The sequence below is a fragment of the Trachurus trachurus genome (genome assembly GCF_905171665.1).
Source record: "Trachurus trachurus genome assembly, chromosome: 8".
Lineage (NCBI taxonomy): Eukaryota > Metazoa > Chordata > Actinopteri > Carangiformes > Carangidae > Trachurus > Trachurus trachurus.
Genome location: NC_139905.1, coordinates 9,500,614 through 9,561,561, shown reverse-complemented (window position 1 = coordinate 9,561,561; position 60,948 = coordinate 9,500,614). Strand labels below are relative to the sequence as shown.

The 60,948-nt window shown below is 41.0% G+C and overlaps 2 protein-coding genes across 2 annotated transcripts; both read right to left on the bottom strand.

Annotated features, from left to right (window-relative positions):
- Positions 1 to 13,394: 13,394 nt before the first annotated feature.
- Positions 13,395 to 17,831, bottom strand: cbx2 (chromobox homolog 2 (Drosophila Pc class)). Its single transcript, XM_083976616.1, has 5 exons — positions 17,753 to 17,831; positions 17,615 to 17,658; positions 15,557 to 15,622; positions 15,227 to 15,296; positions 13,395 to 15,148 (listed from the first exon to the last, which is right to left on the bottom strand). The coding sequence occupies exons 1-5, from the start codon at positions 17,822 to 17,824 to the stop codon at positions 13,796 to 13,798; spliced, it is 1,605 nt and encodes a 534-aa protein (XP_083832742.1). The 5' UTR covers positions 17,825 to 17,831; the 3' UTR covers positions 13,395 to 13,795.
- Positions 17,832 to 21,281: 3,450 nt separating this feature from the next.
- LOC310989826 (ectonucleotide pyrophosphatase/phosphodiesterase family member 7-like) lies at positions 21,282 to 24,778 on the bottom strand (the record flags this gene model as incomplete). Its single annotated transcript, XM_083976979.1, has 4 exons — positions 21,282 to 21,524; positions 22,975 to 23,604; positions 23,971 to 24,116; positions 24,544 to 24,778. 4 exons carry the CDS (start codon positions 24,776 to 24,778, stop codon positions 21,282 to 21,284), a joined length of 1,254 nt encoding a protein of 417 aa, XP_083833105.1.
- Positions 24,779 to 60,948: the final 36,170 nt, after the last annotated feature.

The window sequence follows — 60,948 nt, the reverse complement described above, 5'->3', positions numbered from 1 at the left end:
GTCCGCCGTAAATTTCGCCGAGCTGGGTTTGATGACTTGTGGGTGGTGATCCTGCTGTTTGATGTCCAGAGCTCGTTAATCCAAACCTCATATGGTATGCAAGGTCAGACCCTACTTTGATGTGCACGGGTCGGCTCTGCCAAGTCTGCAGAGTTGAGAGGGCACTGTTCGTTTACGAAAGATCAGGAACCGTAGCAACCCTGACACATTTTGGCTTTTGTCCATCCACTACTGTGAGGATGAGGTCTGGTTTGTTAAAGGGGCCCCCTTAGATCTCCTACTGCTGATAATGCACACATGAACATTTCCTGAGAAGCTGAATCAAATACAAATCATTTCCTAAACACGCAGGGTAATTGGAGGAATGTGTGGAACTTTCATGTTTCCCTCAGGGAGCCACCAATGCAATTTATAAGATGAAAGCGCCATGATAACCTATAATATATACATAAAATGTCAGCGTGATCTGACCTGCTGCTTCCTCCTTTCCTTTTGTTTGTCAAGATGATAAAAATTGCACTCATTTTTCACATGATGACAAATAACGCTCGTTAATTGCTCATTTTGTGGGGAAGGGTTTCGTCCCAAGCTCGGAGCCCAAAACCATCTTTGCATCTATGGTTCAACTTCCTTGGAAACCCAGTGGAATGAGTAGAAACAGTGTGTTTGTTATGTAAAATAAAGCAACAACAGCCCCCACTTTGCACCCAGCGCAGGAATTCAATGCAATTAACTCTTGAGCGCTTGAGCGTTGCATGTAAATATGAAGGTTTGGGGCTCCGCGGGCAGGCCGGCGCTCACTCACTCACTCACTCGCAGGGATGCTGGGTCTTTGTTGTCCCGGGGCTTTGGCTGGCCGCCACTCTGCCTCAGTTGGCGGCACTTAGCTATAATTTTCTCACAATGGCTGGCGTGTGAGCCGTCCATCATTCCTCTCCCGTGTCTCCCTGCTCCTTCCATTGCAAACCCCCCCACTCCCCTAGCCCCCACAGCCCCCCCTCAGCCCCTCCACTGGCACCTCTCGAGCACATTCAGGTTTTACCCGCTCCTGAGTGCGTGCCAGGTTTTTCCTATCATCCTGTCATCTTGCAGCTAAACAAACCGCCTAAGGATATTTATTAATTCACTCTGTTCGCACTTGGCTTTGCTTTGATCAGATGTTAAGTATCTAAAGAGGATCATTTCTGGAGGTTTGTGAGATTCTCAGATGAACTGAGGCATCTCTGCAAATTGTTTCCAGGCCCACCTCTCTCTGATTCAGCCTCTTACCTCCAATAACTCCAGAAAGTAATACCAAGGAGGGCTGCTCTGCTGATATTATTCCTGGTTCCTTAAATACCATTCAGTATTCACTTCATACCAACAACATGATACTGGAAAAAAAAAAAAAAAAACTCAGCGTTTAAAGGAGGGGCCCACAAGATCATTGCAGAATGTCTTTTTCCTGGAGTTGTAGCAAGTTCTAGTTTTGTAAAATGTATAATTAGTGGTGAGAATAATTCAGTCACTCAGTGCATAAAGATTTTCAATACTGTAATAATTATGCAACAAATCACTCTTAAAAATGCACATATTTGTCTGACATTTCTGTCATTTAGGTCCAACATGTAACCGCAGTGTTTGACTGAATCTGGTACAGATTATCGCCCAAGTTTCTTTGATTCTCTATTGATGGGAGAAAAAAAACATAAAAGGCCAGAGAAGAATATCATTAAGAAAGAAACAAGAGGCTCTACAGGACAATTGTATCATATTATGCCGAAAGCAACCAAAGACTGAGCAGCCGGGAGGAAGCTGGGAGCCTCCTGTCTTGGACTTGTTTTGTAATCAGAACCGCCTCCTACAGTCTTCATCTTCTAGTCAGAGGTCTTGGTTCAGGATGGTTTCAGGACGATTCACAATGGGCTCTTGGCAACTGTAGCATGATAGGAAGCAAGGTGTTTGGGAAATTGGGGATACGTTTGGCAGCTTTCCTGGATAGGCTCAGCTGGAGTGTTTGCCTTTCTCTCTTTTCTGCAGGCGTTGAACATTACATGGATACACATAAGTGTTAAAACAGGTTCAGTTTTGTTACAGAAGAATTTAGAGTGGTTTATGTGTGAGAGCCTGAGGAAGGCCACGACTGGTGGTGACCACTCACAACGCTGCCTCTGTGTGTTGGCAGCCACGTTCTGCATCCGTGCATCATGTGGCTGCAGCAGGATGGCTGAGCAGCTCAAGCTTTTTCTGAAAATGTATCCCAACCTAAAGGCAGAATTGCTGTGTTTTCTTGGCAGAACAGGCCTTTTGCTAGCCTACATATCCTTAAGACCTTTGTTAGTACCCAGTGTGGCTTCCTTGACACAAGCCCATCATGTCCAGACAAGTATTTTATCTTATCTATAAGCATACACGTACACTGAGTCGTGAATGTCTACATCATGGTTTCAAAATGTCTCAGTTTGGGTCTGTCCAGACTACAAGACACACAGACACAGAGGTTTCAAACTAAAACTGGTCAAGCAGAGTTTCAGTGTTGGGTCCTCGGAATCTCTGGAGCAGTCTGGATGCTGAGAGGAAACCTCGTAAATTTAGGCAACATCCACATGCTTAAGATGCATCTTCTTGACAAACTTTGGCTTTTACATCATGATGCTTCATGTCTCAAAACCTTTATTCCAGGAGCAGAGGGTAGCATTGCAACAAATAGCGAAGAGGAGGGCTGGTTGTTTCTCTAACTGAATTGTGTTTGCTATATTACATGAGCAGTGTTGCCAGAAGTTCGACATAAAATCACTTATCTAGGGCGAAAGCCCTAGAGCACCACACAATGAGACAAAATCAACTTTACGTCTCCATAGTGAAGGAGCACCCTCATTAACACGCCTGTGGGTTGCTGATATAATTGCATTCTGTCAAGGTGCTGCACAAACATGTCACATAAATACTTTATGTGTTACGGGCAGGACGGGCCTCTACTTCAGGCAGAATCCCAGGTTTCACCAGTGACATTAATGACTTGATTATTTATGTGGCAGTTATTGAAAAGGAGAAAACCTCAAATGAATGACTTACTCATCGTACATACATCTGGTTTGAAAGGCATCTCTGAAGTCATTATCTATCATGAATTTGTTCCCGTCAAAACCTCGCCTTAAACCACAAATGTTTGTTTTAATAGTTTGCTTGTATGCAAATTAAATAAAGAAGATAAAACATGTTAATAAGTTAATTACAGCTGAAGCTGAGCATTGTTTTCTTTGCCTCAGAGAGAAACAGGTTCCAACATTTTCATGTACCTCTGTGACAGAGGGTAAATAATCCAATTATATAAAAATGTTGAATTATTACCTGTAGCGGAGCGATTTCCAGGAACAAAACCTAAAGATCACTTAAGCTTTTAATCAAAATGACCTTTTCCTGAACAAAGAAGTGTAATACCACTCTCTAACACCTCAATAAGAAATGTGCACTGATGCACATTGCTCTGCATCCATTGCAGATTCCCTTCAGCATCTTAGATGCAGCCGTACCTTGGCCTCCGGTCTTGAGCTTCTTCTTTACCTGTTTTTTTGGGCAAGGCAATCTGTCGCTGCCCGAGCAGAGAGAGAAGAGAAGAGGCTTATAAAAGAGAAGCAAGGGAAGCAGGCTGTAGTGGAGGGAAGACTGAAGATTTATCATCCAGCCATGGAGTGGAAAGAAGTGCTGCTAGTCTGGAGAGTGGGTTTCCACTTCACTTTAATTTGGTGTGAAGTGTTTAAGACACATGAGTGTGGTTTGGGGAGATAAATGGGAAATCCAGGCTTTTTCCGTGGAGACTGACACCTCTCCGTTTTCTGATCTATAATTAACTCTCAGTAGTATTTGCCACAGTTGGTTGTTGACAGGTTTTAGTGGTAATTTGCCGCATGTTGAGTCGGTATTCGAAGTGTGTCTTGTTTTGGGTTTATTTTTTACTCAGTGAAAGTTTCTTTTTTGTTTTTTCTAACACAACTGGAAGCCATCAGCTCTGAATTTTCATTGAAGGGATATTAATGACAGCTGCTGTGTTCTGCACAGTATGAAACTGCATCAACGACTCCGTCAGGGGATATCTGCCATCTAGTGGTACAGATGTGTGCAGATGTTTCCCCCAGATCTCTCAGATCTTCCTCTGCCTGTTGTAGTGACGATGGATATGAAATGGAAGCTGCCACACTCCCGTGGCCCATGATTAAAAACCGCAAGTGTTCAGCTTATTAACTTGGGCTAATATTAGCACTGGATGAGCTCAGCTTTTATCTGATATTTTTAGATCAAAGAGTAAGACAGAGAAATCTGTTTGAACAGTTTTGACTGAGCTGACGATATTTCTTCAAAACATTTCATCGAAAAAGCTGTACAACAAGTTTCTTTCTGTTTTTGAACACCTTCAGTTTTTAAGATACCACACACGTCTGTGTATTTATGAAGGCAGAGCCTTTGTGTCTGCTTTTAGAAACCCACACTAAATGACTTGGTTCTCATATTCTGAGGTCATTGACACTTTAATAGCTGTTTTATTACCTTAGCATGTTAACCTTAAGCTCTGCTTACCATCTAAGAAGAAACCAAGAAGCTGCATGAAAATGATTACACTGCAATTACACCAGACACTTTGTTGCGACTCCTCACTGCACAGCTGTCTGCTGCCTGCTGCCAAGAAATGGATTAGTTTCACCGCTCCTCTAATAAGACTGTTCGACCAGCAGCGTGAGGCCCAATAAATGAATGAAGGCTGCAGATAGAAGGACAGAAGGAGATTAATATTGTCAGACCGTGGTGTGTCGCTTCATCTCGTCATAGCTGGAAAACTGGCAGAGGCGAGGGGAGATTCTCATTATCTCTGAAGAGCAGCGAACAGCCACGAGACTCTTACCACGATCAAAACCTGTCAAACATTCTCCCACAGGACAGGACAGCGTCAAACAGAGTGTTTTGTATCCCCACAGGGCAGAAGCACAACCCAGGCGGTAATAAAACTCAGACAGACCATGTTGGTCCTGTAAACGTAATCTGCAAAGTGTTAATTACAACCTGGCGCCTCTGTGAAGCTGTGTGTGCTGGAAGTCAGCTGAGTCGTCAGCGGCGTCCTGATCTCCTTCCTGAACAACACGGCCGAGCCATGGCGACAGCCTTGGAAACGAGATTTTCTCTCTGCTGGGGATCCTGTTTGAATGGGCTGCTTTAAACAAATTAAGAGCCAGTCAGATGCTGTGTTTGTGTGACCCCCTTTCTCCTCGGGGGTGGGGGGGTGAGGGGGTGGAGGGGTTGGGGAGAGGGGGTAGCGCAGCCAGAGATCCTGTGTTGTTTACTGTCATTCATGTGGAGGGTCGAGGGTTTGTGTGTTTACCACACACAACTCCTCACAGATGACACTCCATGAAAATGCTCCTTAAAGCTGCGTTACGGCCCACACAGCAATGAGGAACCATCGCTGTCCAGCAGCAATCATCAATCAACAATCAATAGTGTGAAAGTTAATTAATGTTTTTTTAAAGCAAAAAAACAATCATTTCCTTGGCCTGAGCTTCTCCACTGTGATGCTTCGCCTGCTTTCCTCTTGCATACATCATAATAAACTGAATATGGATAGAATAAGGAGTCGGCTGTAATCCTGAGTTTGTTTCTCTCCATTTTTAATTAATCAGTTAATCAATTTGTTTATTTTTTGCTTTACATCTACTGTTTCTCACTGTTTACATCTCCCAGCATTCAGCTCAGCTTCACCCAGCCGAGCATGAAAAGCTGTTTTTATGCACTCACTCTGGCTTTCAGGAAATTCATCCCACCTCTCTTTGGTAAGACTTAATTCAGAGACGTCTCTCTCCCTCCGTCTACCTCTCTCTCTCCCTCTCTGCAGCCCCAGAGGACAGGTTTCAGTCAATGAGCCCCTCTCTCGGATTTTTTGTTATTTTGTTATTGTGTAATGGGCCTCCAAAGGTTGATGGATGGCTCCTCTACAGGTCTCCCCGAGGAGCAAACCTTCTATCTAGACATTAATCTACTGCTGTGAGACAGACACGCTTGTTTAGCTAGCACAAAGCCCAGTAAGCTGTTGTCTCTGAGAAAAAGCTGGCCGTCTCCAGAGCCACTGGAGGCTGCGATGGCTGGAGCCAGAGTAATGACCTGTGAAATTCACCGATAGAGTTGTCCTGTTGCACACAGGTCCGCCAGCACCAGGCCTTGTTCGCGGCCTGTTGCTGATTTATCAGTGCACCTCTGCTGGTGCCACCGGCTTTATGGTAGTTTTATGTGGGTTGACCAAAGGACCCCTGAAAATGAATGCAGTATTTGTCAAGGCTTGGAAAAAAAAAACTATAAATGTGAATTCCTCTGCTAACTAGTTTTGTTCCAGCAGAGCTTACCTGCTGAAAGGCATTAACAAAGCTACACCATCAGTTTTTTGTTTCTAAATGATTTGATTTAACTGTGTCAGTATTTGAGACTCGCATTTCCATCGGCGTGTTGCAGCAATGGTTTCAAATATTTACACTGCTGTTGCCTGTGAAATAGTCAATATTTTCTCTCCTCCTCAATCAAATTAGGTTGTGAGTCTGAAAGTTAAGGAGAGCAGCCTTTGAAGGTGGTAAGGAGAGTAGCTGTGTCTTCCCCAGAGCAGATTATTCAAAGATCAGAAGGGCAAACTTCCTGCTGGCACCTTCTGTCTGATAGATACAGTTTGACTTTGTTACCTCAGCTTCACAGCAGAGGGAGATTCCTCCTTGTTCCTGCCCTGTGGGTGTTAAAAGAAACTGCTCGCTGGGAGAGAAACAGCTTTTCGTGTCAAAAATCGCTTTTGTACAATAACTCCTCAGTCTCTTTTTTTGTACTACTGCCTTCTTTCTTACTTTTTTATTTTGGTTTCTGCTGCTCCCCCTTGCTCTTTTGTAGCAGTGCTCTGCCATGTTGTTATGACTCGATCATTAGTGTTGATATTTGGCGCCGACACCAGATTCACAGCGTTATATCTATGCACTCATTAGTTAGTGTGCAGCCAAGTTAGTTGCTGTGTGACTCTGCATGGCTGGTGTTGAGCAAAATGCTAAGGCCAACTTGTAAACTGTCTGATGTTGCCGTGCCTGTGTTAGCATGCTGTCATTTGCTTATTAGAACTAAACACAGAGCAGGAGAGGTATTTGGCCCTCCGTGTTGATATTTGTCAATATTTCAGTGATGAAACAACCCTGGTTTCATGCTGTCAGTTAGGTTGAACCATGTCAGTTCATACAAAGATAGAACATACGGTAATTTATTCCTTTCTTTAGCTTCCAGCTACGTGATCAGTACCATGTTTCTTTGTCTGGCAAACACAGAGAAGCTATCGTACAATTTTACTGTGACCCTTGGTCAAATCTGACCCTCCCTAAGCCTCAATAAATCAGTTGCAGATATCCAACAATATAATGGGAAAGTGAAAATATAAGTCGTAATGTACAAAAAGTGTTTATTTTAGAATTCCTTAAATTAGTTATGCGTGGATTTATACTGGAATAAAGTTTCTCAGGTTTGCTTGTAAGTTATAACATTTCCAATAAATCCGTCCCTGCTCATGATCCCCACATGCTAGAATTTTTTTTTTATTAGCTTTAAAGTAGTCGACTCTCAAACATCCTCCCATTGGAGCTGAGAAAAGCAGACAAGCTCTGACCCAAACCCGATCCAATCCAGAGTCTCTATAAATCATTTCAATCTGTTTTATCTTTTCTGCATCAGGTTGCCAGCTCAGTAATTCAAATCTCTCATGAAATGTAGTTAATTGAAAATTTTCTTGAAGTTTTTTTTCCCACTTTGTCATTTCTTTCGCACAACTCAGGTTAATTATTTTTGTACAATGTGGCTCTGACACGTTTTACAGGTAGCTGAGCGACAATTGAAAAAGTGTTTATGGAGCCAGGATGACATCAGATACCGTGACTAATCAATAGGTTTCTCCCTGCCTGCTTGCCCTTCAGGTGTCCGTGAATTCAGAGGGAAGGAGGCGGAGTTCATCTGGTGTAATAAAAGTAAGCTTGGAGGAAAATGTGACAGATGTGGAGGCCTGTGCCAGCGAGAAAAGCGAGAGTGGGACTGTCAGACATGTCGACTCCGGCGTAGTGATGGATGGAGAGTGAGGTAAGACAGATGACATCGTCTGTCTGAGGCCATGTTGTCATAGCGGAGGATTGCCGCTTGTCTTAACCTCTCAATATCAGAGAGCAAACTGAAGTTTGTTTACACTGCTCCAGTGGAGTGATTTAGAATGAGGGGCGAGGGAGACGTGGGTGTAGAAGGTATGCTTGCTGGAGGGTCGGATCAGGTTTCTAAACATTCCCTTTGAAATCGAATAGCAACCATCTCAGGCGTTTTAAACTCAACCAGCCCCGTTTGGTTACAATCCTCAAGGAAGAGAAGAGCCCAAACACAAATACAAACAAAGAAAATCAAACATCAATACCAGAATTGGCCTTTTAATCATCTTAACAGTCAACAAAGCACCCTGGATTCAGGCCAATGAGAAGGAAGGAAATAAAACAAAATAGTGAATTATTCCCTGCAGTTTGTTAAAGAGCCAAAATAAGTAATAAGTAATGAAAGAAAAAGACATAATATCATAGCTTTTGTATTTTATAGACATGCTAATGTGTGCTGAATACTGTTTTGTGTTAGTAATTCATGTAATGAAGATGATTGTCTCCCTGCAGAGGTAAGTCAAATATTTTCTGTGAACAAAAAGGTAGGTAAAATATGTCCCTAATCACGTCTTTTGTTGCCTCTTCTGTATCAGCTGTTTACTTTCAACAATGCATCGTGGAAACAGCTCATATCTGGCTTTTAAACAAAGGCCAGAGCGAAGCAAAGAGCCTGATTGATTTACAGCATCTTGTGTTGCTAAAACAATAAGACGTCCTGGGGAAAAAAACAAAAACATCCCCGGAGATGAACTTGCCGAACACTCTTCATAACAACATGGTTTGGGGTGTGTGTTATTGCGATGGAAGATGGATTGGAGTCTGGCTTATTTTGCCAGGAGTCAGGTGTGGGGAGGGAGGGTGTCAGGGATCGGGGTTGGTGCATCGGCACTGGGTGAAGTGGGGGTTTAGGCTCATTTCCAACCCCAGCCAGCCTGAAGTCAGAGCTGGGCTGGGTTGTTGGGTATGTGTATGTGTGTGTATGTGTATGTGTATGTGTGTGTGTATTGGGTAGGGGGGGTGTGGAGTTGGGATTACACTGTCACACTGTTCATACTGTTTATGCATACCAGGCCACTGTGAGTGCCTCTTTGTCGCATAAGTGTTTACTTGAATTTATTTTGGGAGAATTCCACATGACTGGGACGGGGATGTCTATAAATTATGGAATCGAGCGCTTTGTGTAATGATAACTTCTGTCAGTTAGTCAGGCTGTGTGACAGTGTTTTTAAGAGTATGTAAATACAGGGGTGGTGAAAGAGGGAGAGGGGCGTCTGTGTGTTGAAAAGTGCTGCAGACTTTCTTGTTCATTTAGTCTCTTCAGCAGAACAATAACAACGTGTTCAAATGAGCCCCTTAGACAACTTTCCTCCTTCAGTTATGCTACGTTTCACTTCAGCTCCTCTGCGTTTCAGTGGGGATTAATGTACTTGTTACTGCTTATTTTACTGATTCAGTTTTTATGTAAAAAACAAAAAACTAAAAGATGTATAGACTGAAATGCCCAACAGCAGCTCTGGCTCATCAGTAACAATGATTCAAATAGTAAATACATTATAATAAAACCATGAAAAATGCTGTTCGGCATCTAAAAAAGTTAAATTTGACTCTTTAAGTCATTTTTATTCATAATACAGTAGTTATTTTTCCTAAGAAAGACTTGGAATATAAGTGTTAACTACAAGAAGTAAAATATCTTGGCATTTCTTCCATAACTACTCGGAATAAAATATGTCCAGTTATATTCGTAAGGACTGTGCCATGCCAGTGATGTATTACCCATAAAGCCAGCATAAACCTTAAGATTAGGCTGCATTAGAGCATTGTGACCTCCTCCTCCAGATCAACAGCCACAGTGTGCCTAATAATAATTTTGTCTTTTTTCTTTCCATTAATTGATGAATTGTTTCGTCTATGAAATGATACACGGTTCAGTTGAGATAATATAGCACTTTTCTCATCCGTTAGGTTTGCAGGTCATATACTTACAGGCAGGTCAAGTGTGACACTAGCTATCGGGGATTAATACAACAGAACGGCCAGTGTTGGTGACTGTCTGCAGCTGAGGATTGATGGGAAACTGTTGAAACTGTCAGACGGACAGACTGGCTGTATTGTGCGCTGTCTTGTTACTGAGCTTTTTCTGCTGTTACTGAGAGATTATTTGATTTGAATGCACCAAATCAGAAGCCGAGTCATTCTGCTGTTGCCTCCAGCACCAGAACTCTACTGTTCTCAGTGGATACCACACGTTTGTGGGTTAGAAACACTAGTTATTGCACAGCCAAGCCATGCACACACCCAATACCTATACAGACCTGAGGCAAATCAAATGGAATGAGAGGCTGAAATTTAATCATTGGGCATAAAGTGAAAGAGTTTTCAGTGTTAACAAGATCATCAGATGCGTAGGCGGTTGAAACAGAGGACATCTAGTTCTACATTTAGTTTAGAAACTGTGGTTATAGATAAGTCAAAACTCGAGTTTTATAGGTGTCACTGTGTGTCTCTCAGTAAAGAAGTATTTCAAGTATACAGCATGTTGTTATGCTCATCTATTATTGATGAATGAATAAGGAGCTTTCTAAGTGAGGAATCAGAGAATTGGCACTTTATTTGCTGTCTATTATAAGACAGATTAAATTTTTAAGTTTCTTAATTTAGTTTTTTAATTTCAGTCTTTAGTGTGTAAACTAACAGATTTCATAATTATGGTTAATTAAGAAATTGAAGCGGTCTCGAGTGTCTTTGCCCTCAAGTACAACAGCACCATCTAGTGGCCATGTAGTGTAGTGAAGGGTCTCACAGTGGAAAGAAGAGACACTATTGATTGGGTGTTTCTCATTATGTTTCCTTATTCATGGACAAACTTTACTTTAAGCTGTGCGATGCCAATGAGGATTAAAACTATACTGCTTCATTTGTATCATCATGGTAAATAAGTCACATTAAATGTCCATGCAACTAGTTGAAAACTCAGACATGTTCCGACTCACACAGGCTTAAGTAGGGCTACAACTAATGATTATTTTCATTAACAATTTGCTGTATGTAACTGGTTAGGCTGTGAAATGTCAGCTAATGATGAGAAACTCAAACTGCAATAACAGAAATCCAAACATATTCACCATATATAGAATATATGAACTAAAACAGAGAAAAACAGATAATTATCACCTTTAACAAGCTGGAACTAGCAAATATTTTAGATTTTTGCTGAATAAACTGCTGTCAAGAAACAGGCAAAAGGTCAGTAGGTATAAGGTTGTACCATTTTATTAGCTGACAAGCGGCACAATACAAGGATTGATGACACTGTCCTACCCTGAAAGGCTCTTAATTTGAAATAAATAGAGTGTAAAGAGAACAACATTCCATTGAAATGGTTAGTAGATCTAAAAAATAAAGACCATAACTGCAAAAAAAGACAAGTTATTTCTTTTCATCAATAAAAAAAACAAAAAAAGAAAATCATATAAACACGTTGCGTTACCCCATAGCCTATTACATGGTAGTGATAAGTGACATTTTGATTGAGCCTAGACTAAACTTAATCTACTGCATTTCTTTGACTTAAAAAGTATGTATGCAGGAGCTATACTGAGAAGAAGAAACCAAATACTGTGCACTAACATTTTCCACCTGTAACACATGCAATATGAGAATGCACTGTTTTTCAGATGATCCTGAATGGAAAACACTTCTATAAGTTGAGCCTAAACCACTCTTATTGTTTCAATAAGGCATCAAATATTTTTGTTCCATAAACTTGTGATAAGTCTTTCAGCCGTTTTCTTGCCATTTCACAACAATATGGATGTAAAAAAGGTACAGTCCCCATGCTATGCTCTAGGGGTGCTCCTTTATTGAACAACCTGAAATTCTAGCTATCTTTGGGGTAATGCCTTTGTGTTTAGTCTTTGAGGGAAAGAAAGGCACAGTCTGCGAAGCAGGATTACACAGAAGAGTTCAGTTGAAGTGCTTTGTTGCTGAACTCCTCTCACGGGAGCAGAAAGTAGCGCACATTGTTGTGGTTTCTTTTCCGTTATATCAGATAAAGACCTTTTTTCTGTGGGAGGCTGGGCCTGCAGCTCCTGAACCCATGCAGGCGGGTGAAATGAGATGTCTGCCGCTGCATGTAAAGTAAAAAAAAACAAAAACTGAAAAACAAAAAAGAACACCAAATCAAATGTGGTATTTCAGCACTAAAGATTTTTGAAACACCAGTGGCAACAGACACAATGAAATCAGGCGTTTTGTGGTCTGAGGCAGACAATACTCAGCAGTTAATTGTCAAGCATTGCCAACACCCAGACCTTCTTCCATTCCCCACACTGAAAGCAGTTGCCTTGAGCGATCTCAGAGGCTCATGGGAGGCTTTGACAAATTGAGGAAGAAGCTTCGTCAGGTATACTAGTGTCCATGATCATCCAGCCATGTCAACAAAAGCACTCATTCTCTGGTTTGTGTCAGTATTAATTACGAGTCTGAGAAGATGAAAGTTGCTGGTGAATACCTTGATGAAGGACAGAACTGATGCACAGGCAAGAAGAGCAACCCTCAGCCAGAACTGAAGTCTTATCTGAGCACAAGGGAGGAACAGAGATACTGTATCTGACTCCCCACATGCTTCAGCCCATTTGGAAAACGGTGCCGATAAACTGGCTGCACTGTGGAATGAAGCTTCTTTTCGAGGCGATAAAAGTGTGCACAGGTCAACACCGGGTGGAACTCGGGTCCAGTTCTGATTGAGTTTTACATGACATTGAAACAAAGCTGTTGGTTGAAAACTGCTGCTCAAGCTGGTTGCTAGTACTAACACAAGTTTATACAGCATGACAACTCAATACATCAGAGCTATATAAAACAATTATATGGACATAATGATGTAGTATACCCTGGAGGGAGAGGTCTTCCTCTCCCAGAAAAATGAATACATTTGCAGCAAATGCTGAGAAAACAGAGGTAGCTAATTTATGAAACATGTAAAAAACAATTCTATACTAAGAATTAAAAACTGGTTTACATTAACTATTGATATGGATTCACAACACATTATGACATAATGAACTAAATGTCTGCCATCCTCAAAATAAGCTAGCCCTTCTGCTCATGTCTACCTTTCTCAATTTCTTCATTAGATAATTCCTCTCATCTGCTTAACTTAATTAATGTTATAATAAAGCAGATAGAAATACACAAGTGATCAATGTGAATGTTAATATTTTTTGCACAGATTCAGCAACAACGGATTATGAAGTTTTGTTTTGACATTTAAAAGGGAATACCTGAAAGTTTTTTTTTTCTCCAGGACCCTGGTAAAGATGCAGTGTTGGGGTCACTGAGACTATGAAGACTTGATGAGATTTGAGCTAATCAGACTGTCAGGTGTTGAACAATTTGTAGACACAAGAAAATAAATAATCACAATTAATAACTGGTGTTCGGTCCATATTCCCCCCATAAAATTAGTCTTTTACTAAAAGAAAATGTGGAGCGAAGAGACTTCCATTCCCCGATGCTCTACTCAGGATTTCTCCAGCCAAAGGTTAATCCAGTTCCTTCGGAGCCCAAAGCCCGCCTTTTTGATCCAAAGCCCATCTGGTTTGCGGCATCTTGAATCCTTGTCAGTAGTTGCGAAGGCTGAAGAAGCCCACGCTGGTCGGTGACTCTTTGACTGTGACGGTGACTAGATTAGCAGTGACATCTGTCACGAACACATGCTCTATCAGACTACGCGTGGGCTTCCAGTCCTGGTTTTGGACTGCCACTGAACGGTCCTGTCCAGTGTAGGAAGAATCCTGGTCAGAGTCTGAGCTGCTCTCCTCTTCACCTGTGCTCATGTCGTTCATTTTGGCTTTCTTGCCATCTTTGTAGGCCGATCTGTCTTGTTGGCTCTGGACCTCTGTGGAGGATTTGTGCACACTGCTCTTCTCAAGCCTGCTTTGGACTCTCGAGGTCTGGATTTCATTCGCCTCCTTGACCTTGTCTCCTCCAGCATGGTTCTTCCTGGTCTGCAGTCTTCCAGGGGTTGCTGGACTCTTCGGAGAGTTATACTCCTGATTTTGTGTGACAGGAGTTTTCCTTGCTGGGTTTGTTGCGTTTCTCATGCCTGACACTGGGGTAGTACCATTCCCAGGGCCGTCGTTGCTTTGCACTGGTTTGCTCTGAAGGTTCAGAGGCTGAGGGCCGGCACCCTGATTGGAGGAGGCATTCTTAGATGGTACAGAAGCCACCGCTTTAGTATTGGGTATCCGCTGCGGTGTTGACACAGGACCCTGGGGTTTCTTTTGTCCGTTGGGGGAACTTAGTGTATGCTGAGTGGTTCCTTGAATGGGGTGTTTGGATGTATTCAAATTCAATGCTGCTACTCCTTTTGATTTACCAGCAGCTGCTTTCAAATCCAGACTTGTCCCACTGCTCATACTGGAGATGGACAGTTTACCCTCGGTGACATTCCTGCCTTGACTGGATTTGTTCACAGAGAGGGAGGCAGGTTGGACTGACCTTCCAGCTCCCACAGAGCTCATGGAGTTTTTAACAGCTCCTCCCTGGGTCAGAGAACTCCGGTTCTGACTACCCGCTGTATCCCTCGCCGCGCCCCGATGGAAACCCATGAAGGTGAAGCTTGCTGCATGAACAGGCTTTTTGATTGTGCCTGGAAGATCTGTATCTTTAGACGTCTTCAGGACTTTGCGAGGACTCTTGTTCGGTTGAAATTCCTTCACTTCAGGGGGCAGAGGTTTCCTGCTTCGCTTCTTTGGGGGCTCCTGTTTGGCCACAACAATCTGTGCTTTCTTCTGAGGGACGGGATGAAGGTCTCGTGTTCTGACACTGGGGTTCGCCTGCTTAACACCACCATCTTCGTCGTCGTCGTCTGATGAGGATGAAGAGGAGGAGCACGAAGAAGAGGAATCGGAGGACGATGATGAAGAGCCAGATGAGGAGCTGCTTGATTTCGTTGCTTCAGGCACATTTTCCTAAATTAAAACAGCTACCATTAGATCCTGCATACTGAAACCCTCAAAGAATAATGTTCTGGTTTAACTTGTACTCACAAGGATTTTCCGTGGTCGTCCTCTTGGCCTCTTCCCTCTTTTACGCAGCAGGAGCTCCCTTTCTTGCTCTCTATAAACAAAATGAATGTCTAATAATTAGGTTTTTTCCATATTTCAGATTTTATGATACTTCCTGATGTGAAGAAAATCAAGATCGTGGCTAAAAATACAACATATCTGTGAACACTAGGCAAAGATTAGTGTATGCACAACATCCTGACAATCAGTCGTACTGCTTAATGTGTGTGAGTTTGAATGCTACAAAACAACTTCTACTTTTAATGGATTAACCTCTTGTTAGTGTGTTGACCTCTTTGTAAGGACACTCACTTCTTGTTGAATGCAGCCAACAGTCTTGGATCAAGGATGTTTTCTTGGGGCTCCCAGCTGTTGTGTCTGAAATAAATTGACATGAAGAGCGTTACACATCATGGCGTTAGTCAAAATAAAGGAGCAATGTGGCCCCCGTGAGATTAAATGTGCCTTCTAGCCTCAGCAGTGAGCACTAACAGAGGACTCTGTTGTTCCAGCAGCCGTGAACTTACTACAGGCAAACTTTGAGTTATACTACGCAAATTATTGAGGGATTGGCTGAAAAGACCATTGAGGGTAGCTCAAAACAGGGCAAGAATTGAGATGTAGTAGTCAGCAGAAACATAACATATAATTAAACTATGAACAATGCAGCATACATGAGTAGTTAATGACAGCTGTATGACTGTTAGCCATATCCTAAAAGAGGAGCTGCTTCTCCATAACAAGAAAAAAAGAAAGAACATCTCATCTCTTTATCACCTGCGTGTGTCTGTTTTGTAGTAGTTTGATATGTAGTGGAAATGGTGGTTTGTTAAACGTTTACTTTACTTTTTTGACAGCAATTTCAGAGCGCTGTAACCACCTGAAAAATTGCAATTGGTCTATTTTGTGCAGCAACTGTCCAAGTGTACAGAGGCAAAAAAGTGGACAAATTCTTAATCTTAATCCCTGTTCCAAGATAAACTGTAACAAGGTCCGCGGTCAATTTACAACCACCCTTTCATCTCTCTATGGCAACTTATATGAGTGGCCATTCGGAACAGCTACAAACACTTTTGAATGTGTTATCATGCACATTTTATCACTGCAGAATTTGGGTTAGAGGATTCTTTTGGAAAGTTTGGTTAATTCACAGAAAAACCACAATGGGTACTTCACAACTTGTCGCCCACAGATGCCAGGTCAGATTTTTGTTTGTTTGTTTTTTTTTAAGCTCAGTTGTGAAAACACAACTGTTCTTTCTGTACAGCAACACTTACAACCCAGGAAGGAAGCCCATTTTTAGATCATGGAAGTGCTGTTACGTTTATGGGAAGTCATGAAAATAACAGGTTTGTTGTGGTCGTGTTGGCACGGCACTGAGTGTCGACATGGCGAGCGAAAACAACTTTGTTTTGCAGGTGTTTTCTCTGCTGCATCTGTATGACAACACTGACAAGGTCCAGTGTTGTTTTTATTGGATTACTCTCTGTTGCAGAGACAGGCCTGAAAACAGGTCGTTGTTTTCTTTCTCCTTGAAGTGATCTGAGCTACATGCATGTGTAATGACCTTTCTCCTCATCACTTGTTGTTGAATGGCCCATTCTGATCAGCAGTCACCAGTGAAATAATCGACCCCCACCCTCTATCTACACACACACAGACACACACATACACACAAAGGATGTGGTTCTAACAGAAAGCCATGGAGCTGGCAGGCAACCATGTGCATTGATGGTGGATTACAGCAACAATGTGGATTGAACAGAAAGGGCAAATGACAAGAAATGAAGTCAGAGTGAAGCCTTCCCAGCAGCAGCGCTAATTCTGATTTAAAAAAAAAAAAAGATAATTCATCATAACTTGTGCATTTTGAGTTATGTAACGAATGTGTAATGATATCAAGAGGGTAAAACTCAAAGATGAAATTTGTCCGAGCAAATCGGACTGCAATATTGATTGTCGAGCCCGAGCCACACACACACAAACACACAAAAAACTTGTTTTCGGGTCAGCAATAAAACAGAGTCAAACATCGCGATTATCTGAATAAGGAGAGGAATTAAAAACACCATAAATGCAAAATTGATTAAGACTAAAAGAGTATCTTCTCTCGCCTTCGGCAAAGTTGCCAAATTTGGGGTATTATGAACAAAAGAAAGCAAATGCAAAGGTAGTGTTTGGTTGCTGTATTTAGAGAAACTGCGTAAAGAAACACAACGAAACAACAGCCCGTCGCTGCTCCAGTCCGGACTCGGTGCTTTTTGCAAGAAAAAACGAACGATTTGGCTCAAACTGTTTCACCAAAAGCAACAAGCGACACGTTGTTGTTGTTTTCATTGTTTCGTGCTGAGCAGCTCCACTTGTACTTACTTGGATGACCATCCCCTCCACTTCACAAGAAACTCCAACTTTCCCTGAAAGAAAAACCAAGAGAAGAAGAGGCTTTGTAAACACCCGCCGGAAAAAATGGAAACGCGGATAAACGTGAAGTCGTTTCACAGCTCTGACCTTTCTCAGGCGTTTGTTTAAAATGCATTCGGCATCAAAAACCTGCTCTCCCACGGCGCTCAGTTCCTCCATGTCTGCCTTCGCCCTGAATAAGAATCCTTTATCAAAAGACAAGAGCTGCGTCGAGCTAATCACAGTTACGCACCGACAGGGCCGGATGTGCACAGCCGTGCCTTCAAAATAAATGCATAGTCGGTTACAATCCTGGGGATGCTCCCTGGAGCATTGCCTTTGTGGTGATAAAACTTTATTTGAGTGTGGATCCATAAATGCAGTCTGACGAAGATTCTTTGTTTTAGCCAGATTTGTAATTTCTTTGTGTTTTTTTTGTGAAGGGACAAAATAATATGTTGTCTTTCACCCTGGATGAAGAACAGTGCCTCTTGTCTGTCATACGAAACTATTTATTTCATTTATCTTGCACTTGTGAGGAGCAAACTCAGGCAACTCCATCAATATCAGTTGTTTTGGGCTTGTTAGCAGGAATACTGGCAATATCATTATTATTATTCCATAATGTAAGGGTGAAATAACTAAATTCATAAATTAAACAGAAGTAGCAAATTCAAAATCGTGTTATATATCCATATTGGCTATGCTCATTAAAAAATATTCAGTTAATAAATGTTTTTTTAAATAAAGATAGTTCATTAGTGAAAGCATATATTTTTCTCATAATAGAAAACAACACATTGATCAAAACATGCATTGAAAAAGTGAAATCATGTTTTAGAAACAGAGTTGTTCTGGTGTTTTTTAGGTAATTTTTTTTAATATGGTGTCAAGCATTAAGGAAAAAGGAAACGCATTTCACAGCATAGTACATGTATAGTTTCATTTTGAAATGCGTAATCGGAAATACTGTCCCACCGTGCGTAGCTTGACGCCACTACGCGGAGAGAGGCGGGTAACTGAGAATGTGGTTGCTCAATTATGTCCCTTGGCAGACACCGTCGTCTGATGGAAACATATTCACACATTGCAAGTGAAAGTAGAGACATGGTGGTGATAAAGTAATAACTGCTTTATTCTCAAATCATCTATTTTTTAGACTTGCACATTATCTTGTAACTTCTCCGTTGATTAAACTTTTTTTTTCAGTCGTTTGTGTTTTTAAAGTTATTCATAGAAGGAAATTGATAGACAGGTGCTTTTATTGAACACATAATTTTAAGACACTAACCATGAATTAAGTATAAGTAATTAACGGTAAGACATTTAATCACAACATACTGTGAAACAGACAGCAATAAACATATTAGCCTATACGTTACTTTTAACTATACATTATTTCACTCACACTTTGCCTCAGAGGTTTCAACAAACTAGTAGACAAAATAACACACACAGTGAGCTGTGAATTCACTTAATAAGTTTGTTCCATTTTGTTCATTCTCCACTTGCAGGCATCTTTTTTTGGTGCCTTGTGCAATTATTGAAGTGCATTATGTCATAGGATGAAATGGAACCACCCAGAGAGACTGTCCAAAAGCAGCTGTTCTTAGTCTTGCACTGAAGCATTATGTTTGCACATGATGATCAAAATGAAGTTTGTTTTGAATTTTCATTCTCTTGAGGATCTTTCAAACTTTCTGATCTGAAAACAAAACAAACAATTGTTATATAGTAACATTTATATCGATATTACAAATAATATTGTTATTGTTGAATTAGTGAATCAGTGAAAAATAAAATAAATTACTTTATTACCTCTTATTCTTGTGTTTGTTCTTCAGTACTGTGCGAGTTGTCAACCCTATAAAAACTAACACAAGAAATCCGGCGACTGCAGCTAGTCCATTGAAGACATGTGGCAGGTAACTGGTTTCTCTTGAAGCACCAGGAGGATTGATGTCATCACCATCATCACCATCACCACCATCACCACCTTTGAATAGCAAACATATGCTTACAGTGTTTTTTCATACACTATAGTTCATACTTTGAGACTTGTTCTTCAAGTGAAAAGCACTCTATAAATACAATTAATTATTGTTGTTACTATTATTATTATTATACAGTAAGATAGTATAGCCCATGTCTCACTTGATTTGCTCTTGTATTCATATACATAATAATGGAATGATTATATCCCATTTGTTGCACAAATAAATAATTTCAAAAGCAGTAAATAAATAAATAAAAAAGTGGCTTGTAATCACTCATTTTAAAATCCCAATCCTTATTTTAATTTCCAGGCCAGGGCGTAGTAGGCTACATATTTACACTGTGGCCTACTACTATACTAAGGGCCAGTCCGGGCCTGACAGTAACCAAAATACTGACTCTAATAAAGTGCTTGACTGCATCAAGTAACCACACGATGGCGCTACAGCAATTACTTTTACATTTTGTCCAGTAATGTCTTTGTGTCACATAGGCACAAAGGTCTTCAGTGATGTTGTGGGCTTTGCTCGCCACAAGAAGAGCTTGTTAAATAAAAACTGCTGTAGTCAGAATTATCAGCATAATCCCAACAACTTTTAGTTTTGAGGACAAAATTTAGATGAAGATCAATTTAATTTCCATATATATCCAAACATTTAGATAAAGTTCACCACAATAGGATAAAAATATGTTCAGGCTGTTGTTACGAGGAAAGACAATAACTGCTTATGCCAATGGGATTAATATTGATGTCTAGATCCGCCCAACCAACAACCTAATCAAGACATTTAAAACAACCTGTGATATTTTAGTAAATAAAAGTATTAAAATAAAAAAGCAGGGAGTCGTACTGCACTTACTGGACCCCCCCCCCCCCCAAAAAAAAAAAAAAAAAAAAAACCCTTTAAAAGAGCCATAACCATCAATTATTGAATTTATTTTAGTGTTACATAAGTGAGCCACACTGTCACATTTTGTGACACGTTCCTTTATTACCATGAACACATACTCTGTACTTTCTTTTTGAATTGATGCTGCCCCAGATACTATGTCTATTAATCCTCTACTGAAAATAGTCCCAAACAAATGCTTTGTGTATTTCCTCCTGACTGAGCAATGTCTGCTGAAAAAGTTCAGCAAAGAGAAGTTAAAAATCAAACAATCTGAGTGACCTTTCCTTCAGTCCAGACCTGATCAAACCTTTAAAGGGAAATATCTTGAAGAACCTCGAGCAAGTCCAGTATCTCCATATAGTGCTTAGAAATACCGTGACCTGGATGGCTGAGAATCATGACCCCCTTTAAAGATTTACTTTATGTCTTTAACCTGAACCAGTAGGCTAAATTTAACAAACTGAAAAGTCAGAAAATATTAAAAGATGAGCAGGTGCCTAATGGGATTTATTTACAAATGGTAGTTTGGCCAGTATTGTCCTTTAACTATTTAGTACTTTGTATCTAATTCTCAGACCTCTTTTCAGTACTTTCTGTGACCAATGCCAGATGTACTTTCTAGTTTTAACCTACAGTAACTCTACGTCTGATTTGGACATATGTGAAGCTGGAAATGATGGATGAATGGCCCAGTAATGAAGGAGCAGGTGTTGGAATGACACAGTTTCGAGGCCACGGGGAGAGGCTCATTAGTCAGATATAAACTCACCCTCAGTAACCAGCATGTGTTTGGTGGCATTGAGGTGGCCGTCGTTGACCTCCGGCTGGATGCCCAGGATGTGACACATCAAGGAGTAGATGTTTACAGTCTCAAAAGGTCCCACCTCTAGGTCCTTGTGAAATACTGGACCCACTGCCCTGAAGAAAGGTTTCATGTCCAACTCCCGATTGTCAAAGCCATGCTCTCCATTGTGGAACTGAACTGGGAAATACTGCAAAAACACAGAGGGACAGTTACCACAACTTGCATGACCCAGTTTAAATTCAATTAGACAGCAGCACATTTAAGCCAGTCATTTTTATTAACAGCTACAGAGTTCATACATCTTGGCCTACTCTTATTTACTCAGCAGAGGGAGGTATTGGCCAAGTGAAGGAGTCATTTCCAAAGTGTAGAATGAAGGTCTGTTTGTAATTACTATTATCTGTGATTACTATTAACTGATAGAAAGGGTTAAATGAGCATTTTAATCAAATTCCAAACTTCAATTTTCCTAAAATGCTTAAAAGACATACATTTATTTGATAATTTTGTAGCATATATTAGGTTAAACGAGACAAACTGTAATATAAATATCACTCTGTGAAAGACCCATTTATCTTAGCTATTATGTAAGGGTCTCTACATACATTTTCCTTCCTGGAAGCTAGAAGGAGTTTAAGTGGCCATAAAGTGAAAGTCAGATAATACAGTCACGGCAGGTCATAACCTCTAGTCTTTAGATAACCCATTTCATCAGTGAATTCGCTAGACTGATTATTTTCCTCATCCTCAGCATTTAAAGACATTTTCTATGATTTCAATAACTAACACTTTAAATTAACTTAAGATTTGATGGTTCTCAGCACTGACTGACACATTCACTTGCAAAGTTGCTGCACAGTGAAGTGAGTGTGGAGCCAAATGAAAATGCTAATTTTGAATTTTGAGGCATGAATAGCTTCCTGAAGCATTTGAGAGCACTGCATGTCATCAGCCAGGCCTGGATTATCCCGAGGACGTGCAAATTCACTTGATTAAAATTGTAATGTACTAAGATTAGAATTTAACTCCTTGTTTCTAGTTAAAATGGGTCCAGATTCACCATTTTCTTTGGGCAACATGCAGCTGGTAACTTAAGTAGTACTGTCAAGATGTCAAGATCTGAGGATATTTTAAGGAACTGGATGGCATGTTCAGATTGTTTATCTGGCCTTTATCTGTATCAGTAAATCAATGTTGTCACGTGATTTCCCTTTACCGCTTCAATAGCTCATTATCACTTAAATTACTGACTGTTGTTAATGTGTTGCCAATATTACAACATAATATGTAATTATTGTTGCAGCACTCTTTGCTCTTTGGAATCTATTTTTACATTATGCACTCTGCAACTTGTCATGTTTGTAGGAACACATGACCATATGAATTAACTACTTTAATGGGTAAATCAGTGGGAGTGAGTCGCACACTATGTTTTTAACGTTGTTAAACACAAGTCAATGATGTCAGACACAAATACAGTATCTGATCACTGTTCGAGCCCCTCAATGTTTAGATAACAAGGAGCAGTTGTATTTCTGCAAAGCCCCTGCCCTCTCAGTCTTACAGCTCAATGCACTTGAACCAGAGATACGTAAAAAGAAAACAAGACCTCATATTAAAAGAATCAATCAACTCACCCCGTTGATTACATAGCCAGGGTCAGACCAGAGAATGATGGGGAGGATGCGATCATTTTTGGCAAAGTGGAGGTGCTCTGGCATGTCCTCCTTCTTGTACACATGGAGGTTGGGATGGGAACCCTTCAACGCATCGTAAACCTTCTCCAGCCTGCCTGGTTTTGGCAACAGCATCCCAGACGGTCCGAAGTCCACCAGGTGAAAGCTCAGGTCACTGAATGAGAACCCAGGGATCTTGGACAGGGTGATTTCTTTCACTAGACCATTGCGGTACACCGAGCTCATGCCGTGGTCTGCTGTGATGATAATGTTTAGTCTGTCGGTCAGCCCGTGTTGTTGTGCCGAGCGTCGTATATAGCCCACAGTTCTGTCAACTTGTCTGACCATCTTTTGTCGCTCTGGGGAGTCTGGACCGAATCGGTGGCCTGTGCCGTCTGGCTCACCAAAATACAGGGACACAAAGTCCAGATCCTGGTCTCTGAACCAGCTCATCACCTTGTCTACGTTCTCTTGCCAAAGAGTCTCATTCTTGTAGTTGTAAAGCGGTGGCTCCACTTCCCGCACCATAGCAACCTCTTTCTGGTAACTGGCAGCCGTGCCAGGGAAGTGAAGAGAGCCAGCTCTTAGGCCCTTGAAGGTTAGGAAAAACAGGCCATATTAACGTCACACACATGAACATGACACATGCACTGTGACATGTTTACAAGTCTGCCAAGAATTCAGCTGTGTTCACGCTGCAGGTCAACATACAAGTAAAGCAAATCTGTAGTTACCAATTTTTCATTAATTTTCTTAAACATACTGCTGAACTTTTCAGGCTGCCTTATTTGCATGCAACAGCTATACCTGCAAAACAGTTTGCAATGTAACTCTAGCAATCCTACTCGAAATCATTCAGCAGGCTTTCCGAGACGTTTTGTCAAGAGAAATGGTTTCTAGTGCTGTAAACAGCAAAACAGTCTCTCAGAGATAAGATGGAAATTGTGCTGCACACACCTGTCTCTGCGCTGTGATCCAGATAGGCAGAGTGCCATTGTCCCACCATTCATCCACAAACTGAGTCGGATAGTACGGCTTCTTCTCAGTGGTGGTTGTGTTGAACCACATGTTGTGGATTACGCCGTGATTCTCAACGTAGCGGCCTACAGAAGAGAATCACTGTCAGTCCGCTTGCACTCATTATTCATAGCGTGACACATTCACATTAAAAATTCTATCAACTTAACGGGCTGAGTGGCATGACGCTTTTGGACAAGGTCTTACGACCAACTTTCGGAGATTAGAGGAATTTAATTTCAAGGAAGTTAAATTTCTTTTAGCTGGCACTGATGATTTGAGAGTCAAAATAAGAAAGGGAGCAGAGAATTCTTCCCTCAGTCATCCAAGCATAATCATCTTACTCAGCTATAAAAGCTGTTGGACCCTGGGACATTCAATTACAACTAATTCCTTTTTCCTGTGGCTTTTTTCTGTCCTTGCAAAGTAAACTCAGAGCAGTTCCCTGTTCTATCATGATATGCAGATCCCCTGCCAACTGAAAGCACTGTTGTAGAAAATGAAACACTTTACCTGTCAAGAGGGTGAAGTGTGTAGGACTGGTGATGGTGAGGTAAGGAGGTGTGACATATAGGGCTTTGACTCCATCCTTCGCCATTTTGTCGAGGTTTGGTGTGTCAACATCGCGGTCGTAATCCCATCGGAAACCATCGAAGGAGATCAGCAGCAGTTTCTGTCTCTGTTTGTTTACCGGCGCTCCGAGGATGGACAAAGCCCAGAGGAGGCAGAGACTCGCAGTCCACAGCATGGTGAACACAGGCACTTCACAGATCTTAACTGACTCTATCCTCCAGCTGAAGCTCTCATTTACAAGAGGATCCACCTCTTGGCATCTCACCTGAGGTTTCTGAAGCCAATATATTCTGAGCAAAGTTTCACCAATTTATCTTATCTCTTAGATTGGACAGACTTTATCTCAGCTCTTTCCTGCATGTGGCCCAATGGTGTTTATGAGCTGATTTTACTGCTGAGAGTTGTGTTCACAGTGAATTTTCCCCCGTTTTGCTCTTGAGGACTGCCAGTAAAGCAGATTAATCTCTCCGGGCATCACGGCTGTTTGTTTCCCCCCTAACTTGCTTGTTGATGCTGTCTTTCTGTTTGTCTGGCCGCCCGTCTGTGTGTCGGGACTTCGTGTGAATCACTGACAATGGGGGAATGACACTTTGATGGCTTTCACCTTGAGTTGGGATGGTGCATGATTGATCTGACACCAGGAAAATGAAGAGGAAAATGAGAGTATATTCTTCGTCAGCTAGCAGTGGTCTCTCGGGAAGAAGAGACCCTAATAGACATATTCATTTTAATAACTCTAATGTGTATGTTAGCCTCAGGATATTGTTCAAAGATCTTTTAAAATCTACATTGATTTTTTTTTAGCAATGGCCATGACGATGGACAAACTATTAAAAATGAACTGCAGTCACCTCAGTGTTTCAGCTCAGATCATACCCAGTGTTCCTGTCCAGACATTATATATCATGGCTCGTGATGTAACCTTATCAACGTCCATCAAATTGCTAGACAAGCTCACTCTTCAAATTTGTTCTTTATTGTGTATGTCCTTGGCAGAGGTTCAAGGGAATTGTCTAATCTTTATGGAGATAAGGGATAACACTCATCAGCTTTCATTTACCTCATTCATATTCATTAGCTTTCTCATATTAACTCTATATGCTCGTCGTCCACTGTCAGCAAGATTTGGTGGAGTGTTTAGGACTGCTGAGACCGGTGCAAGTCTCAGATCTCTGCTATGAGAACTTTATCAAACACACACACTCTGAACTTAAGGGGCAAGCAAACTTTATCCGACCCTCTCAATCCTGCACAGAATTTCCACAGGGAATCTCACATTTTCTTGAAGAAGAAAAGTGAGGTTTTTTGCCTTAAGCACTCCCCGCTGCCCATACACAACCAGTGTAGTACACCTTCCTGGGACGAAAAGCCCAAACAACTTTGTCCGTTTAAGCCAGAACATTAATGCACAAATTAGGAACATGGCAACTCTCGGGCTGTAGAGAGTCTACTGTGTCTTTTAGAAGATATTCTGCTTATTTACATATTTGTTTAACTTGCATATGATCTTTGCATCCTATGAACAAGTCAAAGTTTTGTTTTAGACTCCTAAACAAAGTGACAAACTTATTTATTTTATGATGTGTACCTGAAACAGTAAGCGTTACAACATTTCCAACTATTCTAGATACAGGACATAGATGCAAGGTAAATTGTATGTTATATCTGCACACAGTCTAAAGAAAATAATAGATAGGTTGAATATCTACTGTGTCCCATTCACCAGTTAATTCAATTTGATGGCAAATTCTGACAAAGAATTTGTCATTTTTTATCGAAGATGCATCAGTGTTCAGATGTGTAAGAAATGTCTCTGTTATTTGATGACTTATTATTGACTCTTTATAGATTAGTCTCTTAAGATCAAGCACCAACCACCAAATGATTTCATTTCATGATCCTCACAGCTTATCAGGTTTTAGTGTAAAGTAAATCTGCTCGGTTTTAGACAGAAAATGTAATGTATGCCTGGACAAAAGGATTTATTCTAATCTCTATGCAATAGACCTAAATGTCATCAGAGCTGTATAAAATTATGTTTTTTAATATAAAAACATCTAATAAGTGTGAAGAAAGTTCTAAGAAGTGTCAACTTTAAAAACATGAACTATCTCATCTCACGATCAAGCAAACTGTTCAACATTTGAATTTCTACAATGCATACAAAATGTTTACTCTTAAATCAGAATTGCTGATGAAAGAGGAGTCGGATGCAGACACAAACACCACCACCCCTACGTGGGTGAAAACAAACTCTTAACTGCATCTGTATTCTGCTCACTTGGTTTCTGAATGGCAAGCTGCTTCTTTCCCTGCTGTGACTGGAAGTAGACCATCAAGTACCACACCAGCGTGCCGAGATCGATGTGTTTTGAATTGTGAGCAAACAAACTTTTGATGCATGAGTGGCTTATTATCAGGTTACATGCAAGCAAGTCCAAGCGTAAAACTTCAAACCAAAGAGAAATTTCAAGGAGGTATTATTATTTTCCTATTAGCAAATTACACGTTTGGAGCAAACATCATGTCAGCCTGGTTAATGTCTTTTCCATTACAAATCAGACACAACATTTATCATAAACAAAGCTAAAAGAAAAACTGTTCCCTGCCAACAAATTCAGTCGGTCGTTTTGTTGATATATAGACATCTCTGAACTCCAGTTTTGGAGATAAGTTTTCCTATTGTATTGTCTACATTTTGGCAATTTTCATTGCTATTCAACTTTTAGGATTTGTGTTATTGATTGACTTGCACAAACCAAATGTTACAACCTCAATTATTCAACACTGACTATTGAAATAAGCTTACAAACATTTGTAAATAAAAGAAGTACAGTACATTTTTCAGTTCATATCTAGTTTTAATTAGTTTCACTACCCGCTAATGCTGCTTTTACTTAATGTTGCTATACTCTACATTTGTACAGTAACATGTATAATGCATTAGCTGACAATGTGTGAAGGGGTCACTTGTAGTAATGAACCTACAGACAATTATCACCTGTCTCTGCAGCTTCCTTCGACTTCACACAGTTTACTGTAAATAGAGGGTAAATTACCTTTTAGTTAAGTTGCCTATAATCTCACAGTGTTACTATTTTAGTACATCTCACTGCTCTTATGATGTTGTTTTCAGTGTTTCCTGCTCAGCACCAAACAGAAGGATAGACACGGTTAGCGACTAAGTGCACCACAGAGATGGGTATTTAGTAGCTAAATAGCCACATATTTCCCTCAAGAGCTGGTGGAGACCAAAGAGAGTGGACACTGGTCTGGATTCATCAAGTGAGCAGAAACACATCCTTGTGGATGATGTTGTTCTTTAACCTCCAGATGTGTTTGTCTATTGACTCCCGTTAACTGCTGCATAGCATCAGCAGCTATTCTTCCTTGGGTCTCTACAGTTTCCACGGTGACGATGTAAAAGTAGCTACACAAACATATACAGTAAGCAACGATTATCAACACTGTATAAACCTAAAAGCTAATGATATTCCAGTAAAGTGCACCGTTTGTTCCTACCGAGTCGACCCCCCAAGTGGTCAAGAAAGTTGAACACATCACCCCTGACCTCTGCTACTGTTTCCATTAGATGTTCTGGAAATCTCTTATGCACAGTCGGTGCTGACTTCCTGCACTGGCACCGACTATCTCCATTAAACATACTGTAACTGCCCTAATAGTAACATTAGAACAGCACTCATACAATACTCCTCAGTGTTTGGCACATTGTAAGTTGTACGGCTCCACAGTGGATCAGGTCTACAGCCTCCAACAGGCCCTCAGTCTTTTATTAGGGAAACAGAGCAGATTTAAACAGCAGGATGTGAAGGAGGGTCAGGAGCTGGAGATGCTGCTGACCAATGGCTGTGGCGCTGCAAGAAGGCAACTCTTTCACACCTGTCAAACAGACTTGCTGAAACTGAAAAAGGCAGAGGAGGCTTTGAGTGTATGTGTATGTGTGTGTGTGTGCGTGTGTGTCAACCCACATATGGTCAATATGTGGTGACAGCATGGAGCTGAGGGCAAGGCTCAGGGTCAGAGATTCACAAAAAAGGTGAGCATACACAGGTAAATCTGCTTTTTTAAATAATAGAAATCTGTTTCATTCACAGCCACTGCCGTCGTTACCCACTAGCATTAACTCTCTAATATCTATGTCAGCACTTTATCAAACTGAATTTACAATCGCACTGACCTTGAGTCGCTGTCTGTATCCTTGAACAAAGCCTATATGTGAGTGCTGCTCCTGTTGTGTGTGTTGACTTTGATTTGATAACAATGAGATTAACATTTAGAGAGGGTGGCAGTCAGTTCCGGCTGAATGGCACAGTGTATGTAACGTACTGTATTAAAATCGAACAGCAGGAATATGACAGCAGATAATATAGTAGCTCTTCCTCCAACAGGCCACAACCATGTAGTAATTCTCTTTTCAGTCCAGCATCCTGAATCTAATCCAAATGTTTTTAAACTACAACACTTAAAATTTTTCATTGGCTCTCGGAGCACTGTCTCAGGTAAATGTGTTTACTGTTTCTTTGCTTGTGGTTGAGCTTTAAAAGGAAATCATAATGTAAAAAAAAAAAAGACTTTTGGTTAATTATCAGCTAAAGCCCTGGACCATAAAAGATGCCATAAACATACAGTAAACTATGTATTTAGAAAACAGTTGATTTGAACTTTTACCCTAAAGCTATTATTATTGCTCTGTTGTTAGCAAACTAACACGCTCTGATAAGAGTGTGGGTTATACAAGAAAAGCAGTAAAAGTATATTTAAAAAAACAACTTCATTTTTTTTGAAATACTGTTTTGAATTGTTGTCCACTAGAAACACGTGTGTAATACATGTGAATGGATCTTCAGCTGAAAATAGTCCCCTAAAAGTGCACTTTACTATCTTGTCTGAGTAATGATTGCTTAAAGGCCAAAGTTCTCTGCCTTTGTTTTGTTTTTTAGGAAGATATGACAAGATAGTTTAAATTCACATCTTGAATAAAAATAATGCCCTTATTCATACAGCAATTAAGGATGAAGCAGAAAAAATAAACCTAAATCCCAATTAGCAAGGCTAATTTGACAGGGAAAACAATATAAACGCATGTAAAAAAAAAAAAATAATAATAATGAAAAGAAAGAAAGAAAAGTAGGTAAAAATTCAAACTAAAAGCATTAAAAATTAGTTGGAGGTCAAAGTGTGAAGAATTTCATTTGTTGACCATAAGAAACTTAAAATATAACATATAGAAACTTACTTTGTCTTAGTCCAGCACCACCTGCAGGCTGCAGAGATTATTACTTTCCACAAAATGAATACAGTGGCCAAAAGGTCAATCCTGGGCAGCATCCTGAGCAAATTACATTACTTGTTGTTATTGTTGTGTTAGGAATATTTGGATCTTTGGACCAACACCAAAGTATGAATATGTCTTGAATAAGCAGAATTGCTTTGGTGGCAACAAGAGAAATCTTTGAAGTGGACAGCAATGATGAGTGAATATGCTTTATGGAGAACGCAGTAAATGGCCATTACTATCCTGGTCTGGAATATCATTAACCTCAGCATGTGATCTGTTAGTGTGTGTGTGTGTGTGTGTGTGTGTGTGTGTGTGTGTGTGTGTGTGTGTGTGTGTGTGTGTGTGTGTGTGTGTGTGTTTGTGTGTGTGAGAGAGAGAGAGGGACACTGAAGGTGAGAGAATGAGTAAGAACTGGGAGCAGAGTGGAGGAGGCTCAGGCTTGTGGAGGCAGCTCGGCTGATTTGCGGCTTCATTCCAGCGCGTGGGCCCTTTCAGGCTGTGTTGCCTGTAACAGGTTGACGTGATAAACTGTGCAGCCGAGCCAGTCAGATGTGGCACAGTGGAGGCGCCCTCCTCCTCGCTCCTCTCCCTTTGGCCTGGTGTCTCATTGTGGCGCTGTGGGGCTCCGATGTGCTGGCATTACACTTTCACACGGCAGTAATTGATTTCTTTAATTTGCTTCAAGAGAAACTGTTGTCAGCCAACCAGGCAGCCATTTTTCAGGCCACTTTAATTAAATGCCAGGTCTTTAGGTGTGATATGAAATTCGTTTGGCTCTTCTGATCTTCTACTCCTCAGACAATTCATTAACATTTTCGTTTCTGCCTTTATGTTTTACACAAAGCTTCAAAAAGGAGCTCATCAGTGACATTTCGGTTCCTGCGCTATACATTCAATCATTTATTTAAGTGCATTTAAACTAGAGATTAAGTGCAGTGTGGCTGTTTCACTTGAGATAATACAGAGTCTCAGTCGGCTGAGGAATTCAAGAGAATAAAAAAGCAGACCTTCAGTTGGGTGTCTTTTATTAGAGGCTCTGTTATATATTGTAACTGTTCCAGGTTACTAAAATGTACCTGAAGACAAGGAGATAATAGAATTAACTGCAGTGAATGTTGAACAAAGATTCAGGTCCATGTTCCTCACTTTTTAAGAAATCGTCCTCACTCTGCTGGCTATAGTAGCAACATTACTCTTCCTCTGTGGTGAACATGCTTCATCCTGGTGGCTTTTGTCTCTCTCGCAACAATCAAAACTGTCTGTAAGCCTATAATCTGATGCGAATTATAGGTTTAATAGTTTCAAATCTCTTTTGCATCTCGCAGTAGCCGGTGAAACAGCACAGGGCAGGTGTGTCTTTGGTCTACAGCAGCAGAACCATTTATTTCTGCAATAATAGCAGGGCAGCAGGCACACCTCCCTAATAATATCCTGATGCCTCCCCACTCGCTCTGACTCAGAGATCTTCTGAAATGCCCCTCTCCACTCATCCTCTCAGAGTGGCCTTCCTCTCATGGAGATGAACAGCAGCTGCCTCTTCCTGCCTCCCACCATACGTCAACACATCAGCACCACTCTGCCTGCCTGCCAGCCTTCAAACACCAGAAAATAGGAAGCTCACTAAGCCCGGAAGAATGGCCTGTTGCAGATCGTATTACATACTGTACTTTATATAAATATATATAGATAGACAGATCTTAAGGAATAGAATGGAAAAACTTGGAAATGTAGAATACATGATAATTATTTTGAAGCAGAAGGCATAAAATTAGATGTTTTTTTTAACGTTTAGCCACAGTAGCAGCTTGGCTTTCAGTGGAACAGCGTTGGTCAGACAGCTTGTGCACTGCTTTTATCTAGACTGAACCATCTGAATAACTATTGGATTAATTGCCATGAAATCTTGCTCAGACATTCATAGTCTCCAGAGATGAGGCCTACCGACTCTGGTGATCCTTCTGATGTTTCCCCAAGTCTTGTTGCTGCTCATGTTTCAACAACTATTGGATGGACATGGTATTTGATACAACTGTTCATAGTGCCCAAAGGAGAAATCCTAATGACTCTGACCCTATGACTTTTCATCTACCAGTAATAGCAGCTCAGATTACACTTAGCTCATGAAAAATGGCATCTAGATGAATAGACCTGGTTCCCTCATGGTGAATAGTATGGTAATATTGTGAACCTAAGCATGTTGTCCTTCTAAACATCTTGGTATGTAGGCTGGCTACCTTTTCTCTAATATGTTATCTATTAAAACCAAACCTCTGTAATAATAAAGGACCTCCGTTCACACTAGCAAGCCACCACATAACTGTTTAATTTAAGTACACTGGGTATGTGCACACCGATGTAAACACAGGAAATGGACTGAAACAAAAGCAGCATGTTAGACCTGAGATTTTTAATTTTATTTTTTTGCTCAGACTGAAACCTTCATGTAAGTTTCTGCTCGTTCAGACTAAAATGCAACCCCTGGGTTTTTAAAGTGAAACTGCCAGCAGTTTTTAAAAAGTTTCCAACTGCTAAGCTGAATTGTTGTATGGATGTGTTTTAAAAATCTTATGTGTATTTTTCAGCTGTATTTTTTTAATAGAGTATTGTGCATCAGGAGACAAGAGAAACTACATTTTTTTCTGCTTCAGAGATAAAAAAAAAAAAAAAAAAAAAAAAAAACTTTTGTGTATGAACAGTTTAAAGCTCAATGTAAATTAAATGCATAATTCAATATTAAGTTAATATACATTCAATAGTGACGCAAGCTGCTACTGCATGAATAGACATGAGCATTTCGGGGGAAAAAAACAACTTTTTGTTAAAAAAAAAAGTTGTCCGTGCAAACATTTTGGTTTCTCAGAAACCGGAGAATCATGCTGCATGCAGTGTCAGAGCTTCATCCCAAATGCATTTAAAGAAAGGTTTTCATCTGGAAATAGAGCGGGAGGCATTGTAAATGGGACATTAAAAGGAATCCCACATCAATTTCCCACACCAAATGCTGCATAACAGGAGTAATTTTGACAAAGTAGCCGTGTGATTATTTTTTATTTCCATTTGAAAGCAATTAGCTGAAAGGTCCTTCCCTTGAGTTTCTGTGGCAGAATGTGTGGAATGACTCAGGATAATTGCTGTGAAATGAACAGAGTGCCAAGTTGAGAGAAGCACGAAAACCGCAAGGGTTCCCTCTCCATGGAAACGCCCTCTGCCTTTGTCAGTGCACCAGGAAATTAGGCAGGCAAGTGATAACGGGGCTTGAATGAGTAACAAATGCAGGGGGGCGAGTGATATTTACTCCATTTCAAGCCATTACAGAAATTGAGTGTTTCCCCACGTCTCATGCTGTGCCTACTGAGTGCTGGATACAGGAGGAGGAGGGTCATTAAACATGGCAGCCGCTAGCGACATGCTGGAGAAAGCCGGTTGAACAACATTGTTCGCACCACCGATGGGCAGGACAGATATAATGAAGCCCAGTGCTGTCAGTGCATGGCACCAACTGATGATACTGATGCCTGAAAGGAGGACAAGGTGTTAGACGAAAGACAAGGCTGAGACAGTGTTTGCAGCTCGTCTCGTGTCTTTGCCACAAGCTGCCTCCTCAGCTTCTGCCCTAATTGCTGCCTTGCTTGGAGGCAGCTCTCCCTCGGTATGCCTTTCATGCCTCCTTTAATTACGTCAGCCGGAAAGAAATGTGATTGTTATTGTCATTACTCTCGTTAGTAATTAAGCAGCTATTGACTCCTTCCCTACATTCAGTCTGTTTGATTAGGCCTGAGGTCTGGAGATATGGATTGGGCTCTCTCAACGTTGCAGCCGTGCAGCGCTGCAGTCTTTTGTTGGCCGGGAGCCACGTGGCCGTACACATACAAACCGAGGAAGATGATGGCGATGGGAAGAGGAAGGACTTCACGTTGCCTGCTATTTCAGCCAGTGAAGCAGGCAACTGTCAACACATGCTCACCATTGGAACACCTTTACCCTTCATGCTACCTCATTGCTGGTGACACCCGGCGTGCGCACATCCACACACACGGTGCAGGAAAAAAAAAATCATCCACGTAAATCACCAATGCAGAACTGTCAAGAACCTGCAGAATGAACACTTAGGTAGTGGTGGTGATGGAGGAGAAAGAAAGTCATTTTACAAACTGGATGGCCAAAGTTTTCTGAGTTATTATGCCCTCATGTCTCCTGACAAAAAAAAAAGGCACTGAGAGCCAGCATGGCTGAACAGGCAAGAAAAGAAACTCAGTAATTCAACGCAGCGGTTTAATGAAAAATCTTTTCTTGTTACTTACTTGTGCTGTTACAAGCTCTGTAAAATCCTCGTAAGCGGACCTACAATTATTAAAAATTTCCACAACACTACAGTCCACTGTGTTTTTCATAGAGCCGTTTATTCAGCTACTTTTAATAACGTTTGTAATTTTGGACAGATTCCCTGTGGATGCTCTCAACTGCAGGGGAAATAAAACTTTTATTTTTTTACAGTAACAGGCTCATTAAACTGTATAAATAATAGTGAAAAGTGGAGGTCTTACTGGGTCCACTTTGTTGTGACCATGTCTCGGCATGGTGACCCGAGTCCATCCGAGTCCCGTTGTGTTGCCCATGGTCTTTGGTCAGTGTGACATGATCATTAATTGGTAAAACATCATGCTGATGCCAGTGATGGTGTTGTATCTGGGTCAGTTTAGGTCCACCACACTTTGGATCAGATCTAATCATCTTATTTCATGCACGTCTGTTGGTGGCAGAGTGCTGAATTTGTTCATGCGCATGAAAGACTCTGAGAAAAACCCTTTGCACAATGAGTGTTTAATTTCATAAGCCATGAGAATTGTTACTACATTTCATTGGCTTAGTATATGAACACAGAAATCACTGCAGTGAGAACTTCTTACCAAAGGTGTCACCAAAATCAAAGACACAGAGTTTAAGTGGGTTGCAATTTTAAAACCCAAGGGATTCCCTCCCTTTGGGAAAGTGGTAGAGGAAGACAAGAATAATAGTCTGAGTATAGAAGAGGGAGTTCAATAATCATGCAGGAGTGACAAGGACCCAAAAGCAATTCCTGACTGAGCACTAATCCCCACTTTTTTTTTGTGAGACGCACAGAGAGTGAGATAAGCCTGGAGGTTAATGCAGAGGCGTCTCTCCTCCGTCCTCGGTGGTGACAGCCCCTGACAGGCGGACCCCAGCAGCACGCCTTGTTTATGTTAATGTAGGTGGCCCGGGCCAGCTCCCACACTGAGCAGCACAGATAGAGACGTCAGAGGCTCGTCAGAGTGGCACTCGCAACCTCTCGCTGGGCTACGCGGGGACTTGGCGTACGCATACGGGGGGTCGGCAGCGGAGGAGTACCCAGGGTGAGGGAAGATGGGTGAGGTGACGTGGGCCTGCTGGGACTCCCTCCCACCTAATCATCCATGGTTGGTTCATCTACTTCTTCACACTTCGTTTGAACCACAAATGACATCTTGGAGAGGAAGGGGAGAGGATTCTGCTACTAATATATGCGTATTTGAATATCTACATTTTCATACCAACTCTATTCTGTTTCATTTTGATAGGGTCAGACCCTGACAGTTACAATCAAAACCAGCTATGCACTGTCAGTTTTGCCTTTATTTCCTATGCACATGTTACGTTATTCATAAAACTGGCATATCTGATGGACCAAACACCATACAGGAAAATGATTCCTTACTTGAGTGACATGTGAAATTGCTATTCATTTTTGGTGGGAATGAAAACATGTAACTTTTTTTTTTTTTACTTTTACCATTGGATTTGTATTGTATTAGCATTGGTATGGTTGATTCTTGTGGTGTATTGTCTTTATAATTTTAAATGTAATATTCATGGGTCTGGAACCACTGATTGGACAACATGAACAACTTCTAGATGTTAAAAACGTTTTAATTAACGCGAAATAATCAAAAGATTAATCACTCAGAAGTTTAATAAAACTCAAAACTGATTCATAGTTTTTAATAAGTGGAGAATCTTTGTGAATAGATCTTTATTTCCTCTGAACCTCCAAACATTTTCAGCAAGCCAGGTTTCCCAACAGATTTATTATGAATCCATGTTGAAACTTTTATCCACTGTGAAAGAAAAAACGGTACCTGCAGGTGTGGCTGTCTTGTATCAGCTCTGCACTGAGCCTACCCTCCATTTTGTTGTTGTTGTTGTTGTTGTCGTCGTCCCCTTGTTTATCTGTTTGCTTCTCCGAGGTATCACCCTCATCATATGCCTTGTCTCTCACTGATGAATGGTTGTGCTTTGGTGACCCGCACCCCCCCCCCCTTCACCTTGTTTGTGTCAGTGTGATGTAGGGCTGACCCGTGGAGGGGGGAGCAAGGTGGGGACATTGAGACAGATGAAGGGTCAGAGACGAGTGCCGAGAAGCTTCTCCTCTGGGTCTCCTTCACCCCGTCGCGCTCGACCCGCACCAGCTTTTCATTCTAATCTGATGATAATGATATTTGCTCAGGACGACCTCTGCTTGCACAGTGTAATTACCCCCCCAGCTTTCTATGATCTCAGCTATTGGAAATCGATGGGCCATAAGAGGGCCCCATCAGAGCTTATTATTATCACTGCTCGCTTTTCGTTACAGTGCGATCAGATTTAATATGTTGTCGAGTTTTTTTTACTGCATGTTTTCCCCGTTTTTTTACGTGGACTACTTACTTACTTATGTCAGTGTGGTTAAATCAGCGTCGGGCTACTCTTTGTATAGACAAGCCGCAAAATTCTTGCAAACATTCCTACGGGCTTTCGTCTCCTTGATTCTGCAAAGCAACAATCCCGATCAAAGGTTTAATATCTCGAAAATCTCGAAATTCAAAGTGTTTTTCTTCTTGATGATGCGCCGTTAACTCAGTTCAGTGCATAGCAAAACATATTCAAAGGATATTGTTGAGTGTTATTTTGTCCTCTTAATGGCACCTTTGCTTAGTAGCACTCAGCAGCTCCACGCTTATCCTTGCATTTGTGAGTGGATGCCTATTTAAATCAGTTAGGCTAGTCTGCTGTGGATGACTGCTCTGTACGACTCCATCCATTAGCTACTCATCCAGGGTTAAGTACCCTGTGGAACAGACGACGCTGGCCATCGGGTGACCCTGCCTCTGCGCTGCCTGGGCTGAGACACTTCAGTTGAGGCCTTGCTTGCTTGTGACCTTCCCGAGAAGCCTCACGTAAATAGACCTTTCTTGTACTACCAAGGGTATGCGTGTGGTCCACTGATCTGGACAATATTGCTACTACATCTTCTGCCTTATGAAACCCAAACTTGTTTTTTCAAAGAGTAAAGCAGTGTCTTTGCACTGACCTTCATGCTTGTTATTGTCGTGTCTTGTCAGATAGATAAGAGAACCCCAGGTGAGATTTCATCAATAAGGGCAAATGAGGGCAAACTTAAAGCAGATATCAGCTTCACGGCCGTTTCGGCTAATGCTGCGTTCAAGGCAGGCTTTTGAAACCGTAAGTTACAGCTTCAAGTCACAACTACGACTTGGTAGCGTTCCAGGTAACCCGTAGCTCGTGTTTTTACCATCCTGTTGTCTGTGAAAGTTCCCTATAACGGCCACTCGTAACTTCCGACCCGTGAACTCGTACCAGATCGAACTGGTATGACTTCACAGGAAGGAAAAACACAAAGTACGAGTTTCTTTGAACGCACCATGAGTTAGCAGCCCCCGCCCTTGTCAGGCATCAATTGGTCCTCGTGCTACGTCACCACATTCACGCGCATCCCTTGGCTGCACACACAGCCCTTCATGCCGTTCTCTCTCCTCATTGGATAACACTTGTATCCCACAAGGAAAATTTTCTCCTCGGGTTACAGCAGAGCAGAGTGACGGAGAGACTCGTGTTTAGGCTGAAATACTTCATGTAAGTGATTGCTGACGGAAAATAGGACTATTTAGGACTTATATTAACAAAAACATTCCACTGATATCTGCTTTAAGTCACATTTTTTGCACAGAAGACTGAGCCTTGCTGTATAATTAAACAAAGATAATGGCCGTTCTTCATGGTACATCATAGGCCAGGTCATCGTTGTAGTTGTATACCTTAACTTATACTCCCACTGCCTCTTTGAGCAGCAATTTCTTTTTATTGACCCCTGTAAAGGGCCTGGATCTGTAAACATCTAGAGGCTGTCATGTTTTTATGAGCTGAAGGAACCTAATAACACAGCAATCAGCATTTATTAGAAGACAGTGCATTTGTGGGTTTTCACGAAGGAGTCAACTGCAAAACATGTCCCCAAATGGACAGGAGATGATGTGACCTCAGAATAAACACGGCGGTATCTTAAGGTCACAGAGTCTTTTGATAAAACAAACATTTGAGACTGAAATATGAAAAGGATTAAAAACAAAGGAGAGGGGTCAAAGGCTGAAGGAGAGAGGATTGGAGGTGGTCGCCGATGACACGGATTGGTTGTGAAAATGTATTTTTAGCCCAGGACAGAAAAGGTGACAAAGGAGGGAGAGGTGGAAGTGATCGATATGTTTGTGCAAAGGGCAGAGGACTGCCGAGACACAACAGTGGAAGTCATGAGTGAAGCAGTCTCTCGAGGGGACGGCAGGCTTGGCCAATGTGGAGACACAACAAATGAGGAAATGGTAACAGAGACATGGCTGATGAGCAGGGAGTGCGGTGGAGTCGTGGGGGTGCTGCTAAGTGACAGGAAATATTTGTTATGAAGAAACTGTGGGCAATTTCCACACCAGGCTAATAGGGGACAAAATGTAAAGACATGTTGGCAGAGATTGCTTAAAACTTTTGTTTCTAATTTATTACAATGATGGCATTTAAGACTCTTAAATCATGGCCTTCTTTTGCTTATTCGTAAAAGACACTTGACTGTACTAACTGTTCTACCTTTGATTAGTTGGACATTGCGGGGTTGGAGATCAGGGATCCAAGATGTACCAAAGAAGTTAATCTAAACAGATGCCAAACTTCCTTATGGCAACACAAGTCCTTCAACTAAAGTTATCTTTACACTGGTGAATAAAAAACACACTGGTTAAATGTTTGAGCCTGAGGGATAAGGAAAAAAAAACAAACAAATGTTTGCAGATGCTTCTTCCCTCTGCTTTTCCTCCACTAATGCGTTTTCTTCTCCTTAAGCAACACTATTTAAAGAGCCCAGTTCTCCCAGTTTATCTGTCAGTGTAGGAACCTTTTCTCCACTCTTAGTCAAAGACAACATACGTAATGTACTTGACTGGATTTATGTCACTTTCTTTTGTCATATGTTATTGTTTTAATCCAGTTTAACCAAATCCTTCTCACAATATAGTCCCTCTTTCTCCATGTTGGCCATTATCCATACTTATAACAATGGCTGAGTAAACTCCATCTGTTGAAAGCTTTGAGATGTGGTCAAAATCTAGGAAATGGACCACAAGTTTATTTAGGCAAATATCCCTTTCACGATTTATTCACACTTTTACATCACATCTATTTTTAATGTTTTACATAGCCTTTTTTATTTTTAAAAATCCCTTCAGTCAACATAATGAAAACAGTTTTTAACAGAGGTAAAAGAATTAAACTATAGATCACATAAGGTCAATGTCATTCCCACAGCCTCAGCAGTAAATCATAGCTTTGACATTTTATTTTACTGTTTAGACACATTGCACGTTTTCGCCCCATCAACATGATTCACATTCTTTCACACAACCTTTCTGTGCTTGTAGACAGATTTCTAACACTCCAGACTTTTCAATGTCTGGTTAATATATACTAGCAACCTTTGGTCTTTACTGTCCAACTATACTCTGTGTATGTGTGTGTGTGTGTGTGTGTGTGTGTGTGTGTGTGTGTGTGTGTTTGTCTTGACTTCATGAGTGTGAGCGTGTGCATGCATGCGTGTATTTCTCTCAGCTGCGACTGGTTAAATGATTTCTTGAAGGGCTATAGAGCGGCCATTTCATTTTGGCACCTAATAACAGTCAGGTCACACTGTGCCCCAGCTGATCCTCTTTGATATGGTCCGTGCACTTGCCCAAGCCTTCTTTCACAGGTGCCAATCATTATAATCAAGCCCCCACCTCCAGCCCCAACACCATCTCCACCCCAACCCCAAAGGGCACGCAGTGGCTTCACAGTAGTTGTGTTGAGGAAGAGGAGAGTTTAATCTGCCCCCTGTTCTGGCAGACAGGCCATATTCTTTGACCCCACCTAAAGCCAGTTGGCAGTCTAATACCCTATCTCAGCCTTCTTCAAAATACACTTCTGAACAACATATTCTCCAATATTATCACAAAATTTCTGCTGCAAACTCATGCTGTGAACATTGTTACGTGAAATATTTCTTCGGAGAACAAAGCATGCACGCTCCTACATTAGAGCAGCAGCCTTGATCAAAGGCATTATGACAGTAGGAACTAATGATTTTGGAAAGCACAGATTTCCCCATTCATGTACCCCAGACACATCTCCCTGCTGGCATGGGGATTCGAACGGGTCACCTGGCAAAGGTCATCCATTTCAAAAAGGCCAAAGTGCAAAGGTGAACCCGGTTTCCAGATCCCATGAATCACTGGCGGCACATTATATTTAGCGACTGGCTGGGTCTGACACTGCCCTTTTCTGAGATGAATTACTAACTTCATTGCTCTCCCCAGTGGACTGGCCAGTGTTAAACCAATGACAGCAAGACAGAAATCAAATTGAACCCCAGATCAAATCAGGGCAACAGGCGCCAAAGGCGGCCTCACCTTTTAATGAAAGCTTGTAAGACCAGCTGATTCTAGCTTTTAATTTTTTTTTTATCCTGTTTACAATCAGAGAAAATGGTGAAACTGAAATTTGGTCTTGTGTTGGTGAAGTAATAACATCGTACTGGAACTTTAATTTTGTTGTCAGCGTGTCTCTGTATCTTGTTATTATGTCATCAGTGTGTTTGCCCACATTGTCATTAGTAAGCTTTGATGTATCCCTATTGATTATCTTGTCACAAGGGAAACAAACATGTCTCCTAAGAAAATCACAACTAAGTTGCAACAGCAAATGCATTTGGAAAGAGATGCAATATCAACAAGAATATTTTTCAGCACAAAATTAGGGAACAAATTTACACTTCAAGTGTCCACATAAAAGATGTAAATGCACCAATTTCATGTCTTTGTCCCCAAAATAATTAACATTTTCTGGTCGTGTTTACACGCTCAAAGCATTTTTTATTTTAAGATTATGAAGTAAGTGTTGGCTAGAGGTGTGGAAAATATTTCAAATTTCAATACTTAAACAATAACTCTCCCCCCAACCTTAACTGAAGTGTTTTGTTGCATGTGTATAAAAACACTGAACTGTGGTGTTTTGAAAACACTAAATTCAATGCATTGGGGATATAGAAGACACCTAGTGGATATATGTGAAAACTCCATCAAGCAAAGGCAGAAGTACTACTATATACATGGCTCAATGAAAGAAGGGTGGATTGACCCTTTAACAATCGCCAGCAACATGGGAAATGCACCAGTTTCAGAATCTCCTCAGCTTCTCATAATATAAAACATGTAAATCAAAGAACCAAGCCAAACCCTGATCGTTTTTTTCTTCTGCTGTATAGAAACAGGGTTTACACTTTATCACACGACAACAAAGGATTGCTTATTCATTTATTTATTCATATATTCATTCCCTGCACAAGGCCTGCTATCATATAGCTTATTTTCATACTTCCAATGTAACACATAGAAGGAATCTATATGCGGCCACAATGTGATGGTTTTCCTTTAGTACCGTACTTTCTAATGGCAAATGTGAAAACAATTCAGTGAATCAACCATACAAATGTACGAATTATAAAATAAATATTTGATTCTAACAGAGGCACAGCTAATATAATCTTTATATCGCTTCTCGTCTCTTTTTTATGACTTAATTTCTTGTATGTCAGTATTGTAGTTTTACCTTTTATGATATTAACATTCAAATCCATTGTGACACGTTAGCTTAATTACTGGAAATCACCTTTCTCTCACACCACTGCCCGTTTTTCCCCATGCACTGAATTACCCATAAACCCTGCTGTTTCCTGTCGCATAGAGGACTGTTCCCCTTGCCCATCGTCCCTAGGGACATGCATTCTCTTAGATGTTTGTAAAGAAAACAAACATGTTGGATGAGCTTTTTTATTCTCCCCAGTCCTTCCTCCATCTGCTGTTATCAGAAACTCCAAAAGCTTTGGTGGTTTGACTGCCAGAGGAACAGCACCCGCTCTTTTTTGTGCTGTAAAGAAGAACCACCCCCCACCCCCACCCCCCCTCTTTTTTTTTTTTTTTTTTCAAAAGGATCCAGCAACTTTGGAGCCAGATTTCCAGTCCCATGGCATTCATTGTAGTTGAGAGGCCAGTGGGGGCTCCCGGTCCCCTGAGAAAACTGAGAATTATGATGATGGTGATACAAAACATTTCAAAACTGTAGTAAACAGGACCAGTCAATTTATTACCTGAAAGCTTTTTAAAGTTTTCATATTCTGATTTAAGGTGGAAAGTCACTGTACCCAGTCACTTTATTGGATAGAAGAATTAAATGTTATCATTAAAGGATGGAAGTGAAGCCCTACATTTTTTTCATGCTCCTCTGTCTGATGTTGTGTTGAGAAGTAAGTTTGAAACCAAGTTGATATAGTGTTTATTTAAGCAGCCTGTCGCCTAACTTTGTAAATGAAGGGAAACACTTTTATTGGAATCAGTTGAGAGATTTAAGGAACTCTGAGTCAGTGATAAGAGTGTGTGCATAGATTATAGGTTTGAACCATTTTTATGGGATTTTATGTCTGCAAGTGATGGTTGGTTCGGTTGATGGTCTGCAGTAATACATTTTTCCTTTGTGTGACACAAGGCTTTAAACATAATATTTGATTTAAACTCAATAAAAAGAAGTAATAGCTCCATTTCTATGTGGTGTAAAAAAATTAAATAACCTTTAAAAAGGTCAGAATTGGCCGCGGTGGCAGGTTCTGTAATGTATTTCTATGCCGTGAGTGAGGTGTCCTTCATAAACAAGTTCCTTCTGAAATGTGACTTCAGAGGGTTCAAGTCTGTATGTTGCACCTTATTAGTTTATTTACTGTAACTTCACCTTATTTGACTAGTTTACATAGAGGACATTACCCCTGTTTCTCAGTAGCCTCTGTGTTGATTTTAGTCCTTCTCACACTGCTGTATATTCACTGGAGGCTGGAGCAGGTGAAGATGTGGTAGCAGCATGGACTCAACCTGTGTTTTAGCCCTAATCTGTAATTGCATCCAGTGAAGGAGGAACAGCCTCTCTGACGTGACCAGCCATGGAGCATGAGGCCAGTGCTGCCGCGCAAAGCCAGAGTGAGATGGAGAGATTGAGCAGGAACGGCAAACACAGATAAAAATGAATAGAAAAAAAAGAGAAACCATACGGATTGACTTTGGTAAGAGGTCACTTTTGAAAGTCCTCCCAAGTGATTGTTCGAAAGTACCATTTTTTTCTCAGTTCAGGACACCCCAGAGATGTGAAGTGTAAGGTTATAGTATGGCCCAGTGCTCTATATTAATGGTGACTTTGGCTCACCTAATACGGATTGTCAGGGTTATAGCCCCCGGGTGCCTGCTGAGCAGAATGTGAATGCAAAAAGAGCCAATCCCTCTCCCCATCCCCTCCCTGGTCACCAGGGCCCCACCAGCCCTCGCTCAAGGTTACAGCCCATACAGCCTGGCAGCGATGAAGCCATCACTGCTGATTTTAAATGATACCCTGGACTAGCCACCACTTAATGCGTTCCCACTCCCTTTACTTTTTCTTTAAACTCTTGATTATCCCCTTTTCAAGTTGATATTGTAATGCATGATCAGAGGAGAGGCTGAATAGGAAAGACGCACTTCTCCTTGAGTCGATCGCGGAGTTCCTGCTGGGAGGGGAAAAAAAGAAGAGGTTATGATCAAGAGCCTGCCTCTTAAGCCCTGAGCTATGTGCAGGATGTTTTTGCATCTCTGTGTGTTTCAACGTGAACTAAAACCCATGGTATTTATGTTTTGCGGTGCCAAACTCCTGCACAATAATTCTCTGTAAGACTCACACATCATGTGCACATTTTCCTGCAAAACTACAGTTCCCATTCTTTAATTACACCGTTCAATATCCCCAGGCAGAATAAAAAAAAAAAAAGGCTCCATACTATGGTTGTCAAACGATAGTGCCGATGGACACTGACACTTTTTTGTGTTACTCCAATCTCAGTGCTCATGTAGAATCCGCTAATGCTTACTGGACGAGTAAAAATGTTATTCTAATGATGGTCGAGGGAGCAGGGTTTTTTGCAGGTAGTTGTTATGGAAACTGCAGCTGCAGCTTAACTGTACGATAAGCCTCCTCTCTTACCTCCCACCCCCCCATCTTCTCTTCCCTTTCGATCTAGTGAACACAGCATGTTGGAGTCATTACCAGAGTACAAATGGTTAAGGACAGAGCTGTGACATCGAGGGACAACATTCACTCACTACGTGTTGCTATCTGTGAGCCACAATCTGACCCAGACAGATGTGGGTTTTCAAGTTTGTCTATTTACCTTTAATTAATTTATTCATTAATATTATGTTAACTCATTATAATTGATAAAATAAATACATATTAGGCCACGGTGAAATCCAAAATGACATATGTACAATATCAATTTTTGGAGACTTGACTTTCTCTTGCTTTTGAGAAATTATGATTTGGGTTGTCGGGTTACAATTGTGTTATATTTGTTTTTCTCACTTTAGTGCTTAGTATTGATTAACCACTAAATTGCTAAAATAGCTCATTATATTCCGATTTATGGGCAGTAATGTGTAAGTGCTGCTCATTTTGCAGCTGGATAATGCACTCAACAGGATGGAGCTAAAATTCCCAAATTGCTATCAAATTCTGAAACGGTTGCTTTGTAGTAAACACTGGTAAAGTGCTGTTGCTAAAGGGTTATGTCGGTCTGTTTTGTTTTGCTTACCAAATGTTATCTCTATTCAAATTGCACTAATAATCATAATCAATTCCAGATCCCGAAGCTACTTCACTTCCTTCTACCCACCCGTTAGACAACATTTTCAAGTTTTTCCCAAGGTTCAAGCTGCAGTAAGATGAAATTCAAAACAGTTTAGAGAGAACTAGTTCCTACTGAGATAAATACATGAGAAAAGAAAAAACATGTACCAAACCCCCTGAAGTAATTGAAAGAGATAATCAACAGAGAAAGTCTCTTAAATATGTAAACACTCGCCACCACTGCTACGTTGACATGTGACAATGAAGTGTTCCACAAAGCATTTGACACATCTCTCCAAAACAGAATCACTGTTGCCTTCACACACTCTAGCGTAGTATTTATATTAAAAGAGACATATTTTGCCCCCTTTCAACAAATTAAATTAGTTCCCAGGTGTCTTAAAGACATATCTGTGACATGCTTTGGTCAAAATACCCCAAGGATCAAACATCACAGCTCTTTTCATACTCTCAAAACAGCTGGTTTCAGTGCCTGTCCCTTTAAATGCAAATGAACCACTGCTTGCCCCGCCCTTCCCCTTCAATTATAATAATATTGTGATATTATGCAAATTTGAATCCTAGTTACATCACTTTAGATTTTTTTTTTCTCGATTCTCATATTTTTGGGGCCGGAAGGCAAGACAAACACCCAAATATGTGTTAAAGAGCCTTCAAAAAGTGATATTTCCATAATATGTCCCCTTTAAGTCTTCATCTGCCAGAGACTTTTCTGTTCAGCCAGTTTCTGGTACAGTAACACCTGCATCTAAGCTTGAAGTGACCTTTATCTACTTTGAGGCTCTTGTGTTGAAATTATTACCACTGGTTCAAAATAGCTCTCGCCACAGTGAGAAACTTAAATAATTTAGTGTTGTGGTACTTTTCAGACCAACCAGCCCTCTTTCACAGATTTACAGTTCAGAAGAATTTGGTGACATTATCTCAGACTGTATAATAGATATCAACAGCAGTCTAACTATCGCTGACTTTATACTAGTATAATACTATAATAATACTATATAATACTCACTGCATTCTATCAGGTGGAACTGGTGTCTTCTGATCTGGCAGGTTCATTAATAACTTCCCTGTATTCCAACAACAACTAGGTGAAACTGTTCACAAACACAGCAAAATGAACGTTTTATTATTTGATGCCCCTGATGGACACTTTGTTTGTGTTTTCCAAAAATGATTTCAAGACCATAACAATAATGATTTACGTTACTTTCCACCAATGCTACAAGAGCATGTTTAGATTTGGGGATTAGGGATTTTAAGGGGTCTCCTGTGTCAATTTTTAGCCATTCATCCCAGTGCCCTCCTTTGTTTTGTGGAGTTGGAGTGTCACATGTTTTCAGCTTTTGATTTGGAGGGACATCTGTCGTAATCTGCATGGGCACATGAGGTCCATGTCAAGTAAACATAAATACAAATCAAACACAGGTGTTTGAACAAATGACTGATTCGGTCATTATGTCTCCAGCACTAAATAGTCTGCTGTTTTTCACAAATTGTACCTTTTGACAACTGAAAGGAAAACATTAGCTTGATTGTTCTTTGACATTACAGTTGTATAATAGCTAATGGTAGCCGCCCCTGCCTCTCCTGAGGTTAGGGGATATTACTGGCAGAGCAATTTACCCAACCTGCATCCTCAACCTGACACAGACCAGCCTGTTTTTCAGCTTTCACATGTCAGGAGAGGCTCTTAAGTCTAAATCAAGGCTATGAATGAAGTCTTTTTTTAGGGTGTAATTTCAAACAGAATGGGTTTGCTTGTCTGGGCTCAGTGTGTCTCTTTTAATTAAATTATTGATTAAATAGACATGTTTTAATTGATGGAGGTATTATCATAGGGTGCTTAAATGATGCTGAGCCACCCGCTGTGAACGTAGGAAGATGCAGCGAGAATTTATTCCAATTTAGACTTCTTAGTCCCAACACAAGCAGTTCAATTTGTCAGTAATGGGAACCTTTTATTAAAAAGTACCTCCAGATATGTTCTGTGAAGCAGACCTCTCACATTCTCGGCACAGCTTGTCTTTCACCGAACAAATGTTTAATTCAGAAAAGAATTTAGATTGGAGACGAAGAATATCTCAGAAGATTGAAGGCCAAACAAAATGTAATTACTGCGAATAAATAAAAAAGTGGATATTTTGACATTATTTTTTTCCTGATTTCGACATGGTTTATAATGGGATTGAACTGTTTGCAGTGACTAATGAGCTCCATGTGAGATCACCCAAGGTTATAGCCGGCAACATCACAGCTTAATGTGACTCGGTGTGTGACAAGTTCCCTCAGTTTTCCATCGAGCCTCTGTCTTACTGAACTTCCACAAACTTCAGCTGAAACTGTGGTGATGTCAGTAATGATCTCCAAGTAAACCCAGCTAAAATAGCACAGTGACCTCATTATTGTTTCCATAGTTACAGAATGGCAGGGTTACAGTTCCTATCTATAGCGGCATTCACTTCACACAAAATACTGCATTTTCACAGATGATAGTGGTTAACAGCTAAAATTGCAAAAAAATTGCTCATGATAATCTGATTTATAAGCACTGTTGTGAAAATGCTGCTTATTTTGCAGCTGGATACTAATACACTCACTCAGAAGTGTAAAAGCTCAAATTCCCCAAATTGTGATCAAATTCCCCAACAAATGCTTTGATAAATTGAATATTTGTGGTAAATGATGGCATAGTGCTGTTGATAATGGTTTACATCAGCCTTTTGTGTCTTGTTTATCAAATAGTATCGTAATTTAAATTGCACAAACAATGATATCAATTCCAGACCCTGAAACTGCTTCGCTGCCGCCCACCCACCTATTTTACTTTCTGTGCCAGAGAAAGCATCACACACTTAGCTGAACCAGCTGGCTTTGTCAGGCAGTGATCCAAAACATGGATCTATATTTACTAGGTTATATCACTGTACATGAGTCAACTAAAATAAAATTAAACTTAACGTAATGATAGAAGACCTCATTGTCTCTCGGGCCTGTTACATTTTGACAGTTTGTTATTCCCATGTGTTTTAAATGTAGAATATTTCTGCAACTTATATTGGTGCATGTGAGAGATGGGGGTTTGGTTTCAGCAGTGCTGTGGCTTTTTATGTTGCCTTTGTTGGCACAATCCTGCTTTAGCCTGTTCCCATTCCCATTTCTTGGTGAATCATTGTAAAGTTGACTGTGCCAAAGTTGGAGAGGAGGCGCAGCGGGGGGGCACATCTGCAGAACTGGGGCAGATTGGTGTCAAAAATAACAAAAGTCCTTTGGAACCTGGTTGCAGGGATTTGCCCCCACTCAGCCGCAGAAGCGTTATAGAGGTCTGACGCTGAATGTGCGATTAGGTCCTGCCTAGTTCATCCCAAAGGTGTTGGATTCAGTTGAGGTCTGGTCTCTGTGCAGACCAGTCAGAGTTCTGGTGAAAACTATTTCTTTGTGCATCGGGGCATTGCTGCGTTAAAACAGAAAAAGGCCTAAGTTGTCACAAAGAAAGAAATACACTTTTATCTAAAATGTCATTGTGTACTGAAGCATGAAGAATTCCCTTATTGGAACCAAGGTCCAAACAACCATAGCTCATAAGTACACATAAGTAGACACAGTGTCCATTTACTTCATGTACACATGCTCTATTTTGGTGTCTCTTACAGTAGATTTGAATGTGAAGTTTAAGAATTCACCACTGCATGAAAAATGAAAGTATTTTATCTAATTGTTTTGACAATAGTGGAGTCAACAAAACCAAACTTAGAATTTCTAGTTGAGGCACTATAAATGAAGACATCCAAGGGAAACACAAACATTATCATACAAGTGTGGGTGAGCTTTAAAAAAAGATTACATTTTTTCAACAAACCGGTGCGTAAAATGTAAAAATAAAACATGCTAAACCAGCTAAATTAAGTGTGTATTCTGATCAGCACACAAGCACGTAACCTGGCACATGCTTATAATTTCTCATTTTTATAGAGTGTAGCAGGACTCCATCTTAGAGAGTCAAATTGAACGCTCCAACCACGCATTTGTGAGCCGCTGGTTCAGCTGCAGACAGGTGCTCTTGAATATTCATTGGCAATGAGCCCTCACAGATTCTAATCACTGTCAATATGTGTGCACTTTGCAACTGTCAACTATTCAGAAAACAAAATATGCCCCCTGCTTCAACTGCTTATGAAAATTTATGACGCAGGTAGAAAATGGATCATTCCCAGTGTATGTATCAGAGATTTGCAGTACGTTGAACAAAGGGATTGTTTTCAAATTATGTGGTGTTATGTGGAGATTACATGTATGTGTATGTATTAATCTATTCCAATCTTGTTAAAATCTTCTATTCAATGCACAATTTCTTTGTGAGACAAGGTAACTTTTGACTTGATGGTCAAAAGTCTCTTCTAGCCTCAGGGGAACTTCATTTCCTTCAACTCTTCCTCTGCTGCTCGTCTGCAGAAAGAAGAAATGTTTTGGGCACCCTCACTTGAGGTGATAAGCTCTGAGATGTCATCTTCTTGATGCTTGTTCAAACTCCACCCACTCCTTATTAGGGTGACATCCAAACACTCCTGTCCTGTTTGTTCCAGTAGCTGTTTATTTGAAAAGGTTAGTGTCCAGAAAATCTCCATGGTGATGTGCAGGCATTTGTTACGAGCAACTATTTCCAGTTTCTTGTTGTCATCTGATGCCATTCGGAGCCACATGGGGGACGAGCATTTGACAGGGTTGTGTTACAGTTTCAGTTTGGATGATACAGCTAAGGATCCAATTTTACATAACAGCTACAGTGATGGAGTGTCTAAAACTTGCAGCAAAAACCTGGCTTTTCTGTTAGAGGCTCACAACCCACTTAAAGACAGCTGGATGTTGTTGGACTTGCAAATGTCCAAATCCCTGATTTCTGGGGTGTGTGTGTGCGTTTCAGTTGGAGAGTTTACTGTTTTATTTTTTTTGTTTTTAGTTCATTAGACTCAGACAACAGCAGCAGCGTTTGCTCGTTTGCACACCAATGGAGGCTTTTGGAGAGGAGATCTGGGTGGAACGGGTTAACCAAGTGGGTGACTTTGACACGGGAGACAGATGTTCACATCCCATTTTCAATATACAGTCAATGATGGATTCTTTTAATCATGAGCACCATCATTTTTGTTACAGTCATGTGAGTTATGGGATGGCACTGACAAAGCATACAGTCCTGCCAATAGGTTAGCAAGGTCATAAAACGCTCAAATGTGAAACTCTTGCGTCACTTTCGAAGGCGATGACAAACGACCGGTTTCATCACTTGCGTAGTCTGGAAAAACTTGTCGAAATCCATCCTCTGTATGTAAAGCAGTGTCGGAGGGCTTTATGTACATTAGGGGGTCTGGGGTTTTTTACAGCTTTTTAGCTTTTGTCGCAATCAGCAGGTTCAGATATTGTCCTACAACCAGCTGGCACAGTCCTCCACCTCAGGACTCCACTGAACTGGGATGAGGAATGCGAGGTCAGAGCCAATGCCATTGCCAGGGCTGACTGAGTCATTTTACACTCTGTCATCACTCTTATCACAATTTTACCCCCTCTTTCACTCTATCTTGATTGGTCACTCCTCTCTGGAACACGTCTGCACCCTAGAGGCTTTATCTATGATTCCTTATCATGCCCAACTCTGCCTATCTCTCAGAGCCCCCCCCCCCCCCCCCCCCCCCCCCCTCCTCCTTTCCCTTCTCCTTTTCTCTCTGCACCTCTCTCTCACTCTTCCTTCCCATTTGTCTGTTGCTCTGTCATATTTGTCCTTCTCTATCTGCTGTAATAGAGTTGGAATTATGTGTTGAAAGTAAATAGTGCTGGAGGTAAAATAGATGTAGGTTTCAGCCAGGCCCCCCTCCAAAAGTACACACCCATAGCTCCAGAGTTAATTATATTATTCTTTCTTGGGTACATTTTGTGTCATATTTCCTAGTTTTACACTGTAATCACAGGGATGAACTTATCACTGCAGTACATCAGTGAAGATAACTAGACTTTACACTCTGGACAGTGTCAGCCAGGCTTGACACTAATTATGATATTTTCAAAGTCAGTCAGATTCTCAGCAGAAGCACATTTATGCAGGATCCATTTGAATTCTTAATTGTGCCTTATACTGTTAAAAGTAGAGAGTCCGGGTATTTAGTGTATAGCCTTAGGAGCTGTTTGCCCTTGGCGATTCTTTCATCTTCAGATTTAATAGCAGGAGTCAAACAGTATTTGGTAAATTTGACTGGGGTACATCAAGTAGCTGGAGTTCCTTGTGCTAATATTGACCTGAGGGAGTGGGTGAAAGGGAACGTGTGGGACATGAAGATCCCTCCGAGATGGAGCGGGGACCGAATGCAATGAACATTTTGTTAGAGGACGAGTGTTTTTGATATGTGTCCTTTGTCTCCCTCGTCTTGAAAGTCACAGATATTCAAAACTTTTGTTTGGCATCGCATTTTCATAATGAAGATGGTGGGAGCCGCTCTGTGGCTTTTCAACACTGCCTTGAGGTTTTTACATTGAAGTCACAGAGTTCACCTCGGAGTGCGTTTTGAAGGAAGGATAAGCACTGATTAGATAGACACTGATATGGATCTTAGGGGCCAATAACAAGAACCAGTCACTATCTCTTAGCTGTAGCCAGTTACAACACAATATGATAAGATTGCTCCTTTGATTAGGGAAAAAAAACATGGGAATAAAACTTGATTGACTGTTAATTGTGTGTTTACAGGAAAGGGTACTTTCATTTGCATGCGTCATTGAATAGCTGTGGAGCCCCCGCATTAAATACTGTTAGATGCAACAACACCCAACACGTGGTGGAGCCTGATGGACATGTGGTTCTTGCATGTGGCCTGGACTTGCACTATGCAGCACCTTTGCAAGGCCAGCAGGGTATACAGTAACATGCATCTACCTCCCTATGGCACAATATCACTTGTGTCTGGAATCACTGACACTGTTCCACCTGAATATCTAATACTGGAACAATAATTACTTACTTACTTATTTAAGTTTTTAGATGTTGAGATTCTTATCTTATCATGGAGAGGTCTGGCTGGTCATTCAGTAGCATGGTAACAATGACTTTTCTCAACCACATGAAGAGGAGGGAGTCTTGCAACAGATGGCCTGGCCTCTAGCAGGAGAAAGTGAGAAAGTCTAAATCCAAAGAAGAACCAAGGCAGGTTCACTGAGATGTTTGGAACAACTGAGGAGAACTGGTGTGTTTAAAAAAAAAACAGCACTAAATATGAATTTAATTGATAATGAAAAACTATTCATGGCATTTTTTTTTTGGAAACCATCCTCACTGTACTTTTAAAACCTTTCTACTTTGTTCTGTGTTGACTAATTAATTGTGCATAACGAATACTGGCTGTTTTTGAAAAGCATTTGGTAAGGTTTCAGATGTTTGAATGTAATTTAATTGAATTCTTTCTTCCTTGCAGCCGTTAATTTCTATTCATTTTTGGGAAGGGTGTGAAAATCAATTACCAGACTGTTGAAACTTCTCTCAGTTGTTTAATCCATCACAGGAAATGTTAAGTCTGCAGATATTCGTTTTCAATGCTGTTGCCAGGTAATGCCACAAGGATAATGGGACTTTGAAAGAAAAATAATAATGGGACTAAACTTCACTGGGATGGATTACACAACCTTTAGCAAGTTTCAACGAACCACAGAGAAATGAATGGCTGCTTGGGATGGAGGACAAATGTTGTTTTCAAAATGGTCTCCAGCTTTGTTATATAATTACGCATATGGTTTGTTTTGTTGATGCTTCCTGTTTTATCCTCATGAAAGCCCTTAAAGAATCTGTTTGACATTTTGGGAAATACACTAATTTGCCTTCTGGAGGAGAGTTATTCAGGAGTATAGACACCACCCTTATGTATGTTTATTAAACAAAACTTCGAAAATAAGCCCAGAGAGAGAAAAAAAAAGACAATTCACTGTTTAATGTGTGGCTATGCCATGGGTGTATTAAGAGAGCTGGATGGGGCACTCAGGCTTTCTGCCAGTTTGGCTGAGTGGCCTCTCATGATGCTGCAAAAAAAGTTTCCCAGGCCCTAGAAAAACTATTTTTATGTGCATGGCATCATCTCAGTGAGATTTCTCTGGGCCTTTAAGAGAAACACAACAGACTCACAAATAGGGAGTTGGCCTCACAGTGCAATTTTAACCAAATTAGTGTGTTCAGTGTGCCATCTTTACCAGGCGTGTGGTTGGTATTGTTTACTCCTGTGTGTGTCATCAGGGAAGCATTTGGTCCTGGAGAAACATATTGTAGGTTACCAGAGGCTGTTTGGATGCTTTGTCATATGTCTTCATATTCTGCTTTCAGTCTTTGTGTCAAGCTAGACAAAGTAGTTGCTAGCGGTAGTCAGGTGTTTGTCTTCTCACCTAACTTGTCACCACAAAGGCCATAAGCATATTTTAAGGTATAGGTGGTCGGGTTGTGTGAAGTAGTCATGGGCTCTGTCAGAAAGGAACATGTGATGCCAGCAGAGTGATGTGCTACTGCTTCTACCTTACTAAAAGACGGACACCAAAACAACACAACAGTCAGTGAAATGCCCTCATCATATAGAATATATTCAGTGTGCTACTTTCACATCCTTTCCTTGTTTCTACATCTTCTATTGCTTAGTTACTGTATTGCAAATGCACAAGTGCACAAGCTATGGCCTGAACTACATCAGACTGCAGCCATAGCAACTATTACTTTAATTAAATGTTGAAACGCCATCTGGATGTACAGTCATCATGAATTGTACCTTTACTGTAATTGTCATTCAGTTTTGAATGGCCAGGAAGTGTCATTTCTAAATATCAGACCATTGACATTTACCTTTTTTTTTAATTGTAGCATGCTTTTTGTTTTAATTAATGCAGAATGTTTTTAGAGCTTGAAACACAATGATTTAAATCACTGCTTCAATTTTACCACGTCTTTTGTTTGTTTGGGTGAGGTAGTGTCGGTCTTGTCGGTTTAGTTTGAGTTGTTATTTCAGTGCTGTTGCATTAGTATTTAGAATATGACATTTTAGTGCTGCAGTTGTTCTACCTGGATGCGAGCGATGCGCTACAGTGGCCCTGGACTATGACAGTAAACACGTTCATTATTTCAGAGCAAAAATATTCTTAAATCGGTGTTTCTTCATTATTAGTGCATCGCTTTGTGTTTGATTCAGTCTCTCATTCGTTAATGTGTGCTCTTGACTTTTAATGGCACATTAGTACGTGTGTGTGACTCCCCACCGCTCACCCCCCAACACCTGGCTTTCCCATCCCCTCCACTCCAGCTCATTCAGTAACACATTTTGCTGGCACAGAACTTACTTTTGATGATTATTCTGGCACCAAACACATTTTTATACTCTTTGAAGTGAATATATTTTAGAAACAGCTTGAAGTCCTGGCTGCCTAAGTTTAGTAAAGCTGTGGTTATCGTGGGTTACAGATCTGGAGACTTCCCTCATTTCCCTGTTTATCAGTTATTTCTGGCCAAAATGACTTATTGTTACTTCTGCTACTTGTCTAATGGAACAGCATTATCAAGCCTCTGTTTTTATGAGATAATGCCTGGGAAGACACTGTTCAAGGTCTGGCATAGTCTACCAGATGTCAGATTACCACAAGAAAAGGCACTGTAAATAAAAGCACAGTCTGTCCTGCTGTTGCATACCACATTGTGAGATATCAGAATTATCAACCTATTACAGTCTTGACTGTGTTAAAATCCAATACATGGGCTTCTTGTGCGTAGTGAAAATCACCATCACTTCATCCATAAATAAAGCAAGTGAAGGCATTGTACAGAAAAAAAAAGACGTGTCCACTCTCCAGCGAGCGCCATTCCATTTTTTTTTCTTCCTAGAGGCGAGTCACAGCTTACATCGTCTTATGTTTGCTCCATGTTGTCATTCTCAGCACATTTCATAATGGATGAACATATTTCCTTCGTATACAGGAAAGCGCTGATAATGAGAGTTATCGTTCTTTAGAATTTGCACCACTGATGATAATGGACTTCATTATGTCCCTCTTCCAGTAAGCTGTCACCCTGAACAAATTTAAATTAGCCAGCCCCGAACAGATCTTACACCAAGATTATTTCCATTCAAGGCACCATTTGGAGCTGTTTTGATTCCCTTTAATACAGGACTTTTCACTCCAGCAGCCCTGTTTATTTGACTGTCACAACATTATAAATTACTGGCAGCTTTCTAAGCAATGACAAGAGGGGAGAAAAGTCACCTAGAACCAGCCTTGGCTATAAGAGAACGGGCTGAAGTGAAGGATGCTGGCTCACTGGCTCTCGAGCAGGGCAAGGTGGGGTCTTGGGCGAAGGACCCTGAGGGAACTATAGTGGTGGAAACCATACTGTGACTCATTCAATAAAGTTAATTAATGATATTTTATACATAATGAGGGTCGGCCCTCCCCTGTGGTCCTCTCTCAGGTTGAGTTCATGGAGAGACAGCAGTGTTGCAGCAGCTGAGGGGACCATTTTGGAAACAAAGCAGGAGTTGTAACATGTCAGGTTGTGTTAAGGTCATTTTCTTTATGACTTTGCCTTTTTGAATCTCACATTTTCCTTGACATGATGCCCTGATGTTCATTGTTTTTTTGGATAATAGACAATTTATAAATTATCAGCTCATTCTTGCTAATAGCAAAATGTTACATTAAATGATGTACCTGCGTTAAAAAAAACTTGCAGTCTGGAAACCACTGTGTTGCTGGCCATGATAAATGTGAAATATAGTGATAATGAGACTCATTGTAGGTAAATTAGTTTCTATATTAATTTATTTTCATTTTTCATTTTGATTTATTAAGGAGTGCACAACAAGTCGGCAGAATTTGCTTTCAGCACAACATAGTACTGTGTGGCAACAAACATCAGTTATACATTTAACATGCATAAACAGACTCTAACATCAGACCAGACATTTTACATACAGACTATACATTTAACACAGACAGAGTTTGGAGATGAGTGGAGTTCAGTAACCTGATGGCAGTATATATTAATATCAACACAGTCGTGCATCAACACAATACCAAAAGCAGCATGCATCAGTTAATTATTACTGTGTGCACACGTAGCAGGTTGAAGACAGTGACTTAAAACTGAGATTCAACACCAGACACCAAGCGAAGACATGTGTGCAGACTTTTAACAGATAAACAGAAAAGCAGGCACATGTTTGCATGGCAAATGTTACAAAGCTGACACACATAGCTAAGACAATACTGCCAGTTATAAATAATATGTTTTCATTTCCAGATGACATCCATTTCCCTCAGCTCACAGGCAAAAGAAAATATCATTCACTTTAAATCAAATTAATTGGACACACAAACCTACATGTTCGGTACACACACACAAACACACCAAAATGTAATTACCACTAATACATTCAATGGATTAAAATTATTGAAATGTTCATTTTCCTCATTCCTTAGGATTTTTTTGGGGACATGTGCTGATTGGCAGTAATTAATTCCATTGTTTACCCTAATGTCTTTATGTTGATGTATCAATACCTAAACTTGATTTTATACATTGTATTGATATTTGCTTTTTTTCAGATCACATTGACATAATGTTGCTGAAAACATTAAAAACAAAGTTAATCCTGAACTGATGGACTTTTAAATGACTGCAACATGGTCTGTTGAAAGAGTCTATATAATATGTAAAACTTCACGTCGGTTTGACATTGACATTCAGCTCTTGGGTTCAGAAGCAGATACAAGTGGAACAAAAGAGAGAACAATGTGGACTCATCCAGTATTTTACCGTGTTCCTGAAAGCTGCTTGCTGCAGTTGAAACTAATGTTTTCGGATTTCCTTGCAATTTCTGAACGGTGCTTTATCCTCGTTAATGTAGAATACACTGAGAGAAAGACTAAAAAACAAACACATGGAGCACCGCATGCGAAGGTCCCTTTTCTCACAGAAATGAAGTTTAATGGGAGATGTAGTCTTGTTTCAGAGAAACAGAACTAATAACAAGACTGTTTATAGGAGACAAAGCCTATTAATCATCTCTGTCATGTTTAATCTAACAATAATAGTGTGGATGCTTGAAAATGCAACATGATACATGTGTAAGGAGTCGGACATGAGCTGTGTGGTTGTTAACAGGTCATATTGCAGCTCGTGCTCTGGGGTTGAAGGTAAGGCCTTGGCAGAAGAGTGCACCAGCTCAGAGAGGAGTGAACTGGATTTTTGACACAGCCAATTACTGAGAAAAGAACAAAGATAACACATGGCACTTGCATCCTACTGTGTAGTTTAAACCATTCTTTCTATCTGGGTAAAAAGATGCCGTCCACGCTAAAATAAAATAAAAATCACAAACAAGCTTTTCCACATTTCCTCTTTGTTTGTGGACCTTGGAGTCAGATTTGCTGCCAGTCCGTGCTTCTGATTAGCATGTTTTTAGCCGTATTGACTGATGGTGAGACTCCAAGCTGGCTTCCCTCGAAAGGTGTAATAAACAGAACCTGGGAGGCTGCAGGATCTGCATTAACACCTTGCTGGGGCTGTCTCCTAGGGCCCAGGAGCCGAGGACTGTGCTTTCCCTTCACACCTCGTTACTCCTGTTCCCTCCCATGACCTTTCCCTGCAGGCAAACATGCACCCCATGAGATGGCAAACCAATCAGTACCCGTCTTCCATCCAGCCCCACCCCTCGCAACCCTTCCTCTCTGTCTCATTCCTCTCTTCCTCTGCCCAAACACACTGTCACTGCGACTGTCATAGACCCTTTCACAGAGTGGTATCGTTGTCGCCGGCCCCCATCATTGTCCCCCACTCTATCAGTCAGCGCTGTTTACGTTCAGGTGATTTTTTGCTTTGAATCACTCCAGCGGAAACTGATGTGACCTTGAAGAGAATGTCTCTGTCTTTTCAGACCTGAAGGAAGGAGAATGCTCTTTGAAAGTCTTGTCTTTCATGTCACTAATAGACAGGAGGCTCTCTGAATGACTTTTTTTTTTTTGACCAGTCATTACAACGATCAGGATGGGCTTGAATGCATCAAGCCTTGGAGAGTGAAAATGGAGTTCTCCAGGTGAAAGGAAAACGGGCCCTCTGGCAAGGTTGCGTGGTTTGTCTTTGATGCTCCTGGCTTGACACAAGGAGCTCACCTTGACTGGGTCATTTATTCAGACACACACTAAGTCACTTGGTACTGGCAGGCTGAGACACAATTACATTTAGCCTTCATGGCGCAATGATGCCAGGGCACCAGAAAACATCTATATTTTAAACTTTCAATGGCCTGTCTGTCTGTTGAATGGTTACCGACAATTAATAAACAACACCTTTTGTCCCTAAGCAGAAAATTATAAATGGCTTTTTCTCTCAACTTTAATTAATTCACATCTAATGTTCCTTCTCAAAGCTAATCAAACTACAAAAAAAACACCTTTTTGCAGTCCTTCCATGTCTCTATCTTCTAAAAAAAGAAAAAAAGAAGAGTAAATAAGTGAGAGGAGGCATGATATGTAAATGGGAAAAGCAGCACTGCCCTCATCTCTTAGCCCTTCTGAACAAACCATCCCAATCTGACCTAGGACATCTGCAAATCTCACACCATAGATGAGTGGCAAACTGCAGTGTGGCGAGTCAGAGCACAGAAAAACCCTGTTAATTGGTCCAGTCTGCCTGGCCCCTGTCAGACGAGGCCTTTCATGGCCTTTTCATGAGCTTCTCCTGGGAGAACTGAGGAGGCTGCCTGTAATGAGGCACCGTACCTGGCTGCAGAGGGGGGAATCAGGAGGGTCACTCGTGGACAATTAGGGAGAAATAATGAGAGCTTTCTCTTTCTCTCTGTCTCTGTTTCCTCCCTCCCCTCCCCTCTCTCCCCCTCCCTCTCCTCCTGTTTCCTGCGAGGACGGTGGCTCATCAGGTAACTTTTTAGGAAGGGGGGGGAGCAGAGTGGGGTGGGGTGGTCCCGCGAGAGTCGGCCTGCAGCCAAAACTAGCACTAGCCAGAAGAGAGAGAGGGAAGTGTAGACTTTCTACAAATATGCGCAAAACGGCTTTCAGCACACACGCTGGTGACCAGCCGGTGAGATTGCAAACCTGAAAAGATGAATTATGTCAACGTGACACCTATTCTGAGAGATGCTTAAAGGAACACTTGATATGTTATCGACTGAACTGCCATGTTGTGAGCTTCTGAGGAGATACCATAGCTTTGCTTCTTTACATTTCACCATACATGCCCAAGATGCTAGATACTAAATGTAGGCTAAGTTCATCTTGCAGCGCTAGTTTCCCCATCACTTGTCGGATATCAGCTTTCATGCAGCCCGCTGTCGGGCTTTTGTGGCTGCTTTCCCGCCGCCGCCGCTCCTGTCTGCAGACGAATTTCCGCCTCTCTGACAGAGATTGATGTGCTGCCTGTCCCTGCCTGTAATACCACTCACTATCCACTGCACTTAATATCCCAATAGCACCAAATCAAAATCACCGCCAGTCTGACACCAGGGTGAAACACTTGGGATAAGTATAGCACCTTATTTACATGCACTGAGCCAAAGGTGATGAAAGGTGATCAATAATTTACATGCAGGTAAGTGGCTGATAGGTGTGAAATTGTCCACTCGCCTCTATGAGTAATGAAGTATCTGAATTGTAATACAAATACTTAGAGCTGTTATTAGCTGAAAGGAGCCATAAAAATTGATTAAAAATCAAATTGAAATTGTACAGGGCAGCGAGTGCTTTTGTTGTGCATTTGCAGCTTAAAGGAACCTAATTAAGTTTAGAATATATACGAATAAAATCATTAGTTTTGCCTGTTTAGGTGTGAAAAAAGCCGGTGATTAATGGACCAGAATGAACATTCTTGCTTTTGCGTGGCCCTGAGGTTTTTTGCATCAAACTGAGACCCACAAGCAAAAATCACCATGAAGCCAGGTCCTCCCACTTCCTTCTACTTTAATAATGATCACAGATTCCCTTTCTATACATGCCACTTTGGTCTTGCTCTTGTCTTGCGGGAGGATGAAGAAAACCAGTTTGAATACATTTGTAGTTGTGGGAAGGCTTAGCCACCGTGGGCTGAAGTGTAGCTGCTTGCCCTTTCTGTGGACTATGGCCTTGAAGGAGGAGAAGAATGAGCGCAGACTGGTACTTAAAGCTGTGTTCAGTTGCGTTCAGTTTTTTTTGTGTGTGCATGTTTTGAAGTAGTACGACAACACTGACGGCATGACAGATTTGGGTTAGGATGCAGACCTTGTTTTGGATCTTGCTGTTTTTGCCTCGGAGAACGGGCCATAAATGTTATAGCAGTAGTGGGAATCCCTGTCTGGTAAAAGCTCCATCTGTGCACATGAGTAGCAGAACGTGTGCGAGGCAGTAAAAAATGAATGTGAGGATTGTGAGATGGGAGTCTGTTACGCTGATAGAAAATGTAAAGTGCTATAGTCATGGATGTAATGTAGAATGATTGTCTGTCTCCCCTGTTTATTTGCCAGTGTAAGGGCTGTAATGGAGACAAATGCTCGTCTGAGCCTGTGAACCTGCTGCTTTGGCAATCTAACTCCCCGGTATATGTGGCTGCTCAGACAGCCTGCACTGAGAGGACTGTGTGAAGGCAGGTGAAAGGTCCTCAGGTGACTAACCTGGGTTTTATGCCTTAATGACTCCTTGTTACTCTCATAGCTATTTCCCAATTGCCACCAGCAATTCCACCCTCTGTGTCCATTAGATGCAGGGAACATGGATCAATATGTGATGCAATTTCCCAGGGGAATGAATGAGGCTTCTTTAGGGTGGCCGGCCCACTGTCTCCCCTTCTTTTTCACTCTCATTGTAATCCCCCCTTCCCTGTCTCTCCCCCTTCCATTCCTCCTCCTATTCCTCTTTTACATGCCATGCTGAGTAAACCTTAGGTAGGCGTTGCAAAAACAAAAGCAGATTTTGCACAATCATTTATCTAAATGAAG

What these genes read in the sequence shown, in the direction of transcription:
- cbx2 (XM_083976616.1), bottom strand. Translation starts at nt 17,824, where the DNA reads ATGGAGGAACTGAGCGCCGTGGGAGAGCAGGTTTTTGATGCCGAATGC. An exon ending in TTGGCTGCATTCAACAAGAA is followed by an intron (nt 15,297 to 15,556) that starts GTGAGTGTCCTT and finishes TTTTGTTTATAG; the next exon opens with AGAGCAAGAAAGGGAGCTCC. An exon ending in GACGACCACGGAAAATCCTT is followed by an intron (nt 15,149 to 15,226) that starts GTGAGTACAAGT and finishes GTTTTAATTTAG; the next exon opens with GAAAATGTGCCTGAAGCAAC.